This window comes from Aythya marila (assembly GCF_965140915.1).
Source record: "Aythya marila genome assembly, chromosome: Z".
Classification (NCBI taxonomy): Eukaryota; Metazoa; Chordata; class Aves; order Anseriformes; family Anatidae; genus Aythya; species Aythya marila.
Genome location: NC_139080.1, coordinates 88,827,644 through 88,898,085, shown reverse-complemented (window position 1 = coordinate 88,898,085; position 70,442 = coordinate 88,827,644). Strand labels below are relative to the sequence as shown.

The 70,442-nt window shown below is 50.6% G+C and overlaps 1 protein-coding gene and 1 pseudogene across 2 annotated transcripts; one reads left to right on the top strand and one right to left on the bottom strand.

Moving 5' to 3' along the window:
• Positions 1-24,546: 24,546 nt before the first annotated feature.
• Positions 24,547-52,015, bottom strand: LOC309890284 (delta-1-pyrroline-5-carboxylate synthase-like; annotated as a pseudogene). The gene is made up of 13 exons: positions 51,641-52,015; positions 44,256-44,393; positions 44,122-44,172; positions 41,735-41,879; positions 39,410-39,483; positions 39,074-39,182; positions 37,748-37,974; positions 29,631-29,768; positions 29,326-29,521; positions 28,968-29,089; positions 26,999-27,185; positions 25,367-25,453; positions 24,547-24,749 (listed from the first exon to the last, which is right to left on the bottom strand). The product of its transcript is annotated as a delta-1-pyrroline-5-carboxylate synthase-like (transcript).
• LOC309890283 (adenylate cyclase type 10-like) lies at positions 51,961-66,775 on the top strand. The gene is made up of 22 exons (XM_082783954.1): positions 51,961-52,149; positions 54,299-54,337; positions 54,704-54,847; positions 54,958-55,163; positions 55,626-55,719; positions 56,035-56,123; positions 56,692-56,883; positions 57,099-57,220; positions 57,751-57,827; positions 58,749-58,938; positions 59,888-59,940; positions 60,637-60,790; positions 61,021-61,213; positions 61,521-61,607; positions 62,064-62,347; positions 63,015-63,151; positions 63,809-63,940; positions 64,507-64,761; positions 64,906-65,244; positions 65,761-65,983; positions 66,354-66,461; positions 66,599-66,775. The coding sequence occupies exons 1-21, from the start codon at positions 52,131-52,133 to the stop codon at positions 66,361-66,363; spliced, it is 3,039 nt and encodes a 1,012-aa protein (XP_082640080.1). The 5' UTR covers positions 51,961-52,130; the 3' UTR covers positions 66,364-66,461; positions 66,599-66,775.
• Positions 66,776-70,442: the final 3,667 nt, after the last annotated feature.

Genomic DNA, 70,442 nt, shown 5'->3' with positions numbered 1-70,442 from the left:
ATCATCACCAGCCTGGGAAGGGAGCCGCAGCCAGGGCAGGGGTCTGGCCCTGTGTCCGCGGTGGCGGGCTCTAGAGCCCAGGCCCTAGGGAACAGCCTGCTGGGGTCCCCGTGCGTGGTGTCCCTGGCTGCCTCCTGCCCTGGTGCCTCAGTGACTGCAGCGCTTCACCTGCCTGCTGGCCTTGGCTGCAGATGAGCAGCTCTGGGGGACCTCTGTCCTGCAGCCCCAGCAGCATGAAGTGCCGGAGCTGGTGGTTGCCCCACACCTCTGCCCGAGTACTGAACCCTCTGGCAGATGCCTTCCCCAGCTGCTGCACCTCCCCAGCAAGGGCCAGGTGCAGCACTGCTACCACTCCAGCCCCTGCGGCCACTCCAGCCCAGTACAGGCACCTGTGTGGTGCTTAGCTGCCAGCCGGGTTAAAGGATCGATGGGCCGAGTTCAATCTCGTGCCACTATACAAGGCTAAGTGCTGGCTCCTGCTCTTGGTTCACAGCAACCTAATGCAGCCACCTAGGCCTGGGGAAGAGTGGCTGGAAGTGTGCCCAGCAGAAAAGGACGTGGGAATGCTGGTTGATGGCTGGCTGAACGTGAGCCAGCAGCGTGCCCAGGTGTCTCATCCTGGACGGCATGAGAACTAGCGTGGCCAGCAGGACTAGGTGGTAAGATCAGAGCACATGATGACACTAGTCACCCCAGGACTCTGAAAATGTGCCATTTCCAGTTCCAAAGCCGAAGTCACAGGTGTTTTCTAATGTCTCCCTATGGGCAGGATTTTTGGATGTGCTCTAAATTGTGCTCGCTCTCTCTGTCTATTGGATGTGTGACCACGTTTTCAGAAGGACGGAAAATGCAATGTAGAGGCTTTTTTGCAAAGCACTTCCTGGCACTGAAAGAGATTTCAGCGTGAGGGAAAGGATGTAAATGTGATATGCCAAAAACTGCAGAAAGTGGGAGAGAGCATCTGTGCCTCACACACTCAGCGGTGTGGCCAGGGTAGTATTATCACAGGAAGGATTAATGATTAGCAAGAGATCACAAAAGAATTGGTAAGTTTTGATACCAACAAAAGAAGTTAGCCGTGATGGCAACACTTGGCAGGATACTAGGGTGTCATCGCCACATCTGCCTCCAAGCTGAAGGCTGACAGTGTTATTTACTCCTATGTGGCACTAGAGAACTTTCTAGATTGCTCAATAGCAACCAGAAGGCACCCTTGTGTGGAGATCACGTTCCTCACAATCCAAACAACTCAAATTACAGAAGTTTCTCTGCAGACCCTGCAGACAGGGGCTTCTCCCTGTTCTAAAAGCTGTGGGGTCAGGGTAGAACAAGCAGGGAAAGTGGCCCAGAAGGTGTCCATGTCCACACTTTCCCAAAGTATATTCACCTTTTCAGACAATAAAGTGCTGTTAGAGCTCCTCCTTTTTGCCCTTATCAGTGGTCGCTCAGGAGGTTTCTGCTTCTTAGGTGCACAGCCAAAGTTCCAAGGGGCCACTTGGGCCTTCTCAAGGATTAGCAGTTTGCAGGCTGACTGGCAGTTGTGTCTGCCAGTGTTTTAGCAGACCTTTGCTGTCAGAATGTCTCCCAGGATTGCCAGGTCACATCCATGGCTGCTCTGGCCACTGAGTGGGAGAGGCAAGGCTCTGGTGTGCCCATGAAGACAAAGGGAGGTCCTTCAGGCACACTGGCGCTCTGGGACACGCCACAGAGCCACAGGGTGGTCCCAAGAGGGTGTGAGGGCACACAGGTGACGCGCGGAAAAGACTCCACAACCATAGGGTTGTAAAGTAGGTACACTTTATTGCGGTGCACCAGGCGCACTGGGAATGGCTTCCCTGAAAAAGTGCACACCTGCCCGCTCGTCTCTCACAATTTTATACACGAATACTGTTACATATTACATGAGCTCTCATACATATTCATTGATTTCCCCAAAAGGCAGACCTCTTCCAAGTACTCATTTCCATACTCCCCGCCCTTAGCTCCTCCCGGTTGCACCTGCGCAGCGTAGCCTGGTGGTCGTGGGCAGAGGTCTTTCAGGTTGAACGCAGTGAGGAAGAGCAGGTTAAACTCTCTTTACCTTTCTGGACTTGGACCTGCTGCTGGACAGCATGTAGAAGTTTTTTGTTTATCTTTGCTTTCTTTCCTGCCAACAAGTTGTTCGTCCTTCCCTCACCCGTTGGCCTTGAGCGATATCTTCCTTTTTACATCTGCTGCTCATAAGGTTCTCATCTACATCCTTATAATTAGGATATTTTACCATATATGTAGCTAAATACTAATTTGGATAAGTTTTAGCATCTTCCCCATCTCACAGCGGCCTTGTGGCATCTGAGAGGAGTCAGGTGCCTGGGCCTCACGCCCTCCGCCCTGGAGACAGCGTCCCCCTTCTGTCCTGGGTGACATCACAGCAGAGCCCTTTGTGACTCACCCCTGGGACAGCTACAACTACCCAGCACCAGCAGGGCAGCCCCACAGTGTCCACGAGGATTACAATGGGACAGTGCACGAGTTGTGCGGCTCCTTGCCAAAGGGGCACTGACGATTTTGCCCTGGCGGGGCTGCTATTACTTGTCCCCGAGATCCTGAACGCTGAGAAGGATAGCAGATCTGCTGCATATTCTACGTGGGAGACCCATGTGCTTCAGAGGGGTAAGTACGCAGGCACTGCTGGGCCCGTCCAGCCTGGCCCCAGGCTCCAGGCTCACCAGCAGGCTGGAGTCGGGGCTCCACCAGGGACGGGTGCCACAGCATGGCACTGCCATGCCACTGCCACAACTGAGGAAGCCAAGCGAGCGAGGGTCCCCAGCGGGCTGGACGGGACCAAAGTCAGCGAGTGCACCCTGTTCTGCAGCAGGAGCCCGTTTCCCTGGAACATCAGCAGAGGGGTACAGCCGGCGGGGGGCATGCCGGTTCCTGAAGGGCAGGGCAGCTGTGAGCCAGGAGCCAGCCCCAGCACAGCCTCCCCTGGCAGCAGGGGAGGCTCCCAGCGGGAGAGAGTGGAGGGGACCCAGCTCTTGCTGTGGGGACAGGCAGCAGAAGGCTGCTCACCTGGCAGGAGTGCTGCAGGACAGGGACCTTTCCTGCTCTGCTGCCAGTGGCAACCTTGAGGAAAGGGGGCATCAGTGCTCCGACCCAGGGCTTGCAGTCGGCAGGGCGGTGGGCACAGGGCTCAAGAGAGGGCATGGCTCTTCCCTCTGCCTCCTGCCCCGCCTACAGCTCTGTCCATTCTTTTTTAATCAGATGATGCTTCTGCTGCCTCCGTCATGTCTCCGGAGCCCAAGGACGTGGAAGCCTGTGACTACTTCTGGGCTGTTCTCACTGGCACCAAAATGGTAACTGCAGACTTTGTCAGTGCGTGAGGCTCAGCCTGCTTCTCCCAGCTGGGGGCTGCCATGTTTGCTGCCCACACACAGGCTTTTGGAGGGCTGCTGGCTGTGCTGAGCTGCTGCCCTCCTGGCCCCTTGTGCCATCACTGCACCCCTGTGGTGCAGTGGCCCTGCTGGCCATGTCGCCGCCCTCTCACCCTCCCTATTTGTCTCTCTGCTCCCTGACTGTCAGGAAGAGGACTGGAAGCTGAAGTTTCTGGCCTCGATCCGCACCATCTGCAGCACCAGGATGGAGAGGACATACATGTACCTGCCCAGCGACGAGCTGGGAGTGGAGAAGAAGGTGAGGGGATACCCAGTGGGGCGGGGAGGGGGGAAGGGTGAGCTGTCCGGGCACCAGCCCAGCAGTCAGAACAGCACAGGGGTTTCTGCACACAGGGGAGGGTGGGACGGGCCTCTGTGGGCACAGAGCAGCCTGGCCTGTGCCCCCCTTAACCCCCCGGGTCTTGACGCCAATGCTGGTATAGTGCCAGCAACGCTCTGCCTGCCCTGCAGATCAGTGCCAGCCCCTGGCAGCTTCCCGTGTCCCATCCTGACCATGTTGTCTCTCTCCAGATGCAACTGCCTAAGTCTCCCTTCGACCACCTGCGCACTGTGATGCTCCTGGGCTGGCAAGCTGCGTATGCCATCAGTGAAAGGAGGTACCTGCCCCATACCCTGGCTTGGCCAGGGCCTCTCCACAGCATGGGCCTGACAGCAGCGGGCTTCCCCCACCCGGGCAGGACTTTGGTGCTCTGTCTTAGGGCCTCAGCTCTCCCCTGCACCAGATAGGAGGGCAGAGGGTGCCATGCCAGCAGAGCCAGCCGGCAGTGCCGGCAGGGGCTCTCCATTGTCTCCCTTCCCAGCTTTTTTCCCTGAAGGGAGAGAGGCAGGAGCTGGAAAGGGCTTTGTGCACTGCATGCCATGACTGCCCTCTATCCCTGGCTCAGCAGCACGGGAGAGGGAGAAGATGCCTCCACACAAGCCTTGCCCACCCAGTACGGGTCCCACCTGGTGACCCCAGGCCCTGACATCTACGGTCACCTTCCCAGGGCATCTGGGCACTGCTCCTAGTGCCAGCCTCCAACGGGCACCTTCTCTCCTCTCCTTGCAGCAAAGAGAACCTAGCACTGCTGTCACAGCACCTCGGCCCCTGCATCAACGCCATTGGCTCTCTTGCTTCAGAGACGGAGAGGGGCAAGTTGGATGCTTCACTTTATGCTGAGGTAAGCAGCGAGTGAGCTACAGAGAGCCTGCTGCCAGTCAGTTCCTGCGCACTTTTTCCTAGTTAGCTTTGGCTGCTGAAAGACCACGGGAGAAACAGAAAGACAACGGAGATCCTGAGACACCACTGGGCAGGTTGCTGGCACCACTGGGCAGCTGAGGCCTGCCTCAGGCAGCAGGCATTCAAGCCAGCTTCCCATGAGGAAGGACCAACAAAAAAGCACCACCCGCTCTGTCTTCCTTACAGATTCTGAAATCTCTGGACAGTGTGCTGGAAGTGCTGGTGTGTACTTCATCGGACTACACTGCCACTACGCTGGAGATCATCTTGCAGGTCTGTCCCCAAGGCCGCGACGGGCTATACCCCCTTTCCAGGCTCTTCTCTTGTTCAGGAGAAGCCTGGGCACGCTGCGTAAACCCTGCCCGGCGCTTGGCAGAGCTGCCGTTACGGGAGCTGCCACTGCATCCCAAGGCAAACCAGCAGCTTTTCTCTTCTCAGGCCCTGCTGCCCCTCACAAGATCCGAGAAAGTGGCAAAGCGTCGGTATGCCGTGGGGAGGATTGCCAGTCTGAGCGAGGCCCTGATCCCCACTTCTCTGATGCAGGTAAGGAGCTGGTGGTTCAGGCAACCTCTAAGCACTCCCTCACCCCTTCCTGCTGTCTCAAGTGCACTAGCTCAGCCAAGCTGCCACTGTCCATCCTCTCAACCCCAGGACTCGTTCACAAACAGAGTGGGCACGGTCAGCGTTCGCACCTTCCAGACGAAGCCTGTGCCACTCCTGGGGCAGCTGATGGGGTGCCTCACCCTGTGCTGTGCCGAGGAGGATGAGAACATCAGCTGTGGGTCTGCAGAGGCTCTTCACGCCATCCACAGGATCGTGATGGTGCGACAGAGTAAGAGAGGCTGGGGTGGGCTAGCACCTTCCAGACACGAGGGCCCAGTCAAGACCAGGCATGGTGATACGCCGCTTTGTCCGCCCTCCCCAGCTAGAGGAAAGAGCAGCACATTCCTCCAAGGGTGGAGCAGGGGAGCAGCCGTGCTGCACCAACCCTAGGGGGCTCCCCCAGCCCCTATTGGAGCAGCAGGATGTCCCCTGGGGCAGTGGCTTAGTAGCACGCCTGAGAACCAGTGGACTGGAGAGCCTGTAGCAGTAGCAGCATCGTGGGGCTTCTCTCCTGCTTCAGAGCAGAAAGCCGGACCAAACTCTCTGGCCTTTCTGCAGACTGCGAGGCGGTTTGCCCTCCTCCCCCTTGCAACAGAAGACCCATTTCCTCCCTGGCATGTCTCCTGTCCCCACCCCCTACCCTCCACCCAACACAGAGTGCCCCTCTTTGACAGACACAGCGCCCTGCCACAATCAGAGCTCTGCTTGGTGTTCTCAGCTGTCTTCTCCAAGCAGCAGCTTCTGCATCATTCCTACCACTCACCCACTCTCTGTTTGCCTTGCTGCCCAGGCCACCTGATGACACCTACCTATCCGTATCTCTTGCTGGAGCGGGAATGCCCAAGCACCTTCCTGCCCAAGGACGCTGCTAACGAACCAACGGTAATGAGCCCCTCCCTTCCTGGGATTCTTGGCTGTGAGGTTGACAGGAGACCTGGATGAACCAGTGCCCCAAGAACTGCGGGCAGGAGGCAGGGTCCGTCACGGCCTCCCAGCAAGCCGGCTGCAGGGTCCCACCATATCTCAGCAGGGAGCAGCCAAAGGCTAATGTCAGTGGCCAGCGTCAGCACTGCAGGTCCAGCTGTCCTGGCCACCCACAAGGCCTGGCTGCCTACACACCACCAAGTGTGCCCTGACCCTGACCTCCACCACCTGCCTTCACCCTGCGGGGCAGTTCCCTCTCCGCAGCCACTGAGGCTACAGTCATCCCAGCCCAGGCCAGCCCTTGCAAGCCCACGCCAGCTCTTGCTCCTGCCTGTGCTGGGGGCACAGCGCCAGCACTGCCCTGGCTCTCTCTCCAGAGCTGCCCTCGCTGCTCAGCTGCAGCCCGCCACCAAGGCAGGCTGTGTGACATGTCTTCCCTCTCGCAGGTATTTGGCAGCTTCCTCTTCCCTGTCGAGAGGACGGACTTCATCCTCACCATCTTGGAGGGCATGACACACCCCAGGGTCTCTGACACAAAGGTGGTTGCCCGCGTGTTGGATATGATCACAGACTCACAGATGGAGGAGGTTAGCAGTTTGCAGACAGATTGCCCTGTGCTGTTGCCCTCTCGGGGGCCGTTCTCCCTGGCCCGGGTCCAGGGCTTGGGAGTCCCCGACAGCCATTCGGGCTGGCAAAGAGCCACAGGAGGGAAGCATTTGCTGGTGGCAGCTGGGGCCATGGCTGTGCTCCGCTCCATTCTCCCTCGTCTCTCCTCCAGGTGCCACGGGTCATGCAGATCATCCATGACCGCCTGGCGTCGGTCAGCAAGGAATCACTCCTGGACATCCTGAAGAGGACCCTTTTCCAGATCACCTCCTTGCACCCTGAGCACGCGGTCCAGGGCCTGCTGGAGGTCTTCCCGTGGTGCGATAGGTACAGGGCCCCCCCACCCACCTCTGGCACAGCTCAGGACCCTCAGGGCCGGCACAGGCCAAGGGGCAGTGGCTGGGGTGGCCCCATCGACAGCATGCTTTGTCTCTGCAGGGTTGCCACGGCCATGTGGCAGACGATGGTCTCCGAGCCCTGCGTTGCAGAGGACGTGCTGAGAAAGCTGCTGATGCAACGCATAGGGCCTGGGCACGATGGCTTTGGCCCACACCACAACTGTGTCCGTTCCTGGGCTGTGAGTTCCTGGACCAGGCCTCGCTCACCCCCAGTGGGGCTGCACTCCCCTCCCCATCCCCTCCTCCCCTCTTCCTCTGTCCCCAAACGACAGCCTTCCCTGGGGCTCCCCAGTCAGGGGGGCTGGGAGCCAGAGCCCAGCAGGGCCACATGCACTGCTGGGGCCCCACTGCGCACAGGCACGCAGCCCACCCCTGCCCTGCCGCTCTCTGTCCTCCTCCCTCCCCGCCTGCTCCTGCCTTGCTGGGCAGCCCCGGGCAGGGCGGCTGCCTGGCCCAAGCAGGCTGCAAGGTTTGGCCCAGGGAGCTGAGGACAGCTGGCAAGACCCCCGGGGCCTGCTGGGCCCTTTGCTCTGGACACGAAAAGCTGGCTTGCCCATGCCACAAAGCAGAGACGAACCCAGGGAGCCGCTGGGGCTGGGCCCCAGGCCAGGCAGCCAGGCAGCGGGCTCTGGCCCGGTGCCTCCATCAGCTCAGAGCGACGCCTCACCCCCACCTCCCTCACCCCCCAACCCGCAAGCTCTGGCAGTGCTGCAGGGACACCTGTGCACTGAGAGCTGCACCTGACTGTTTTCTGCAGGTAACCAGTGCCATGAACAAGATCTTCCAGCTGCCCTCCAGCAAAAACATTGCGCACTCACTTTTCCACAAGCTCTACATTGCCGTGCTCTTCCAGATCTCCTTCATCCATGAGTGCACACTGCAGGACTTCAGCAGGAGCAGCAGTCAGATGGGGGAGTGCATGTGGCCTCCAGGCATCTTTCTCAGGTGCTCCATCCCCTCTGCCAGGTCTGTGCCCCAGGCCGGAGCCAGCGCTGGGGCGCCACATGTGACGCGCATTGTGCTCTGCATGCAGGACTGCGGTGATGACCATGAGAGCTCTTTTCCAACACGTGGGGGGTGCCACTTTGGTTGAAGACATCCAGACACAGGGTGGCTGGGACACGCTTTTAAGACATGAGACCTTCCACACAGGTGTTGCTGTGCTGACTAGGTGAGCGCCTCATCAGTTGTCCTTGTCTCCCCTGGCACTCTTCCCCCAGAGGTGGAGGGCCCCACGTGATCCCCTTCCTCGTGGCTGGTGAGGTGTCCCCAGGGGTCCGAGGGACAGCGTTGACCCTCAGTGCTGGTGACTGAGGGATCTCAGGAGAGACCGGCAGGGGAAGTGGCCTCTTTGATCTTTACGGTCCCTTCCAACCCGAGCCATTCTACGATTCATTCTATGATTTCCATGCTGCTGCCTCTGAGAGCTCCTTGGTGAAGGGCTGCTCTTGCCCAGTGCAAGAGGAGGACTCACAGGACCTGTCACCTTCCAATGCACTCCTTCCTCGGGGACCAGTGGTGCAGGAGAGTGCTGGGGCTGGCTCTGCAGGCAATGCCACAGCCTGCACTGGAGCTGTGTGGCAGAGCAGCCGGAAGGGTGGCCAGAGAGCGCGGGAAGGCTCAGTGGCCTGGGGATCCAAAGTGGTCAGGAAATGGCATCTGTTGGAAGGCCACAACTTGTGTGTAGGCAGGGCATCCCTCAGTGAATCGAGCACATCTGTGCTCGTCACCCTCCATGTTTGCAAAGGTAAGGTATGTGGTGAAGGGCGGGCGGCCTCTCCTCAAGTGGATGGCACCAGCTGCTGAAGCAGAGTGCAGAAATGCAAGCCTTGCCCTGGTCTGGCCCATGGGATAACAGCTAGCGCTGAAAGCACAGTCCCAAGGAGGTTTGTTTGCCCAGCTTGGTAGTACCAATGCGTTCTTCCCCTGGCCAGGGCTCTGCGAAGCAAAGCACCGCTCTTCGGTGCCTCGGCGTTTGAAGAGGCAGTCATATGTCTCCGCCAGAGACAGAAGCACAAGGAGATCACCGCCATGGCTGTCTTCATGGAGGTAGGGCCTAGCAGCAAGCGGTGCCTCTCCAAGGTGCCTTGAAACTCTGGGCTCTCTGGCAGATTCAGCGTGCTGCCAGGAGTCCTGCCGGCTGGGCCAGGCTCTCACTGGGCTGCTGGGTGTCTTTCAGTTGCTGGACTGCGTAGACTTTGAGCAGCTTGTCAATGCCTGCATCCCAGACATTCTTCATTCACACCTGCGCAGTCAGTCCTCGGTGCTGCGTAGGATGGCGGTTACAAGCCTCGTCACGCTGTCTACGAGACCCAAGATGGTGAGTGGGGGCATCTGGGCCAAGTGGCGGCATCTGCCTGGGGCTGGGCTGCAGGTGCTGTTGCCCGCAGAGGCTTGCTTGGACTTTGCCAAGAATCGGGAGAGGCGGTAGTGGCTCCACTGCTCTCACTGCCTTCTTCATCAGCCCCTGAGCGCTTCTGGGCAGCCCCTGCCTGGACTGTGCAGCACGAGGCGAGCGGCACCAGTGTCCGCTCAAAGGCACCTCCTGCTGTGCCAGAAAGAGGTCAATGCCAGGCCCCAGGCCAGCCAGCGCAAGGCTGCCTCAGCTGCAGGAGCACTCTACCCAGAGCAGTCATCCTGCTGAGGTTGGGAAGATGAGGCCCCGCACGGCGCCAGGCTGACACAAGTGGCTACTTCTGCAACCCAAGGCAGCAGCCTTCTGTCTGAAGGGGCCTCAGCACGCTCCTGGAGACAGACCTCTGCTCTGGGCTGTGCCTGCTGTAAGCAAAGGGCTTCTGCCAGGATGGTCTTCGGTGTTTCTGAAACAGAACTGCTGTGTTTCATGTAGACAGTAACTCTGCAAGACCTGCTGCCAGAGGTCGTGCAGCAACTGCAGGATGCCAACAGCGACATCAGTATGAAGGCCGTGACTGTCCTCCGCAACACTCTGCGCCTAGCAGATGGGCAAGTGGCTGGCCCCATCGCTCTGCAGCTGCCTGACAGGCTCCTGCCCCTCTTTGAAAACGTAAGTCTGGTGGGCAAGCAGGAGGTTTGGCTAGCGTGGCCACGGGGCACGTGAATGTGGCCTGGGGGTGGTGCGTCCCTCTCCGCGTGTCTCACTGGCCTGCGAATTCTTCGCCCACCACGATCCCTGGGCACGTGCTGGAAACGTTTTGCTTGGTGCTTCTTGGGCTCTCCTGCTGGGGCAGCCCCTCCCTGTGCAGAGCCCTGCAGATGTGTGCTCCACAATGGCAACTTCTCCTCGGCCCCTTGCTGCCCATGGCCGCTTCTCCCCTTGCCATGTGTCCCCTTGCCAGCCCCAGGGTGGACCATCTGCAACCCACTGCCTTGCCCTTCCTGTGTCTTGAGCCATTTTGCACTGCCCACACACTTGGCCTACCTGCCACAGCTCACTGCAGAGTGAGAGCCAGGAGCGTGTGTCTCCCTGTCTGCCACACCGACCCCTTGCTCACTGTGAGCTCGGAAGAGCCTGGACTGAGGTCCTCCCTTGTTCTGTCTCACCAGGAGTCCAGCTGCATGAGAGAGCTCTCCATCCTTCTCTGCAAGGATGCCATGGAGGTTGCAGAGGGCACCCATAAGATGGAGATGAAGAAGCAAGTGCAGAGCACCATCCTCCCCCTCTTCTTCCACCTGCATGACCAGGACCAGCGTGTGGCTGAGGTGGGGACACTAAGCTGAGCATTCACTTGAGGGGGCAACACCCCTCAGGAGGGCCTGAGCATTAGGGGCATGGGCTGTTAGCAAGGCTCCCTCTGAATGTGCCTCACCTCAGGGCCAAAGGTCCCGAATCCAAAAGAAAGGTGCAGAGCCCCTCTGTGCCTGCACCAGGCCCACCACAGCCATTTTGCCCCTACTACACCTCCGCCTGCACAGAGGGCCAGAGCGGAGGGGCCTCTCCCTGCCCCACATCCAGCCCCGCATGCAGCCCTCCACAGAAAAGCCCACTGGGAGGCTTCCTGCAGCCCCAGAGCTGTCAGGGGCCAAGAAGGTGGGCACGGACATTTTCCAGACCTGCCCTGCCTGCTCCCAGCTGTGCTCAGCAGTGCTGCGTAGCCACAGATACCTAGGCACTAGAGTTTTCACGGGCATCCCAGCTGTGCCTGCAGGTGTCTGAGGCCAGTGGTGAGGTGCCCAACAGTTGTCGACCCCATGTTATGCACAGGGACCCGCCAGATGCCTAGGCTGAATGCTCCTTTGCTCTCTTGGGCATGAGCACCCTGGAGCCGCCAGCGTGCTCACTGCAGAAACCCTGGCCTGCAGGCTGCCCTGGGCCACGCAGAAGGGTGCAGCCCCTGCCAGGGGTTGCAGGAGCCAGCATGGCTGCCAGCCTGGGAAGGGAGCCGCAGCCAGGGCAGGGGTCTGGCCCTGTGTCCGCGGTGGCGGGCTCTGGAGCCCAGGCCTTAGGGAACAGCCTGCTGGGGTCCCCGTGCGTGGCGTCCCTGGCTGCCTCCTGCCCTGGTGCCTCAGTGACTGCAGCGCTTCACCTGCCTGCTGGCCTTGGCTGCAGATGAGCAGCTCTGGGGGACTTCTGTCCTGCAGCCCCAGCAGCATGAAGTGCCAGACCTGGTGGTTGCCCCACACCTCTGCCCGAGCACTGAACCCTCTGGCAGATGCCTTCCCCAGCTGCTGCACCTCCCCAGCAAGGGCCAGAAAAGCCCCCAAGCCTCGCCAAGGTGCAGGACAACCAGGGCCTGTCCAATGCGCAGTGGTTTCATCTCCCACTCTCTGCTGCTCTGCAGGCCTCTCGGGAAGCCCTCCTTGGTGCTGCCAAGCTCCTGAAGTGGAAGCAGCTCAGGAACCTGCTGGAGACAGTGCAGCCACAGAGGATTGGCAAGTGCCTGGTAAGGACAACTGCCCGAGGGCTCCCAAAACCTGGCCCAGACAAGGCCTGCCAGCCCTGGCCCAGGGTGCAGGGTGGCTACCCTTGCCTCTAGCCACTGCATCAGGCTATCCCAGCAGGGGAAGCCAGTCCCACGTACAGGGCTGGCCTGGCCAAGGGGCAAGGCTGCACCAGCCCCATCCACATGTACTATTCTCTTCCAGCTGGTGGGGCACAGCAGCAGAGTGGATGACTACCTGTGCCAGAGCCTGCCATACCTGTGGAGCCCCCAGGAGCCCCTGCAAGAGGCGGCCATCAGGTTCATTGGTGAGTCACAACCCCATGGGCCCTCTGTGCCCCACAGCAGCTTGGCCGCAGCCCCAGCTGCTGCTGAATCAGCCACGTGGCTGCAGAGCACTGCCGGCTCAGAGTGGGCCTGGAGTGCCTGAGAGGGCTCCCTGCTGCCCTCGGCCACCCCCTGCCCATGCAGTGGTTGCTGGTGGGAAGCTTAGCGAGTGCCTCGCAGCCTCCTTGGGTGGTGTCACACTTGGGCACACATGGCCAAGCCGGCAGGGATGTTGAGGGGGGAACTGTGTCTGGGGCGAGCTGGCCAGCGGGATCTGTGATGGGCTGTGTGTACCTAGGGCTTGCCGGGCAGCACTTGGTGGATGGGCGCAAGGAGAAGCTAGAGAACATCATCGAGGGTGAGTGAGGGCAGTGGGGTATCAGCACGAACTGGCTGGGAGGAGAAAAGACCCTGGGCAGTGAGCTGCGACCCCTGCCCCAGCTGAGGAGGTGGGGTGGGCTTGGCAGGAGGGGTTCCTGGGCGTGCTTCCCAGTGATACAGGCTCTGAGCTGCCCTCTGTTCCTTTCCATGTCAGCCCTGAGAAGCATGGAGGGCTACAGCAGCCCTTCGGTCTCCTCCCTGGTGACTGAAACCATCCTGGTCCTGAGAACTTCCTCCACATTCAGCCTGCAAGCACTACGTTACCGGCTCCGGAGGGTGTGGGAGAGGAGGCCCCGTGTCCCGAGAGCTGGCTGGCTATGCTGCTGCAGCTGTGCTCAGTGCTGAGCCCAGCTCCAGCCCTCGGGCCCCGCCGAGTAACCTCTCTGCTGGACTTTCCCCAAAGAAACAGCCTTCTTTCTTCACTGCTTGAACGTGTCATTTTTTTGTGTGAAAACTGAATGGTTAGAAAACTCCACGGCACCAAGCTGCTCTGCTAGGCTGTGAAACCAAGAGGAAGGAAAGCTTTTGCTTCCCTGGCCACAGCGTGTTAGAGCAACCCACTGCCTCGTCCTTCCTGGGCGTCGGGCCATTTTGCTAGGAACAGCACGATTTTAGAGTGAGCCTGATGGTACGGAACTGATAGATTACATGGCCAGCCCTGAGTCTAACTGACAACCTACTCATGTCCTCTGGATGAACTTTGCTCATTATAATCTCACTACAGTGCCAAAATACACCTCCATCCCCAAGGCTACCCGCCTCCAAGGTGCAACTACCTCTCACTGAGCACACGCTCTGAATTTCCCTGAGCAAAAACAAAAGCCAGGAAAATGTATACCAGTCACAACAAAGGCGCATATGACTTGAGTCGCTCACTACCTAAAAGCAGGAACATAGTAAAAAAAGGGCTCAAGAGAGGAAAATGTTGGGGAAGACACCACCACAGACAAGTAGGGAGGACGTCGCTGACTCCTGGCATCAGCCGAAGGCTGCCGTGCTGAACCTCTCTTCCCCCCTACAGGGATGCCTACAGGGTGAGGTCTGAACCCTCAGTTACAGTGAGTGCTTCCCTGGGAAACCTAACATTCTCTATAGAGTTGTTCCACAAGTTAACGTATATGTAGCTGGTTGTGTTAGTCATATTCTTGGTATTTGCACGTGCTTTGCAGACAGAGTCTTCATCAGCGGCAATCCAAAAGAACCTGTGCTCGTGTTGCTCCAATAAACTACACCAGTCATTTACTAGACTGAAAGTGTATTACACGATATGTGCATCCATGATCACGATAATTTAGTCTATTGAATACAACTGGATTTATAGTTCCAAACAGGGCATCGCTCAGAATCCAAACCCAGCCACCCCCAGCCCCTCTGATATCTGAGGACAAGTTGGAACGCAAGGGGGTTTAGGTCCTGCCAAACTTCCTTATCCTTTAACACAACATGCTTTACTAAACGTCCGCTACAGTGGAGCAAATTACTAATGTTCCGGCAGATTCTATCACCTCAGCGCTACAGGAGGTCACATCCTTATCAGCAGGGGTAGTTCAGAACCATGAGGGGTTAGACTGCATAGTAGCATCCCATGGAGCAGTAGGTACACGGCTGCGTTGGAGCTGCTTGCTTCTACGTAGGTGAAAATCAGGTGATCGCCAGTGATGCTGTTATCTCAAATCCTTCGTGCCCCATGCTGGCTGCCCAGTGGGCAGCTGAGCACCACACAGCTGCTCTCTCACTCCGTCCTTGCACCGGGAGTGGGGAGAGAGCTGGAGGGGCCAAAGTGAGCAAAGTCATGCATTGAGGTAGCGCCCAAAGAGAGCGGGCTGGCTTCTGCTGGGATGTCAGCCATTGCTGTGATGAGCACTGAGCCTGGGCCAGGGAAGGCGCTGCAGCTGACATGCGAGAAAACGGAGGGATCAGAAGTAGCCAGTGTGGGTTTCTGAAGGGCTGGTCCTGGGTCTTTGTGCCTAAAGGCAGGACTCCGCAGAACCACCAGCAGGGGACAGGTATCAAGTCAGGGATTACTTGAACAAACTCAGCCACCATAAACAGAAATGGAGGTGGGTGCTCTGACCAGCTCCCCAAACACAAGTAGCGGTATGCCATGACACCCCAGGATCGCAACCCTATGGTTGTGGAGTCTTTTCTGCGCATGAGTTTGGCGAGCCAGGCAGGAGGACTCTGTTCGGCTGCAGGATCGACTGTGGAGCAGACCTCCTAGGCGCGCCCCGAGCCCCTTTTTCTCTCTCAGAGGAGCTCCTCTCCCAGCCGCTCACTGCAGGGATACAGGAAGTTCCTGTGGTTGCGGGCAAACGGTACACCTTAATTAAGGTAAGCCAATTGGCCGGGGAGGTCGATAAGCCGCATAGAGATGTCTAGCGTGCAACACGAACCCTGAAGGCGTCTTGGGAGGTGGCCGGTAGAGTGGCCAAACGGAGGTGGCCGATAGAGCGGCCAAAAGGGGTTTTGAGTAGAAGCTGCCATACCCTGGTTCTAGGAACCACAAGGAACATCCTGAAGATCATAGAAGAGACGGGAGGAGGGTAGGCGAGCTTTAATGGTAACTGGCATAATGTTTGCAGCTGCTGGGGAATAATTCTAATTGGAATAATAACTGTATGTTGTTGTATATGTAAAGGCCCGGGCATTTTTGTTAAAGTGTTCTTTTAAACATATGTTAATATGTGAATATGTAAATATAATATAAGAACTGCCATTGAGGTGTATGCCTAAGGGAACAAAATTTGCCCAGGCATATTATCTGCTCGTCGGGTTTAAATGTCCTCAGTGTAATTGTCTACAGGCAGTTAATTTACAGTGGTCTGATTTTACTTGTGTATCTCTATATATTGTGGATTTTGGAGGGATTGGGATTGACTAGTAAAGAGCTCCTAGGAAAATGGTGGAATATTAACTGCTATAGATTAGAATGGGAAAAGGTCAAAGCAAAGAAATCCCGCGGAAAAGCCCCCTAGAATGTATACTAACACATTGGAGGGATATAATGGGAAGAGGGGGGACAGAGAGTAAAAGAACTGTTATCAAATATTGTAATCAGTGGTGGCCACTTTATAAACTAGAGGATGGAGAGGAGTGGCCCCACAATGGAACTATTAATCATAACACCGTATTACGGTCAATATGTCCTTTATTACAGTCAATAAAGTCCTTTGAGGAGAGAAGGAAAATAAGATGAAATGTAGTATACAGATATGTTGTTTCAGCATCTTAGAGAGAAAAGGAGCGGAGTTAATTGGCCCTTGACTGAGCCTTTGGTGTTGGCATTAGAAAAGTACAGGCTGGAGAAAGATAAAGGAAGTGATAAAAGGGTTGTTGAAGGTGTTAAAGGTGTTTAAAGTTGAATGAGCAGGGAAAGAGGATGTAGGAATTTTAAAAGCTCTGTCTCAGCCCCAGGCTGAGATCTCAAAATCACAGGTGTTAGCCCTCTGGGGCAAAGGGATCATGATGGGTCCCAGAGAGAGTTGTTATGGAAACAGAAAAGCAGTTAACTCTTAAAACAACCTGAGTTCATGTGCAAGCTCAGATTGCCAATGGGACCGCTCAGGGAACTGTTGACAATTGCATTCCCCTGACCGACCCCACTGAGACCCTAATCATCCCGAAAATTATGAAGTTAAGTTAATACTCAAATCTGTTTGAATTGGGAATTGAGAATATGCTTCCAACAAGGTCCAAAAGAAACCCCCATGGAATTTTTGGACCAACTTTGAAATGTAATGGAAAAAAAAATAAATGAAAAATATTCGGACCCAGATCTCTCGGATTCAGAGAACAAACTGACTAGCCTTTTCCTAGGGTAATCAGCCCCTGATTTTGGCAGAAATAACGGGGACCTGGGGAATCTACCCTAACGGATCCTCCACTGGTTATAATGAAGATAGGGGAGAAACGGAAGTGAAATTTCTTATTGGTATGGGGGCAACATATTCAGTTCTAAATCAAGCATTAATGGCTTTAGGGAATGATTATGTTAGGGTAAAAGGTGCAACCGATCGACCTGAAAAGGCTTATTTTTGTCAACCTTTGAAGTACAAGTTAGGGAAACAATGGGGCATACACAGATTTTTATATATGCCTAACTCCCCAAGGGCACTCTTAGGTAGAGATTTATTAGAGCAATTAGGAGCAGTAATAAAATTTGAAAAAGGGGAGATTACTCTGGAGGTAAAGGATCAACAATATATACAGGTAATGAGTTTAGCCCTAGTCAACCTGCCAATGGAAGGACAAGTTAATGAAGAAGTCGTAAACCAGGTATACCCAGGCGTATGGGCTACTGATGAACCTGGGAGAGCTAAAAATGCCCCACGTGTTGAGATTCGGCTCAAGGAGGGAAAGCAGCCAGTGAGGATCGAGCAGTACGCTCTAAAGCAGGAAGATAGGGAAGGAATTCGACCAATAATAAAAGTGTAAGTAGGATTGTTGAGGGAATGTGAATCCAATTTTAATACCCCTATATTACCTGTCCACAAGCCGGATGAGTCATATAGGGTGGTCCAGGATCTACGGGCAATAAATAACTGTATTAACACCAGAACTAGCCTGGTTTACAGTTTTTGACTTAAAGGATGCCTTCTTTTGCCTCCCTCTCCATGAAGCCAGCCAGAAAAGATTTGCATTTGAATGGGAAAACCCCAAGAGTGGGCGTAGGACCCAACTCACCTGGACGGTGTTACTCCAAGGCTTCAAGAATAGCCCCACAATAGTTGGAAATTGGTTAGCGAAAGATCTTGAATCCTGGGAGGCCCCACCAGGAGAAGGGAAATTGCTGCAATATGTTGATGATATTCTGACTGCTACTAGAACAAGGGACACCTGCCTGACTTGGGCAGTGAATCTGCCAGACTTTCTCGGACTCCAAGGGTACAGGGTATCTAAGAGAAAGGCCCGAGTAGTACAACAACAGGTAACCTATTTGGGATATGAAATCAGTGCTGGGGAAAGGACCTTGAGACAGGCTCGAAAAGAGGCAATATTCCAAACTCCAAGACCACAAACAGTGAAGGAACTATGGACCTTTTTGGGTATGAGCGGGTGGTGCCATCTATGGATTTAGAATTATGGACTGCTTGTTAAACCCCTGTATGCACTCACGACTACTGAACAGAAATGCCTTCAATGGAACAAGGAAGCAATACAAGCTTTCAAGCTACTGAAGAAGGCCCTGACGTCAGCTCCAACTTTGGGACTCCCAGATGTGAGTACGCCATTTTACCTTTTTTCCCACGAGAAGCAGGGGATTGCCCTGGGAATATTAGCACAAGACCTGGGCCCATACCGTAGGGCAGTTGCTTATTTCTCCAAACGATTGGACACAACTGCAAAGGGATGGTCTGGATGTTTGTGAGCGGTTGCGGCCATAGTACTAAACATCCAGGAGGCCCAAAAATTTACCTTGGGCCAGAAAATAACCGTGTTAGCATCCCATACGGTATCTGCAGTACTGGAAGCAGAAGGTGGACATTAGCTCTCCCCACAAAGAGTTTTGAAATATCAGGCTACAGTGGTGGAACAGGATGATGTGGAAATTGTAGTCACCAACATTGTCAATCCAGCTTCTTTTCTCAGTGGGAACACAAGGGACCCAGTGCATCACAACTGTCTGGAAACCATCAAAGCAGTATATTCGTGCCGTCCAGATCTGAAAGACAATCCTATGGAAGACACAGAAAACTGGTTCACTTATGGGAGCAGCTAAGTCGTAAGTGGTAAACGACACAATGGTTATGCAGCTACCACTTGTAAAGAGGCAGTAGAATCCGGGCCTTTACCTGCGAACACCTCTTCACAAAAGGTGGAAATAATTGATCTGACCCGAGCCTTGGAATTGGCCCAAGACAAAATCAAAAACGTCTATACAGACTCAAAATATGCCTTTGGGGTTGTACATGCGTATTGAGTGATCTGGAAGGAGAGGGGATTACTGAATTTGCATGGCAAAAATATCAAGCATGCAAAAGTAATCTTGAAGTTGTTGGAAGCACTTCAACTCCCTGAGAAAGTGGCAATCGTGCACATCAGAGCACACCAAAAAGCAAACTCAGAATTGGAAAAAGGAAATGAGCTGGCAGATGTAGTGGGTTTACGTGGCAAGGTTTTGGTAGCAGGGAGCCATAGGTGTGGTTTCTGTGAGAAAGATCTAGAAGCTGCCCCATGTTCGGGAAGGGCCCCATTGTTTTCCAGATCCAAGCCAATAAGCGATGTTGTTTTGCGCCTCTGTGAGAGCATATTTAAGACAGGGAAAAAACGCTGCGCCACACAGCAGCCGGGAGAGTCAAGGGAGTGAGAGAACAGCCTTGCACGTGCCAAGGTCAGTGTAGAGGGAGGGGGAAAGGTGCTCCAGGCGCCGGAGCAGAAGTCCCCTGCGGCCTGTGGTGAGGAGCATGGTGAAGCAGGATGTCCCCCTGCAGCCCATGGAGTACCACAGTGGAGCAGGGTTCCACGCTGCAGCCCGTGGAGGAGACCACGGTGGAGTAGGTGGCCCTGCACCGACGGAGGCTGCCGCCTGTGGAAGACCCCTGACGGAGCAGATTCCGGGCCGGACCTGTAGCCCGTGGAGAGGAGCCCACGCAGGAGCAGGTGACCCAGCAGGAGCTGCTGCCCATAGGGGAGCCAGGTTGGAGCAGTTTTCTCCTGAGGGATGGACCCCGCGGTACGGACCCATATCTGGAGCAGTTCTGGAAGAGCTGCTGCCTGTGGGAAGCCCATGCCGGATCAGTTCATCAAGGACTGCATCCCGTGGGTGGGACCCCACAGCACAGGGGACGAGAGTGACCGAGAAGGAGCGGCAGAGAAGAAGTGCTGTAGACTGACCATAACCCCCATTCCCCCGTTCCCCTGTGCCGCTCGGGGGGAGGAGGTGGAAGAGGGTGGATGGGGGGGAAGGTGCTTTTGGTTTGCTTTTTCCTTTGTTTTCTCACTTCTCTCGCTTGTTAGTAATAGGCAATAAATCTTACTATCTCCTTATGCTGAGTCTGTTTTGCCCGCTACAATAATTACTGCGTGATTTTCTCGTCCTTATCTCAATCCTTGAGCCATTTTCACATGTTTTCTCCCCATTCCTCTTTGAGGAGGGGGAGTGAGAGAGCGGCTGTGGTGGAGCTCGGCTGCCCACTCGAGCTGAACCACGACAGCAGACAGAGAGGCAAAACATGCAGCCAAAAGGGAGGTAAAAACAGAAGGGGCCCTGATCCCCAGTGGGCAAATCTCCCTAGAAGGTAAGCCCAAATATACCAAGGAAGATCAGAAATTAATTACTGATCTAGCAGGTTCCTATAACGAGGAAGGGTGGGCTCTTACCCCAAGGGAAAATGATTATTCCCTCTTATATGATATGGCCCTTGATAAGAGAGGAACATAGAAAGAGGCACTGGGGGACTGAAGCCTTATATAAACATTGGATCAGAGAAATTGTAGCAAGGAACCACTGCGAGACAACTGACTCAGCAGTGTGACCTTTGGCTCCAGACTAATCCCAAAACTACTCCAAAATTAGGGATAGGCCAAATTGGAAAAGGTAATGGGCCTGGACAACAATGGCAGATTGAGTTTTTGGAACTGCCAAGAAAAGGGGGGTACCGATACATGTTGGTATTAACTGACACCTTTTCAGGTTGGCCAGAGGCGTTTCCTACCAGAACAGCCAAGGCTAGGGAGGTGGTAAGAATACTAATACAGGAAATAATACCACGTTTTGGGGTACCAGCTACTATATCCTCTGACAGGGGACCGCCTTTTATTTCAAGAATAGTGCAACAAATCAGCCGCCATCTAGGTGTAGATTGACAACTTCATACCCCATATCGCCCTCAGTCAAGTGGCCAGGTAGAAAAGACGAACCACTTGATCAAACAACAGATTGTAAAGTTGGGACAGGAAGCGAATCTGGCCTGGCCTCAGTCTCTTCCTTTGGCTCTCTTATGCATACGAACAAGGCCAAGAGCAAAGGAGGGACTGAGCCCTTTTGAAATCCTGTGTGGACAACCCTATGGAATACAGAAGGGGATGTCCGCACAAGCAGGAGACAAAATTATGACATCCTATATGGTGGCATTAGGGAAACAATTAGACAAAATTGGAAAATACGTAGCTGGAACCCGGAGTAGCGTTTTGGATAGACCTATACACAATGTACAACCTGGAGATTATACATGTATATATGTAAAGTCTCTTGCAGAAGAAACTTTGGAACCCCAATGGGAAGGACCCTTTCAGGTGCTGCTTACATCATACACCGCAGTAAAAATTAAAGAACAACCTGCTTGGATTCACCACATGAGAATCAAGAAGTCAACGCAAGGTCCATGGACACTTGAAACAATGGGACCCAATAAGTTGAAATTGAAAAGGCAACACGTATGGACTTTGGACATTGCTTGTAACTATTGTATCAGCTCAAGCATGGAAGGAAAACTCGTATGTAAACATACCTGAAAGAGTCGCCCGATCTTTAAATTTATCTGACTGTTGGATATGTACTGCACTTCCGAGGGGCAATATGGAAATCCCGCTATATGGGATACCCTCCAGAAATTGGAACAATGCATTATATAGACTAATCAGACGTGGTCCGCTCAATGTTGGGGAATGGAAAGGGTAAATTATACCTTCCCTGAGGGACCGAAATTTGCTTTACAAGCACGGGAAACGTTACTGTTAAAAGTCGGTGTATGGGGGTCAATGATGGCAGCGAACAAAAGATCTTGCGTGATCTGGGGCTTAGTTTTGGTCGGGAACCTGACTGTTCAAAAACGGTAAATGCAGGGGGATATAATCTAGCCAATTTAAGGTCATTTTGTAATATTACTATCCAAGTAGCATACGACCCTGATAAGGTGTCTGGAGTGGATGGATCTTTGGAAAGTGGGTGAAAATTAGGTATAGGGTATACGGTATTGGTAGCTATGTGGTGATGGGAGGGCAAGGAAGAATTTACCACCTAATTGGAAGTATTATATATGGAGTGGTAATTCATGTCAAGAAAATGGTTGATATTAATAAAGAAGGGGAAGATTTGGGAGGGTGGCCATGGGGGTTGGAAAGCCCCACACTAGACACTAACACCACCCTAACACTAGACTCTTCTCGATGAGGCCATCAGGAATGTAAATGACTTTAGAGGGAACAGAGAAGGGTGATTCAGGAGACTGCATGCAGTCTCGGGTTTCTTGTTCTCCAGCCATTGAGGCATGGAAGTTTCTGGGTGTTTACTGTTACTGTTATTTGCAAAGTTGTTTGACCAATGAAAAGTTGTTTTGAAAAGAACTGCTGTGGAGAGAAGGGTATAGGAGGGGAGCCTGCCCTCAAGATAAAAAAAAAAAAAACAAAAAGGAAGGCAACACGATGTGACGAAGTTATGTCATCAGTAAAGAAGCAGAAAGAAGGAATGAAAAGGAGCAGGTTGGCAGAATGGAGACCAGGACAGGAACAGGCACTTTTCTCAGTCGTTCTTCTTGCCATCTCAGGAGTCGGGAGCACTTGGAACAGTCCTTCCCACTCACGTTGCAGCTTCGATTCTTTCCACATTTGCATCAAAACACGATCTCCTGCTCCGAATGGATGGATCAGGACTTCCAACGCCTCCAACATTACATGCTGTCGCAGTAGGGGATCTCCAAGTGCTGACTCTAAGGAACGGGATGGGGCACAGAGTGGAGTGGAGACACCACGGACAGGCTCTGTGACGAGAAGGGGACCTGATGCTCTTGTGCGCACTGTGACCGATAAGCTGCATGATCGCTACCCTGAGCTAATGGCCTGTCATGTTTTTGAGAAAGCGTTGTACTCTAGTGAGAGAACTGGTGTTTCTCTACAAGCAGCAATCCCCATGCTTTTGCTTCAGCTTTGAATATTGAAAGAACAATATGATCAAGCAAGTAACCGAAACTTTTTCAGCTGGAAGTAGCTCAACCTTTCTTTTACACAGGAAGAAAAATCTAGGAGCATAACAGATTACACACCAAAAACAAAAACATGTAAATAAACAATGTAATAATATCACTCGCAGAAAAAATAAAAAAAAAAAAAAAAAACAAAAAACAACACGGACAGGTGGCGACTCCCCTTCTCCTGCGGGGCAAGACATCAAGCGGTGTCCATCTGTCCCTGCATGGGAAATGGATGCTGGAAGTGGGCTTCTCACTATCGCTGCTTTGGGTAGTTGTGGAGTAATTGCCTTAACTGTTCCCTCATTAATGGAAATGGTTAACCCAACGAAAGTTAGAACAAATGATGGGGATTCTCCCCTCTAAACACAGGCCAAGAGAGCTGGAGTTGTTCATCACGGAGAAGAAAAAGCTCCAGGGAGAGCTAATTGCCGCCTTTCAGTGCCTAAAGGTGGCTTATAAAAAAAGTTGGAGAGCAACTTTTTGCTCAGACAGATAATGACAGGGCAAGGAAGTTTCCAAACTAAAAGAGAAAGAGGGGAGTTAGATTAGATGTTATGAGACCAGGGGAAAGGATAGAGGAAGACAGACACTGAGAAGGGCAGAGGAATCAAAAAAGATCAAGAGACGAGTGGGACAGAGGAAGGAGTAACAGCGGTAGCTGGACAGAGGAATTGCAGGGAACGCTACTGCAGGCGTGCAGTACTGGGTGCTGCAGTATCAGTGCTTTTATCATTGATGGGCAGTACCAGTTGTGGTTGCAGTGCAAGCAGTTGTCACAAAGTCTCAGGAGAGCATAGAAGCACAAGAGGAGCGTGGGGCATAATAGCTTTCTCAGGGTTGCAGAGTAGAGTGCAATGGTCCTAAATGGGTGAGTGCGGTAACATGGCTACCCAGCAGACACCCAGATGCCCGGATAGGTCCTGTGTGCCACTATGTTGGCTCCTGAGTACCACGCACACGCCAGCAGTCAACAAAGCATGCAGAGGCAAGTTAGCAGCAAAAAACGGATGCACAGGAGAGAATGTCCCTGTGCAGGCTGCACCCATCCCACTCCCTGCCCTGCCAGCATTTGCAGTGTGGCACCATTCCACTCCCTCCCCATGCACCTTGACACTCCAACCACCCTGACCTATGGAGGGCTTCCCTGAGCCCTGGCTGCAGCATGCACACGTGAGTTCCTTTGTTCCAGTACGCAAAAGGCAGCATTTATTCAGAGCTTCTTTTAAACTTCAAGGTAGTATTGCATCTGGATGACGGGTTTGGAGGGATTACATTTCACAGAAAACCCATGAGAAATAAATGTCTGGTGGACAGAGGTAACAAAATTCACACCGTATACAGTTGCGCTATTTATCTACAGTTGTCAAAAATACAAAGAAATTAGATAAAAAAGGTTGCTTGGTCAAAACATTAATGAAATATACGTTCCAAATGCATAGGAATCACAGAGTGATCAAACAAAGACAGTAAGTGTCTTAAAGCTTTAGAGCTTTCAAGAGCTGCTGTGGTCACGTGACTAAAGGAAAGCTACCGAGTTTGTTCACCAAGACAGGTGTTCAGATTAAAGACAGGGAAAAAAAATTACACTCTACCACCAGGCATCTTTGCTGGAGGGGAGCAAGGGCATGAACAGAACGCAGCAGATATTTCAACTTTTCCTTACGGTATCTGTATGTTTTAAAGAAACCTCTCTGGCAAAAGCAAGGTCAGTTTGCAGATACTATCTAAGGAAACAGTAAGAGACAGCAACAAATAATGCGTGTCACGGATGGGATCACTTCATATTCATTGTACTGCACAATGACCAAGAACAATGATCTCAGAGCTGAAAAGCAAATCTCTTTCCCCAAAGAGTACCCTGAAGCCTGAACGTCTTCAATAAACATTTTATTGATGAGTTTTCTCAATGTACTCGGTATTTCTCTGAGGGAGAGGTAGGCTCTCATGGGGCTACTTCATGCTCCCGTGCTCTGAGAAGTCAGAAACAACATGATTGTCCCCTGTCAGTAACCACTTTGTAGTTCAGTGTCCTTCAATTCCCACTGGTTCGCGTGCATGGATACGAGAAGTACTAATTCCAACTTCATCACCTGTAGAAAACACACAAGGTAAAGGTAGTTGATCCTCAGAAGATATTCAACTTTGTACTATATAGCCCTGCATCTTTATGTAGAAGCAGTCATTCACCTCCCTTCCTTCACTCCTCCCCAAGTGTCAGAAGTTATTTTTACCTGTTCTGATCAGAGGAGCTTTATTCTAAATTGGAATGTTTATACTTCTGTCAGTTTCAGCTTCACTTTTAGAGAGAAAGAAGCCAGAAAGCTACGTGTGTCTTACATACATCGTACATTTGTTTGAGGGTTTACCCTTTGAACAATAAGAACTAAATTAGTCAGGATTCCATTCTTATATCCTTTTTTGTTTTTCTTTTTCCTCTTCTTAAACAGACTATTGCGTGATCTTATAAAACCCTAAACACAATTTTTTAACACACAGAGCACTGCATGTTCAAGCCTGCTACAGCGATTTCTAGTAGTTTCTACCTCAGGAATTAATGTTTCCCTTGTCTTCTGCACTTCCTAGTATGTGCACCTGTTTACTTAGGTAACTGATACTCAGTTTTGTTCCAGTCTTTCCTTCCTCCCACACTGCTGAGGGAGCAAACGGCTTTGTGGTGCTTAGCTGCCTGCACACCACAGGCACATACAGAGTACAAATCTCTATCCATCAGAGAATCGGTTACTGGCATTCCAAGCACTGTCCACATGCTGGAGGAAGAACTCCACTGTTTTCTCTGAAAAAGAGGCAGAGAAGAAAATAGGATACAGTACAGAGTGATCATGCAGTCCAATAGGCACAGCCTCATACCGTGAAGAGATACAAGAACAGAACTTTCACCTGCAACATTATCAGACAGTATTTAACAGCCTGGATTAAAGCATGTTCATACACACCTTCTTTGTAATATGTTTATCACATAGACACAACTGTAAATATTACAAGAAGCTTGCAAAGACAAGAAGTGAAAAGATGTCTAATTCTTACTACAGCCTAGACCTCGCAAACAGGGATAGTTGTATGACTGGGAAAAAGTGACAGCAGCCCCGAGCTACATTTTGCAGTCAGACAGTTAAACTACATGTTCAGCTCTACATTATCTCAACGGATACATGGAACTGTTCTATAAAGAACATGGAAAGTCCTATCATAATGGAATTAATGGAAATTAATGGAAAGTCCTATATTAAGTTTATACTGAAAACAGTATTTGGGAAAGAGAATGCCGAAACACCACATGAAGTCAGCTAACTAACCCAGTTCAACACAGAACATGCGAGACTGGAGCAACCTCAAGCAGAGTTGTACGAGCCTTAGTACTCTGAAGGATGCCTTTCTCTGTAAGGCTGTAAGCTGCAAGTCAGTTGCCCAGAGCAATGGGACGAATGCTAAAGATGAACTCTATCTCCAGTACACACCCAAGTAAATCACTAGTGCACCAGGTAGTGGCTTACAGTATCAAATGCATGCCTTTTGGTGCTACTCGTTTAATTTCTGCAGAAGGTACAGAAACAGATGCCTGCTTGAATCTCACACTGATGAGCCACAAATCAAAATGACCTTACTGTAGCTGACTCTCAGAAGTTTTAGCCTTGTATGGAGAGTCATCCTTTGGCTGGGAGCAGTTCTAGCTACGTTTTGAAGTGGCAGAGTGTTCAAACCACATGCAGAGGAGTGGAAGAAGCACAGAGTGGCGCATAGGAACAGAAGTTCGCGGCAACAATGGAGCAAGAAACTGGGAACTGAGATACATGCAGCTTTTACGCTACAGATGCGGAACTGGGAAATAAAGGACTGGGAGAGATGGAGAAAAACACTTGTGGTCCTTGTTTGCAAGGCTTAAAAGCAACCTGGGAAGACAAAACGTATATAGTCTGATCTTTCCTACAGCCCATATTCCCTCTATAGAAGCTCACCTCTTCCTCCTTCGGAGGCCTAAAGACGTCTCCAGGATTCAGGAGATGTTTCTGCAAAACTGTCTGATGTGGTAAGTCTGTACAATACAGGAACACAAAGCAATCTGCCTGACAAGAGCATGCGTTGACTTGTCGTTGGCCAGTTGCTCAAACACATGCCTTCACCTCCTGGAATAAGGGCACACAACATGTTTTCCTTGAATTAAACACAACTACAGATAGATTTAGCTCATAGGGTTCCAGCTGATTATGCTCACTACAGAACCAAGATAAGAGAAACTACTGCAATGTAAGTAGTTATGCTAATAACAAGATCCCACAGTGAAACCAAAGCAGAAGCTTAAGGGAACAGATTGGTCACAAACCATTCTCCGTGACGGTAACATCCAGGTGAGAACTTCCATACTTGTGGATATGTTCGACACCCTCTTGTACACTGTCCACAACCTCAATGCAGCTCTCCAGATCCCCATATTCGTCGTGGAGAGATTTCACTTCTGAGGGGTTGAACATCAAGTAAGAGGCAAACTTTGGGCCAGCATGAATCTTCACCTGCAATACCAGAAGTATTTTGTGCTGTAGATTGTACCAGTGCGTAACAGGTGAAAAGTGCAGCTTGTTGTTCTGGGTATAGCTAGGATAGAGTTAATTTTTTTCATAGCAGTCCCTATACTGCTACATTTTGGATTTTTGCCTTAAACAAACCACTGTTTTGGCTGTTGCTAAACAGTGCTCACACAGTTCCAAGGCTTTCTCTTCTCCCCCCACAGTGAGAAGGTCGAGGGTCTGCTAAAAGTTAGGAGAGCACATACCCACAACCGATTCAAACTTAACCAAAGGGATAGCCTATGCCATATAATGTCAAAGTCAGCAATATAAAATGAGGGGAGGGGAGTTTCGAGGAAGGCAGATATTTCCAGGTTTGCAAGTCTCCCCTACAAAAGACTTTACCTGTTTTTATCCCTTTCTTTTGTAAACTGACACCAGCCCTCTCCAAAGTGTATGTTTCAGACACAAAAGAGTTACTGGGCCCAAAACAAGGCAAGGACTTTCAGTTATTTTACGATCCTGATGAAGAAGATCTAATGCATCGTCAATCTCTGAATTTAATCGTAGCAGCTAAGACACCTTAACAATGAGAGGGAGGAGTGGAGGAGCAGGTGCTGATCTCTTCTCTCAGGTGACAGCGACAGGACCCAAGGGAATGGCATAGAGCTGTGACAGGGGAGGGTCAGGCTGGACGTTAGAGAAAGGTTCTGCACCAAGAGGTGGCAGGGCACTGGAACAGGCTCCCAGGACAGTGGTCACAGCACTGAGCCTGCTGGAATTCAAGAAGTGTTTGGGCAACGCTCCAAGATGCATGGTCTGATTTCTGGGTGGTCCTGTGTGGAGCTAGGGGTTGAACTTGGTAGTCCTCATGGGTCCTTTGCAACTCAGGGTATTCTATGAAAAAAAAAAAAAAACACAAAACAAAACACAACCAAACCAGACATTAAAAAAAAAAAAAGACAAAAAGAAAACACAAGCGAGTGAGGACTTGCTCCTGACTAGCTATCTGGCAAGCTTCTCTTAATATGACTTTAACATTATCAGAACATGACCTATTTTACCATGTTTTCCTGCATCAATCACTGCTTGTATACACTATTTGCCAAATGGAAATGCTATGTGAAAAATCCATGTTTTGAGTGTAATTTAAGTACTTCACAAATATTTCTCTCGTGATGCATCTCTGCTACAAAACATTACGCATGTCAAAGCAATTATGTAGGACAGTGGCCTTTCACTGTTCCTGTGGAACAGTGGGAGGGGGAAATAATGGGCGGGAAAATGGGTGGGAATAAAGGCAAGTGAGACAAAATGTTCAAAATATGTGGATGAAGCAGATTAGAGGAGGAGAAACATAAAATGGGAAACGACTGAGGTAAGAAGGTAAGTTAATAGATTTAATCAGAATAGTATTTGGGTCCGGGAGGTTGCCAGCCAGTAAGTCAGAATTAAGAGTAGTAGAGAAAGGGTTGGGGAAATGCTCTTCCAAGGCAGAGAATGATTTTTTTCTATGTAAAAGGAAGTAGTTGTATCCCAGCAATGGCATGCAGCCACCCCAAAGAAGCTGCTTGCAGATCGTTTCTATGGAAAAGCTTGGGGTTGCATGGAGAAGCCAAGAAAGCTCTCCGAAAAGAGTACAAAGGTGTACAAAGAGACATGTGGGTAACGTAAGTGTTATGTTATCATAAAACTACATAGGGCTATGTCAGCAAGACCAAGGGCTCCTAAAATGAACAACAAGTAAATAAAACAAAACAAAAGCCAACACAAGTATAAATGACTAACCTGTTCTACTCTCAACGTGTCTATGATCTGATCAAACAACGGGGTTCTCAGCAGGTCTCAGTGAATTAGGAGTGTTTCCCGAGCATCACAGGCAGCAGTATATTCACACTTCGAGCCTCTGACTGAGGTTTAAGAGTAAACAATTGGTTACGTAACATTTATGACAAAGAATTTGAAGAGCATGTGAATTATTATTACGTATGGTTATAATAATATATTAATATATATTAATATAATATAATAATATATTAATATAATATAATAATAATAATAATAATAATAATATAACCATACCACATATTCCAAATGTGTAGTTCAGTTACACTCGTGGTATCCAAGTCACCCTCTCACAGCTTACTTATTCATGTGGCCTTCTCCACGCTGGCATCTGTGTCCACATACACATGACAGATCCATTCACCGTGTCCCATCACTGGAATTCCCTTAGCAGCTTTCTGGATATTCCTGACTAGCTGGGATGACCCATGTGGAATGATTAGATCTACCAGCTTCTCCAAATGGCAGACATCTTCCACTTCCTTGCTTGTATTCACACGTGAAAGTTGTGACACAAATAGTCAATGGCCTGAATTCTCAAGCTCTGCCTGTGCTTTTTCTACATGCTACAGCACAAAAGTTGTTGCTTTAATTCTAGACACTTACTACTTGCACTGCATCTTTGACTCCATGAATGGAGAGTGCTTCTTGAGTCAGATGATGAAGGATTTGATTGCTGTATGCTGCCTCTTTCCCTCCTTTTATTAGCAAGCCATTTCCGCTAGCTATGGCCAAAGAAGACACCTGTCAGAAGGGAATTAAAACAACAACAACAACAACAACAACAACAACAACAAAGTGATCTGACTCCTCTGGGAGAATAACATCTGCAAAATAGAGTAAGAACAGGATTTTGCATTCTGCTGACTTACTCAATATTAATATACAGCACCAAGAATTTTTTCCGAGTCAGAACGTGTAACTCCAGAAATGAAGTATCTTAACGTTTCAGAAACAAACTTGAGCTTCAGGGTACTACTGGCAAAGGGAGACTGCAGTAAGTCAAAGGAAACCCTGAACATAGGCTCTGGCACAAATTCGCTAGTTGTATAAAACTATTTCAGATGCAAGAACTCTTATCCCTAATCATTCTGGCTGGAAGTAGCTAATGAGCTCTTCCTACGACGAACATTTTACTTGTGCTCTCTTATACAGAAGCCTTTTGTTTTATCACGCTGATTTTACGTTTATAACCAGAAGGTGTCCTTGCCTATGGCAGGGGGGAGTAGATGACCTTCAAGTTCCCTTCCAGCACAAATCATTCTATGATTCTATGACACCTCCCACTAGACCAGATTGCTCAAAGCCCCATCCAACTTGGCCTTAAATACTTCCAGGGATGGGGCATTCACAACTTCCCCAAGCAGCCTGTTCCAGTGCCTCACCACCCATAGTAAAGAATTTCTTCCTTTATTCTAATCTACATCTACCCTTTTAGTTTAAAGCCATTACTCCTTGTCCTGTCATTACACTCCCTGACAAAAAGTCCCTCCCCAGCTTACCCAAAGCCTGCTTCAGGTACTAGAGGGCCACTATAAGGTCTCCTCAGAGCCCTCTCTTCTCTAGGCTAAGCAACCCCAGTTCTCTCAGCCTGTCTTCATAGGAGAGGTCCTCCAGCCCTCATCAACTTCGTGGCCCTGCTCTGGACCTGCTCTAACACATTTATTTCTTATGTTGGAGTCCCCAGAGCTGAATGCAGCACTGCAGGTGGGGCCTCACAGGAGTGGAGTAGAGAACGAGAATCACCTCCCTGGACCTTCTGGTCATACTTTTGATGTGGCTCACGATACGGCTGGCTTTCTGGTTTGCAACTGCACATCGCTGGCTCATGTAGAGCTTTTCATTCATCAACACTCCCAAGTCCTTCTCTGCAGGGCTGCTCCCAATCCACTCATCAACCAGCCTGCATTCATTCTTGGGAGTGCCTTGATGACGGTGGTGAACCTTGCACTTAGCCTTCTTGAACTTCACGAGGTTCTCATGTACCAACCCCTTAAGCATGTCAAGGTCAACTCAGACCAACTCCTTTTCCCTACTAGTGTCCTCTGGGTAAAAAACAGTCACCGTGTTTGATATTCTACCTCATCCTGCTGTCCACAATTTGAAAAGAATACTGAAAAAATAAGGAAGACTTCAGAAAGATCCTTGTCATTTAGTGGAACCTTGCTGTACCCAGATACTGTGTGTCTTTAACATACAAAACTAGACATTAAAATGCAATTTGATTGTATCTTGTTAACAATCTGCCTCTCCGAAGATCAGCATCACGAAGGAAAGCTGCAGAGACAAGCTTATTTAAATAAATAAAAAACATCCAATCTGTAATGGGTTTGAAAACAGTTTGTTCCCTTTAGATAGTAATAGAGCACGGCTGTACTTCAGAACAATTGGATTTCTTGAAATCTGTAAGAAGCAGTCTGTGAAATATGATCTCAGAACTTCGCCTTGTAAGTACTAGAGACAAACATGCTATTGTATATTGTTATAAATGACTGAGTCCCGAATAGGGTTACAATCAAAGTTTACAATTTATTAAAGGAACAGAGGTAAGCAAACAGCACTGGGTGCGCTGGGAGTCTCTGCTCCAAGAAGACGCACACCGGTTACATCAGGCGACTGGTTTTTATGCTCCTAGGCTAATACATATTCATCACCACTTTTGGAAAAGGCAGGGGTATTATAATTAGTTTCCCAGAACCCGAACCATCCCACGGATGCATGCGTATCAGTCTCCAGTGGTCCCTCTGAGGGTCGCTCATACTGAAGGCTCGTAGTCTTCCTCACAAGTTTTGTCCTTCGGTCGTTCTTCAGCTTCCCCCCCACCCTCCCCTTATTTAGTAGTCTCTGGGCCAGATGCCAGAAAGTCGTGTCTCATGCAATAGTCAGCAGTTATCTCAAAAAACTCCCCCCTATTCTCTTATCTCCCAGACCCAAGTCTCAAGGTTTACCCTTCAAACCCTCTATCAACACGAACTGCTAGACCATTCTTTTGCAAGATACAAGAACTATATACACTAACCACTCTGTTTCTCTTGGACTTGTGGTTATTTATACAAGGGGATGTAAGACAGAAGGTCACATTTCATTATGAGGCCCTAGCATTGTTCCATATTGACACGAATCAGATGAACATATTTCACAGTCCCCCATCTCCTTTTTCATGGTATTGATTCGTGTTTTCCTTTCCAATCGAGTCAATACTTGCCAAATTGGTATCAATTTTGGATATTCTTTTCTTTTTATTATCGTCAGGCAATGGGTTTTCTCTTCTCCCTGGTTCTGGGTCAACAGTGTGAGAAACTCCGTAGCCAGTAACTTAGGCTCAGGCGAGGATCTCAGTGAAGAAGTAATTTGTTCGCGATTGCAATGGCGGGCGCCCCACAAGCAGGAGAGCACACCTACTAGTTCCAAAACACAGTTTATATACTTTTTGATGACAGGACCCTCCCCTGTTTCCCCACTGACTGGGTAATCCAGGTTCACCATCTATCCGATGCTTCACAAACAATGCATGGCCTTCACTTGCCGGCCTGTTAAATTTCAAATTTCTTTTGACATTTTTACTGCTTGGAGAGGTAATGTTTCTTCGCTTGTCTGACTTGACACCGTGATTTTCACCTAATTGTCCTAAGAAGTCTGGTTGTCTGCATTTTACAAGGTCGCCTGCTAAGCTTTCTTATCACTGTAAGCATATCTCAGTACCACATTCCTGCCCTCTAAACAACGTAACTCTGCAAAAACAACATTCCTATTCCCACAACAGGTACTGCAGATATTTGCATTCCTTGTATAACTGGAGTGTATCAGCCTGGTAATAGAAGGTATTAAACATGGAATTATTAACAATTCTCCACATATCCCCAATACAACCATCCTCATTTTAGCAAAACAATCACTGCCCGTAAAGCCCCCTCCCATAATCTTCTTAGATCGATTCCATTCCAAGTTTGAACTGGGACGTGTGCAATCTTCTTCATTTCTTTTACAAGTTCATTTACAGCTTTTCTTTCTGTTGTGGTTTAACCCAGCTGGCAGCTAAACACCACACGGCCATTCACTCACCTCACCCCCTCCCTCTCTGGGATGGGAGAGAGAAATGGGAAAGTGAAGCCTGTGAGGTGAGATAAAGACAAGAAAATAATAATAAATAATCATAAATAATAATAATGACAATGACAATAATGATGATAGTTCTACTACTACTCATGTGTATGAAACAAGTGATGCACAATGCAATTGCTCACCACCGCTGATGCCCAGCTGTCTGATGCCCAGCCTAACCCTGAGCAGTCCAGCCCTCCTCCCAGCTCTTGCTGCACCCCCAGCCTGCTCGCTGGCAGGACAGTGAGAAGCTGAAACATCCTTGGCTTGGTGTAAGCATGGCTCTGCAACAATTAAAACATCAGCATGTTATCAGCGCTCTTCTCATCCTAAACCAAAACGTAGCATTCTACCAGCTACTAGGAAGAAACACCTTCATCATTAATCTCTAAACAGCAATTACTAAGGTTAGATTTTCCACAGACTTCTTCTTGTGCTAGTAAATAATCCAAAGCTAAGCGATTTTGATACATAAGTAGATAAGTAGTCCTCATCTTGGTATTTTGCTTTGCAATTAAGCCAAGTGCACCTCCGGTTTTATTTACAACTATTTCCATTACAGCTTGTAACCTAGTTATTCTATTAAGCATATATATTGGGGTCCTATAGCCCCAGGATCCGTCTTCTGCCCATGTAGCTGGATCATAATAGGCAAGACGCCTTCAATCAAGGGGTTGGGCCCACTTTCAGGGTCAATTTGGGCTTGTGATACCGTTCAGCCTGCCGGGGTGATCCAGCTCCTGGAAAACGAATCACAATTTTATATGGGTTTAAAAAGAAAAGTTCTTACGTTATTTTCTCGGGACAACCTCACCTTAGTGTGGGAGAAGTCCGGTCGAGGCCCTCTCACTCGGCAGTCAATACCCATCGCCTCCCTCGGTAGACCATACACACTGCAGTGGAGGGTCCTGCCCCGGTCTTGCCTTCTCCCTTTCCTCCCTTTAGGCTTGTCCCCTTTATTTGGCGTCCTTAATTCATGCAGAGCCTCATTGCCAGAATATGAGTTCTTCTTTAGCTTTAGTTTCAGTTCCCCAGGAGTGGACTCAACCCTCCAGGTTTCGGTAGTTACTGGTCCTTTTATTCTGGATCTGTGGATCCAACCCCTTTCCGCTGTTCTCACAGCTGTTTCAGTAGTAAGTAAAACTTACTACTTACAGTCCCTCCCATCGGGGGCTCAATGATTCTTCCCTCCAGGTTTTTATTAAGACCTTGTCTCCTGGTTGTATCTTATGAATAGCAAATCCTAAAGGTGGTGTTTGAGCCATCATTCCAATTTCTCTTAGCTCTTGTAACCTCCTTCCAATGGTAATTACGTATTTCTGGATGCTACGCTCCTCAACTACATTTTTCCTAGAGGCATCCCTTGAGAATAAGGCATACCATATAACATTTCATATGGCGATAATCCGCTCTCACTGTGTGGTTTAGTTCTTATGTTTAAAAGTGCCAATGGTAAGCATTTCATCCAGGGCATTTGTGTCTCGATCATTAATTTAGCCAAGTGTTGTTTTAGTGTTTGATTCAATCTTTCTACTTTCCCTGAGCTTTGTGGGTGCCACGGAGTATGGTATTCCCACTGAATACCTAATGATTGACATAATAATTTTATTATTTTAGAAGCAAAGTGTGTGCCCTGATCAAAATCAATGTACTGGATTATCCCATATTTAGGTATCAGGTGTTCTAATAGAGCTTTTACCACCATTTGTGCCATAGCTCGAGCTACGGGATAAGCTTCTACCCATTGTGTTAAATGATCTGCTATTTCCCATAGATATTTTATCCTCCCTACCTTGGGCAATTCAGTGAAATCAACTTGTACTTTCTCAAAAGGCCTGTAAGCTGTTTTTCTCCCTCCCGTGGCTGCTTGTCAAAACACTTTCTTATTTATCTTCTGACAAGTTAAGCAACGTTGTGTAATTTGTTTTGCTATTAAAAAAAAAAACAAAAACCACACAGCTTCCTGCTGAGGCAGAACTATTAACATTCCTACATCCTCCTTCCCTGCTCATTCAACTTCAAATGGCTCTGTTAAATACTACATGCCACACCTTTAACACCGGGGACAACTCTTTTAACGCTTCCTTTATTTTTCTCCAGCCTGTACTTTTCTCACGCCAACACCAAAGGCTCAGTCAAGAGCCAATTAATTCCACTCCTTTTCTCTCCAAGATGCTGAAACAACGTATCAGTATACTACACTTCATCCTATTTTCCTTCTCTCCTCCAAAACATGAATTGCCAGATAGTGTTATAGTCGACTGATCCATAAAGTGGCCATTTAGCTTATATAGTGGCCACCACTGATTGCAATACTTAGTGAAAGTCCTCTTCCTTTCTGCGCTCCCAGTTCTAACAATATCCTTTGAATGTGCCAGCGTGCACCCAAGCAGGCTTTCTTTAAAACATCTTTGTTTTGGATATTACTCATTCCTTTGATTTTCCATTCCCTTTTATTTATTTATTACTATTCCTTATTAGTTACTGTCCTTTGTTTCAATTTCCACGCAAACCTTTTTACTGTGGGTTTTTACTATCTTTTCCTAATCTTCTTCCCAAATGTCCCAGTTCTCTGGGATTAAATGCCTCTTCCCGCATACAAACTTTACTATTTCAGGTTATTAAGGAGCCCCGTTCCATGTTCCAATCATAAATCCATGGAACTTCAGGAAAAGAGCTGAAGCACTCAGCCTTTCATCTTCTAGACAAACATTACCACCTTTTCCACAAAATTTACATTTCAACAGGACCGAATTTCGAGCCAAATGCCAAGTTTTCTCATGCACTTTGTTAATAAGCCCATACAAAACAAGGAATCACTCCTGTGTATCCGTCAATAAATACCATTTAAAAAGGCATTGACACCTAAATAAATTCACTCTCCCCCTTCTTACCAAATTGCCAGGGCTCAAGCCCAAACCACCACAGAAAGGACTCTCTCCGTTCTACCGCTTTGATAATCAGTCAGCCCCCTCCACCTCTCCAGTACTTGGCAAACTGACCAAACGCCACAGCAAATACACCAACACTTCTAAACTGTTAGTTACTTAGATAACGCTCCCGCCTTTTTTCTTGTCACACTCAAAGCATTTAAGAGCAAAAATAGGATCACAAGATACACTGCCAGGCCCACATATTGGGCACCACCAATCAAAACTTGGTGAAAACAGCACTTCTTTTTGGTCTGTCACGCACTTCGTTCGTCTCCGGCCGCTCCCCTCACGGAGAATACGGAACCGCGGATCGGAACTCCGCACTCGCTTCGCAGCTCACTAGAAGGTAAACTGTTAGTCTGCAATTGTTTCACCTTTACTGCAACTCAAGACTGAACTCTGAGCACTGACTCAATTCCGTGTATGCTATCTCCAGCTAGCTATCAGGCACACACTACTCCATGGAGAAGTCAAATTTCCTCGGTAATTGCTTACCCAAACCAGTATGAGATGCAATAGTAAACTATGGAGGAAGCAACCTCTCCTCTGCACTCAGAGTCCATCCTACTATCAGCTACAGCATGGGAGAGAAACCATATTATTCAGATGCAGAGGTATCAAAGATGATCCTCTGAAGTTACATCGGAGAACTTGAGGATGGGGGCTGGCAGGAAGAAAAGTAACAAGACAAGTCATCCTAAGTCTGTAAAAAAAGAAAAAAAAAAAAAGAAAGGTTGGGGGGGGGGGGGGGGGGGGGTTGAGGGTGGGAAGCCAGTAAGAATCAGCCTGATAAAACAAATGAGATAAAGAAGAGGAGAATGGGAGAGTTTGGCTAGGCAAGGCAAGACACCCAGGAGGCAAAGGCTGGAGTCTAGGAAGGCAGACTAGAATTTGGCAAGGAAACATACTGGTTTTCTGTGAAGAACAGAGCGAGCAGCAAGGAAGCAATAATGGCAGAAAGGGAGACTACTGCCTTTTCCTTTCACATGAACTTTGCCTAGAGCAGACTCCCCTTCAGTATGAAACGAGGAGTCTCTTTTTAAGTGCCCATACCCATCCCTTGCTCCTCAAATACTTGCTCATATGTTAGAGAAACGCTCAATCAGTCTTGCTAAAGATACCGGCAGTAAGAGCCTAGACTTAGCTTTTACACGCTTGTGGAAAGATATCATTCTGCCTCAGTGCAAACATGCAGTATCAGTATGGGACAGACCACTCAGAGCCTAGAACTTCTACTTCGTGCTGATCTTTTTCAGCATATATTCTTAACAGTTGCAGTTTGTTATTAACGACCTATATTAAACATTTGATGTTTAATCGTAGCCTGCAATTCAGCTGTAGTCAGCATGGACAGAAAAGTGCTCATTGGTAGGAGCCTTGTAAGTTGCAAGTTAAGCAGGGAAGCTATGTGATAAGACACAGGCAGAAATTGCACCACCTGAATGTAAGCTAACTCCTTCTCTACGTTGGGTATCAAAAACCAACGCTGAATAACTCTCAGCATTGCAGAAGCAAGTCCCAGGAAGACTGTAGTTTTCTGTAGAAAAAAAAAAATGGGATGACAGCAGAATTCATTTCAGAAGAATACAAGCAGAAGTCTTTTGAGGCAAGACTTCTTGCAGCCTTCCAATAACTCACCAGTAGAAATACACTTTTGTTATCAAAGATCTCTCTGCCCTCCTCACATACCTGTGGAAGACAGTCAGTCTGGACGGGACTCAAAAAAATCGCAAGAAAGACCCCAACAGGCACTGTCACCTGCTCCAACTCTAGATCTTTTGCTATGCGTGCTCTCTGAACTATGCTGCCGACGCTGTCCTGTGAAGATGCTGCAATCTGACAGAGCCCAACAGCCAAGCTGTTCAGCTTTGATGTAGACAGACTGAGACGTTTCAACAAAGGAAGTGCCAATCTTCCTAGAAGAAAGAAAAAATTGCGCTCAAGATAGATTTATCTGGCTAGTTTCAAGAAAGTGACCTAATGGTCAAACCAGGAAAAAAAGCCGCTGTTTCCCACGCCGCAGCAAGAAACCTACCTAAGATGAACAATGTAAAGCATTAAGTTTAGTAGCTACAATCAAACTGCTCCAATTTGACAACGCTTTCACCTACCATCACATATACACCTAATACGATATGAATGATTTGTATATGAAGTAACATCCGCAAAGACAAAGTTTGTCCTATTTCTAGTACCGTTACACAACCGTGTACCTGAATTTCTTACCAATTTCTACCCTTGCAATATTCCTGGAAGGTTTGCGCAGTAATTGCCTCTTTCTATTTCACAGATAGAAATCCCAAAGAGCAAAGGAACGCATAGCATTTCAGATTGGGCAAGAGCTGCCGGAGTTTTCTAGTCTGAACACGTTCAGGTAGGAAGTTTACTCAGAAATGTCCCTCCAGGCATTCTCCTCAGTACAAAATGGTTGCCGTATGCCTTTTACTGAACTTCACAACTTGTGATGCGCCAGTTCCACACATTTTCTAACCCAAGACCAGCTTCCTCACGCACCACTCTTACACAAAAGAATGGATTTAGTCTGTGCTGCCTGAACTGTACTTTCCTCAGTCAGAAGGTAAGGTGGTTCTTTCTGGAAAGCATCATTTTTAAGTAACAACCTTCCCCACAGGGGCCAAACATTACGTTAACCAGCCCAGGAGAATATTCATGCTATTTCATGCATGATGATAACAGGGAAGATCCTTGCTAGATTTAATTTCTAAAGTGAGCCTCCTTTGGCAAAAGAAAACACTGTTCTATTTTTAGTTTTTTAAACAATGCTGTGGGTTGCTGCTTTCAAAGGCCTCTCTCTCCATCTTCTCTGATAGAGACAGCTCTTACGGAAGCTGCAGCTGCTTACACTGACAAGCTCTCAAAGTCCTGGGTTCCCTAATCTGTGACGGCCATAATATCCAATTGCAGGTGACAGACTACTCTTGTTCTGCTCCTTTCCTTTGAGGCCCAGAAAAGCTCATGACAACAGGTGTTCCATGAAAGGACCCGTAATATTACCTTTATTTTCAGCTTCTTCTAAGTCCTTTTTGTTTGCCAAGAGAATTTCTTCTCACTGATCAGTTAGTAAGTCACCGAGATGATAAAAAAAAATAAATAAATCTCTGCTCTCTGAAAGAGAAAAGTGTCTGAACTGCATTCTTACACGAACTCCATGGTGTTTGACATCTGGCTCACTTCAGCTCATTCCTACTGACACATCTTCTCACTGGCTTGATGCCCTGAATACTTGGAGCCAGCTGATTTTTTCCAGGACCCATTTGTGTCATAAACCTGTATTTTAAAACTTGCCACATGTTCACAGCCTTAAAGAGCGAGAACATACTGTTCTCTCACCTGCTCAGGCTGCAGAGCTGCCAGCGTCCTGCTACCGGCTCGAGACATTCCACCCTGCTGCTCTACTGTAGGGCCTGCCAAAACACACACACACACACACCCACAAGACATGCAGACAAAGGTGGAAGGAAATGAACACTAACCTTTCAACTTTCAACTCCTTACTCAAAGCAGAAAAACAGGTACGGTCTTAAGAGACATATCAAAGAAGTTTACTGTATGCCACAACAGGAAAATTTGTATCAGATACCAAAATGCTGCCACGGTCCCCGAGCATAGCCCTTTTCAAGGCATCACAGAGATTCAGTAAGATCATCCATGTCGTAGGGGACAAACAAGTATACAACCTGTATCAAGAAGACTTGACAAAGAGCAAAAGAATACAAGGACAGCTACATCTCAGGGAGTGGGAGGCTACTGCAAAAAAAGGAAGGCATCCTTTGAAAAAGTTTAATTACATAACTACTGAAAAGAGAAAAGATTGCAAAACAACCTGGGAATGTGCGAACAATACAGGAAGCCAAAACCAGCCTCAGCAACAGCTTGCACAATAGCTGCTCTCTCTCTGCTCTGTGTACGTTGAAGGGCTCCTACAGAGGAGAGGTTTTTTTCTTGGCACGGATGTCAAAGAATCCATCTCAAACTGAAATGATACAGAACAAGTTTTGAAACAGAAACTGAAGTAACAAGTCAAAAGGCTCAGGCAGCATTTCACTAAGGAGTTCTCAAGGAGCTCCTGGATAAGCTACGTTTTCACTTTTAACTCTTGAAATTGTCTGTAGAACAGATGACTTGGCATGTGACTAATATGCCCGGACTTCTATTCAAGAAGTGTCCTACAGAAATTGCCAGAGCAGGAATTCCCACGGTAAGGAAAATAACAGGAGGTATAGTGGGAAGCGTAAGAAAAGAACTAGGGGACACTTGATTAATAAGACTTAATGAAGGACTGTTAAAACAGCTTTTTAAAGCAAGGTCATACTTTATAATGTGGCGTGTATTTTTGTGTTCTTTGAACACAAAAGGGGTGTTGGACCACGTGACCTCTGGAGGTCCTTTCAACCTCAACCAGCCTGTGATTCCTTTGCAGCCACTATGCAACAAAATAGCAAGTACAATTCACAGCAGATAAACATGAAGCAACGCAGAGACAAAAGGGGAAATCAGGCCTTGGTAGTGCACATAATCCTACGAAAACATCACTTCAATGCTCATCAGCGTTGAACAGCAACTTCCCTGTTTAAGCTTTTGGAGAAGGCCTAGGAAAGGCAACAAAAACCATCCACAATCTAATCAAAACTCAAAGTTAGCCTTGCTATCTCATAAACTGAAGGTTCACTTGCATCTCGGACGCTACACAAACTTTTATTTTCGCTCACCTTGAAAAGGTCACAGTAGAATAAAAACCGTTTCAGCCAAGAGAAACAGGGATCGACAGATCTTTGGAACAGTTTCTGTAGAAAAGGACTAAGAAAACACCTTTTTCATGTGAAAAAGCAATGAGGGAAAAGACAATGTCTCATCATAGAAGTTGAACAGAGATCGATCACCCACGTTCTCTTTCCATACAGAAGGTGGGGGCATCAAAAGCTAGCAGGAAGCAACTTTCACTCCTCCTGCCCACAAGCACACACAAAGTAAAGCAAGCAGTTCTTCACATAGTGCTAGCTCCAGAGTTTACACACAATACCTGGTTAAGGCTCGTGACTCCTGTGACCCATGGATGCTAAGTGTTTACCTGGGTCCAAAGGATATGGCCAATTTTTACAAGAAATCCATTTAGCATTTTTATACTCCAAGGCGTTTGCTTGTCTTACAGTGCAAGTCACGAGTATCACTCTATACTTGTTCTATTCTGCTAAGATCACAGATCTTTGGTCTGACTTTCTGCGGCCCTTGTTACATTGTCACAGCAACACACAGGCAGGAAAACATTGCTACATACAGTAACAAAAGACTGAGTCATAAGAAGAACCTAGGATAAAAAATGAAACCGCACACTATCTTAGTTCAGCACTACATTCTATATGCATGCTTTCAGCCTGAAATCATCAATAAGAGACGATAACCTCTAAGACTGAAAACAAGACAAATTCTACTTAGTTCTCTGAATGCAAGGCTGATGCAGCAAGTCATCAGCTGGAAGGAACCCAAGCAGAGGATTCAAGATGTTCCATTCCAACATTGAAACTTACCTTTCCAAAGCCGCTTGTCAAGCAGAGCATAGTTTCCCATTTGTTGAACAGGCAGGCCTAGCCAAATTTCAACCCTAAACTTCCAGGGAATCTCTACTGCTCCCAGCGTACATATTACTTCCGTACTCACCTGCAGGTCTTACCTGTGAAAACAAAGTTCCAACTTTCTTCCCTTCTACAATATCTGTGATGACATGACCCGAGATTTTCGGGTGGACTCCATTTGCAATCACTACAGAGGTGCCTCCTCGCAGGGCCCACAAAGCTGCTGTCACCTACAGTGAAGGAGAGAGCCAGTTCCCAAAAATGCACTTGTTAGTTGAATCCCCATCCTCAACAAGAATTCTTATGTTGGAAGAAGCCCTTAAGACCATCAAGTCCAAGCATCAACCTAATGCTACCACTAAATCATATCCCTAAGTGCTATGTCCACACGTCTCTTGAATACTTCTAAGGATGGGGACTCTACCACTTCCCCGGGCAGCCTGTTCTAATGCCTAACCACCCCTTCCATGAAGAAATGCTTATTTAGTACCCAGATATCTAGTGCTGCTCAATAGAGTTGTTCCTCCCTAGGGGTAGGGCTTGGCATTTCCCTCTCCTGAACTTCAAAAGGTTCCTGCCTGCCCCTATCTGCAGCCTGTCAAGGTTCCTCTGAATGCACCGCCCCCACCCCGCACAAGGGCCATTTCCACAGAAGCCACCAACCACCCGCCGCCTCGCCCCCTCCCTATCCAGCCCACCGTGGCGCGCCACCGACCACCAACCTCGTTGCGCCACCCCTCCTCGGCGTCCCGGCCTGCCCCGACAGCTTCTGCCCATGGCGCCGGCAAGCCCTGCATGCTGCTTCTGCCCTGGCTTCCTCCAAGCCAATCACACAGTGCTTCCGCCCTGATTGAAGACAGGCCCTGACATCACTTCCGCCCCAGGTTCCCAGCCAAGCACAGCGTGTCCCCACAGACACAGCAGAGCAAACACACAAACTAACATTGACATCCTACCCGTAAACATGCCGTAACAGTGACTCACCTGAGAAAGAACTGCATGCAATAAAGGCACCTAGTACTACATTAGTTTATTCTAACAGATCCTACTAGCTGTCACCTCAAAAAGACGTGCGTACCGCTCTCTACTTGGAAACGCATCAGTCCGTCCGTAGACTCTGACCCACCTAAAGAGCCCTGCAACTGACTGAAGGAAAAACAAAGCACTTACCCCAAAGAGCAGCCCAGGCAGAAGGAGCTCTCTGATGGCATACCTGGGGCTCATATACCGTTTGGCCGCGCCCAGCACCCAAGCCCAATCACCTGGGAAAGGGAAGGGGCAAAGCACAAGAAAGTAGAAAGAGAGCAGAAGGAGAAGCAGCAGCTGGCGTGTTTTTGTTTGTTTGTTTGTTTTTAATCTGATTTAGCTCAACAGCAAGCAGAGTGCAGACAAGAGAATCGGGCTGTTTCTAGAAGCAACGTTCCGCATGCTTAGGCTGCAGCTTTTAATCTTGAAAGGACAATATGACCAAGCAAGTAACTGGATTTTTTTCAACTGAAATTAGCTCAAACCTTTCTTTACATAGAAAGAAAAATCCAGGAGCATTAAAAAAAAAAAGAAAAAAGAAAAAAAAAAAAAGCACAACATGCCAAAGAAAAACAATTCAATGTAATAATATCACTTTATCACTTGCAGGAAAAATCACATACTTGAGTAGGCTATCTGAGAGCCAAAAGGCCATGCTGACGGGTCAAAACACGCTACAGGACACTGGGTCCTGGCCCTCCGCTGCACTGACTTGAAACCCATCCCTAACACAGCATGAAAACTTGAAACCCAACCCAAACACAGACACAGCATTTCAGCCTCAACACAGTTTTGGGAACTGCTGGAAAGCAGGCTTCATCCTCAATGAGGTGTGCTCAGGCTACACAGCATGGGGCTTCAGGCACCTCTTCCCCTACGGAAGAAGACCGCCATCAGGAACCGCCACGCAAGACAACCTTTTTCCTCTACAACACCTTTCTCAGGAACAACGCAGCATTCCAGAGACCTGCTTTGCTCCTGTTCTAAGGGCTATCACCTTGCCTGTGGCACCTGATAAACAGAGGAGAAAGCAACCACAGCAGCAAAACCCACAGCAGCCTTTGGACAGTTACTCTCATCCCCTCCTTAACCTCAGCCTCTTACCTGCCCCACGTGGCAGATGCTTCCACCTGTTCTCTTAAGCCACTTAAAGCACCTCTAAAAGGCAAACTGGAATTTTACTCTATTGGATGTAGGAAAATAACTGCAGTGACAACCGCACCCCAAAAACAACTGCTACCTCTGTTCATCACTCACCAGAGTCACTCCAGAGGCAGCTCAGGTCATGACGTCCTGGACTGCACACTGAGTTTCAGCCTGAACAAAGGAAAACACAGCCAGAAGATAAACTTTCAGCTGCCAGCGTTAGCACTCATCCCTCATCAACACAAGCGACTCCATCTTTAATTGTATCCTTTCAAAACAGCAGTCCACTTGCCTCTGTACCTGGAAATTAAGTCCAAGCTCAGAAGGAGTAGACAGCATCACCCATGCCACCTGGGAACACAAAAGGACAAAATGACCACTGTGCTTGCAAACAACCACCTGCCACACTGCTCCTCTATCCCAAACAGCCTCACCTCAGACCCTGAGGGAAACACCTGAGTGTCTTCCGTTCGCTTTGGATAAGGGATGACCAGGCTGAAAACACTCTCACCTTCCCTCACTGCTCCGTGACATGGGGATTTCCCTTCCCTGTCCAAGACTGCACGAAGCACCTGCAGAGACAAGAGAGAAGCACACCCTGAGGCACCTCACAGCCAGAGTGTACCTGCTGCAATACTCTCTCTTCCCAGCTCCGTTACTCCAGCTGCTCACCAGCTTTAACTGAGATTCTTGGCTCACAGCGCCAAAGCAAACTCTGCCCAGGCCACACAACACACACTACACAAGCTACGTTATTTAAGACACACGAGCTGGAACGTTCCTGCCCAAGAATCAGTCGCATCACACAGGAAGGATGCCGCATGCTCCTAGAAACCAAACCTACCAGTCCTGAACAGCTTCCCTGCCAGACAGCTCCCCACCTCCTCCTGCCAACCACGCTCAGCACACGCACTATTTGCCTCTCAAAAACAACAACAACAAACAAACAAACAAACAAACAAACAAAAACCCACAAAAAGTAAGAACATACACACACAAAAGTGACTGAGCTCCACAGATGCCAAAAAGCCACGCACACACAGCAGCCCGGCAGGGGTAATCACAGACCCTTTACAGATGAAAAAAGGTAACTCTGATACGACCCTGCTCAGTCTCTTAGTAATACTGTGCCTACGTGGACAAGCCTCTTGGAGCATGTAATCAAGCTGTTTTTAGTTCTCTGGAGAGTTACACAAGTGATTAAAATATAACTCAAAACCAGAAGTGTATCCCACCATCCCTAAAACCAGTGATCCAGCAACCTCTGCTAAATATCCCTCTATTAAGTGAATTCCAAGCACTTAAAATCTAGAAATCCATAGACTCCAAGCTGCCTAAAGAAGCACCTGTAGAAACAAGAGAAAAAGCACACCCTGAGGCACCTCACAGCCACAGCATACCTGCTGCAACACCTCTCTCTTCCCAGCTCCTTTACCTCAGCTGCTCATTAGCTCTATCTGAAATGTGTGCCCAGGCAGCGCTGCACAAAATTGTGCCATCAGACTTAAAAAAAAAAAAAAAAGGCCCACAGCACAACAGCTGCTGCTCCTTCTGCTCTCCTTCTACTTTCTTGTGCTTTGCCCCTTCCCTTTCCCAGGTGATTGGGCTTGGGTGCTGGGCGCGGCCAAACGGTATATGAGCCCCAGGTATGCCATCAGAGAGCTCCTTCTGCCTGGGCTGCTCTTTGGGGTAAGTGCTTTGTTTTTCCTTCAGTCAGTTGCAGGGCTCTTTAGGTGGGTCAGAGTCTACGGACGGACTGATGCGTTTCCAAGTAGAGAGCGGTACGCACGTCTTTTTGAGGTGACAGCTAGTAGGATCTGTTAGAATAAACTAATGTAGTACTAGGTGCCTTTATTGCATGCAGTTCTTTCTCAGGTGAGTCACTGTTACGGCATGTTTACGGGTAGGATGTCAATGTTAGTTTGTGTGTTTGCTCTGCTGTGTCTGTGGGGACACGCTGTGCTTGGCTGGGAACCTGGGGCGGAAGTGATGTCAGGGCCTGTCTTCAATCAGGGCGGAAGCACTGTGTGATTGGCTTGGAGGAAGCCAGGGCAGAAGCAGCATGCAGGGCTTGCCGGCGCCATGGGCAGAAGCTGTCGGGGCAGGCCGGGACGCCGAGGAGGGGTGGCGCAACGAGGTTGGTGGTCGGTGGCGCGCCACGGTGGGCTGGATAGGGAGGGGGCGAGGCGGCGGGTGGTTGGTGGCTTCTGTGGAAATGGCCCTTGTGCGGGGTGGGGGCGGTGCATTCAGAGGAACCTTGACAGGCTGCAGATAGGGGCAGGCAGGAACCTTTTGAAGTTCAGGAGAGGGAAATGCCAAGCCCTACCCCTAGGGAGGAACAACTCTATTGAGCAGCACTAGATATCTGGGTACTAAATAAGCATTTCTTCATGGAAGGGGTGGTTAGGCATTAGAACAGGCTGCCCGGGGAAGTGGTAGAGTCCCCATCCTTAGAAGTATTCAAGAGACGTGTGGACATAGCACTTAGGGATATGATTTAGTGGTAGCATTAGGTTGATGCTTGGACTTGATGGTCTTAAGGGCTTCTTCCAACATAAGAATTCTTGTTGAGGATGGGGATTCAACTAACAAGTGCATTTTTGGGAACTGGCTCTCTCCTTCACTGTAGGTGACAGCAGCTTTGTGGGCCCTGCGAGGAGGCACCTCTGTAGTGATTGCAAATGGAGTCCACCCGAAAATCTCGGGTCATGTCATCACAGATATTGTAGAAGGGAAGAAAGTTGGAACTTTGTTTTCACAGGTAAGACCTGCAGGTGAGTACGGAAGTAATATGTACGCTGGGAGCAGTAGAGATTCCCTGGAAGTTTAGGGTTGAAATTTGGCTAGGCCTGCCTGTTCAACAAATGGGAAACTATGCTCTGCTTGACAAGCGGCTTTGGAAAGGTAAGTTTCAATGTTGGAATGGAACATCTTGAATCCTCTGCTTGGGTTCCTTCCAGCTGATGACTTGCTGCATCAGCCTTGCATTCAGAGAACTAAGTAGAATTTGTCTTGTTTTCAGTCTTAGAGGTTATCGTCTCTTATTGATGATTTCAGGCTGAAAGCATGCATATAGAATGTAGTGCTGAACTAAGATAGTGTGCGGTTTCATTTTTTATCCTAGGTTCTTCTTATGACTCAGTCTTTTGTTACTGTATGTAGCAATGTTTTCCTGCCTGTGTGTTGCTGTGACAATGTAACAAGGGCCGCAGAAAGTCAGACCAAAGATCTGTGATCTTAGCAGAATAGAACAAGTATAGAGTGATACTCGTGACTTGCACTGTAGTAGGTGCCTTTATTGCATGCAGTTCTTTCTCAGGTGAGTCATTGTTATGGCATGTTCATGGATAGGACAATAATGTTAGTTTGTGTGTTTGCTTAGTGGTTCTGGGTCCCTCAGGATTTTTGCAGGATTACGGGGCTTACTGTGAGTCTTTGCCTGTATGTCAAATACTATCAAAGTTACAACCTTGGTGGCAAAGTGAGGGAGCAGGGTTTAGGAGAAAGGTATTGTCGAAGCTCCCTGTGTAAGCATGTATCTGAAACCAGCAGCAGTAGGCATGTAAGGTGTAATCTTGTTCAGGGTTAGGGACAGTTTGTTATATTTCTGCAGCTTTTGCCTGTGGTTTTGCTGGCTGTTGAGTCTTTAGACCTTGCATCCTTCTAGATTTTAAGAGCTTGGAATTCACTTAGAAGAGGGATGCTTAGGAGGGGTTGCTGGCTAACTTGTTTTTGGGAAATCATGGGGTACGGTTCCTTTTTTTGGCGTTACATTTCAATCTTTAGGTATATCAAGCCATTTGTGTCACTGTCCAGAGGATTCACAAAGAGCTTCAGCACGCATTGCAAGGGGCTCGACTGCATAAGCGCAGTAGTACGAAGAGACTGAGCAGGGTCACCTTTTTCATCTGTAAAGGATAAGTCTGTAATTACCCCTGCTGGGACTGCTGTGCATTCATGGCTTTTTGGCATTTGTGGACTCAAGGGTGTGTTTTTTTTTTCTGGCTCTGGTCTCTGTGTTTGAGTCCTCTGCAAGAAGCTGTACTGTTTGCGTGTCCATCGTGGGCATGACCTTCTCTCTTTGTTTCTTGTAGCCCAGGGCATGGGCACGGAAACTTGAACGAAGCACGAGGGTGAGTGGACAGCAGTGTGGGCCCTGAGTTGGTCAGTGGACTGTGTTAGTCTGCTTTGCCTGTTGGGCAAACTACCTTGCGACAGCAGAGTACGTCTCCTGCCACGTTTCTGAGGCGCGCCAGACGTCAGCAGTTCTAGTTCCTGAAATGCTGGAGATGCATCTCTTTGGGGTGTTAGGTGGGCGAAGCGGTGATACTGGGCTGGGGAACACGGGTCTGGGGCTTCTTGGCTCTTGCGGTAGGGGATGAAAGAAGAGGAGTGGGTATAGACCGTTTTATGGATTGTCACGTTTGTCTGTTCTTTCTCCTTGATCTAAGCCCCGTGGGCTTGGCTTGGCACAGTGAATGGAAGCGCTGGGTGTGGGTTGGGAAGGTGAGTGGAGAAAAGTTGGAAAACAGGCATTGTTTTTGGTTTGGTAGTCTATTGGTCCACCTCTGGGTGACTCCTCTTTTCCAGGGATGAAGAAGGTACTGGGAACATCCTAGCTGGTCTCTGTGGTCCACACTGAGGATGGATTCTGAGCCCTGAGAATTAAGTTCAGGGGCAAATCTTGTGTGTTGGCAGGGGGAGGCAGGGAGTTGTCTAGGGGGTGTCTATCTGATTTCAGTAGCAGAGCAGGTCAGTTGACTACTGTTTTGTTTCTGAGGAGGGTGCTTCCCTGGAAGAAGTTTGGCTGGCGTGCTGGTGCCTGATGGCACTTTATTTCTGCAGGTGAAGAGGAGCCTTAGGCTTGAAGCAGTGTCCTGGCTAGCCTTTGTGTTCCTTGATGAGGATGGAACCTGCCTCCCAGCATTCCCAAGCTAAGCTGGGGGGGCAAGTGCTATGTTTGAGTTGGGGTTGTGAATGGACCCATAGGGCAAGGGTCTGTGCTTGTAAGTCATTGCAGCGGATGGGGCCTTTCAGGATTGATCAGGTCAGGCAGAGATGATGTGTGGGGAGTTCTGTCACGTACAGCGTGAACACGTGCCAGGCAGGGCAGTCCCAGCTTGTTGTCTGTGCTGTGCTGTTGCTCTTGGTGCTCGGCAGGCCCTGGGGAAGCCATCCTGAGGGTATTGAACACTTGACCTCATCGGAATAACGCTGATGTTCAACTGGGAGCTGAGCACCTCTTGTCTTGCAGTAGGAGCTTAAAGGGATCACTTCTTCCGTGCGTGTAACTTTTATTTTGTATCGAATGTTTCCTGATATGATCATTATGTGTTACGCGCTCCTCAGGTTTTGATATCCTCATCGCCTTCTTCCACTGGACAGATTAGATGGGCAACTTGGTAGCCACACTAAAGGTCCTAAATGCTTGTTTCGTCATCAATTCTGTGATTCTGTGATCACAGGGCTGATCCAAGCACTTCTTGTCTTGCAGTCACAGCTTAAAGAGCAGATGCGTTTTGGGTCTTGTGCATATTTGGTTTCAGATTGTGTCTGTTTCCATCGTCACTGTTGTGGAAGTCATCTGGGCTTCACCAGGAGCTCAGGCTGGGGAATTCATTTCTGAAGCGTTATTCTTAAGGGGTTTGCACTGCCCATCCTTCCGGTCTCTTGTCTTAAAGGCAAGCATTCTATGCGTCCATCATCCCAGTTCTGGCGGTCACTTTCAGTCGCAGGTCATGGCATTTGAGTCTGTCCCTGGGGTGGCCACAGATCATCTGTTCTGACTCGCTGTCACTGTAGGGCTTCCCTCTGGGAGTTGTCATTCTGCCTGGTGTCATTCTGTTACGCTCCTAGATTTTTCTTTCTATGTAAAGAAAGGTTTGAGCTAATTCCAGCTGAAAAGAGTTTTTTGTTTGTTTGTTTTTATCTGAATAGAGTAAAACGATCTATTGATGCTTCCTTAGCTGGGCGTAGTGCCCAAGAATGGGGAGAGAATGAATGGCCTCCTGAAAGAATCATACAGCATTATGGACCAGCTACCTGGAACCTGAATGAGGTAGTATGGGGGCCCGAGAACCTATTTGTAATTTGAATTGAATAATTATGTTGCAAGCTGTCCTTGGAATTGTAACTATATATAGTTACAATATATATAATCGTAAACCATAAAATAGCTGAACTGGGAGCTGCAGGGTTGATGTGGGAATGTTGAGGTGAAACTCTGTGGTTTGTAGCACGCAGGAGGTCAAACAAATGTATTGAATGATCTTTGCTGGTCTAAAAGCACACCAATCCCAGCCATGTAAATCCCAGCTGAAGGTATAATAACATGGTAGAGTAGCATGGCTCTGCTCTGAGATGAGACATAATTTGTGGAAGCAGAGCAGAAAAGATGCTTGTGAGTAGATGAATTACTGATCGTTTTGACTCTAGGAATGGATGACTTCAAGGAGGGAGCTCCTTCAGATATCAAGACATTGCTCTCCGAAGTAAGACAAAGGTTTTGTCTGAGAAAAAGGGAACAAAAAGTTAACCATTCATGTGTTTGGGTTTCTGTGTGGTTTGTTTTTTTTTTTTTTTTTTTTTATGCACATTTAAAATGAAGTGACTGTTTTTGTGCTGGTTACATGCGGTGTCTTTTATATCCATCTAAATTACGTTTACTCTGGGAAAATGTTAGGCAATAATGGAATAATGAAAGTTAAACTTGATTTTGTTGTTACACCAGACTGAAGCATGATTTGAATCAAGTAATTGGAATTACAGTAGGCTAAAATTGCTGAAAAACGAGTTTGGAAAGTTGAAATGCATTTATTTGCTATTAAACCTTACTGAAAACATTTGGTTGTTTTCAGTTAAGAACTACTGGATTCATAAATGTAATACACAAATGAGAACATTTATGAAGTTTAATATTTAAACCATACCATTTTCAAAATACAGAATTGTTAATTTTATTGAACAAGTTTTCCAGTTTTCAAGCAGTGACCTTGCAAACAGTTCAGGTAATCGGTGACCCTTAAAAGCACAAGCCAGTGTTTTCAAAACAAAACAAATCTCCTACTTAAATATCTCTTTTCTAGTGATCTTCTAAGAGGTTAATTACTAACCACCGTTTGCTGCTTATGTTACCATCCTCATCCTCCATCCTTCACTCCTTATCTCTTCTTCTCTTAAACTTCACGTTGCCACTGTTGTTTTCAACCTTTCCTCTTGGATGGATGGAGCAACATGAAACAACTTTTCTAGCCAGAATAGAATAATTTCTGAATTTTATTTATGTGTTAGCATTCTTCATTCTGGTTGTGTCAGTGGTCCGCTGACTTAACTGACCAGCAGCCTGCATTCCCTGCCACCAGCCCCTAACCACCCCCCCAGAACAGAAGAACTGAGCAACCATTCTGGAAGGTTCTGGTGGTGAATGTTGTCATGAATATATGAATGTTCTTTACCCTCTTCCAGTCTTAATCCTATTTGTACTTTTTTCTTTTTTTTTTAATAACCTCATTGGAAGAAGTAGCTCTATACATTTGTACGGGGTCACAGCGGCTGCTGCTCAGCAGGCATTGATCTATGGAGGATGGCACTGTTAGCCCACCGTGTTGCTGGAGGGCAGCCACTAAGCGATGACCTATGAACCAGGTCATCACCTACCAACCAGGTGATTGTGATGACCCATGGTGGCAGAGACCAAACTGTCCTTCAAGAAGGCCCCAGGCTCACTGCATCGTCCGGTGCTGAGGGGTCTTCATCTCCTCCCTCCCAGCTGGGCATGGTTGTCTTCTGCTGAGGTACCCCGGTACCACAGGGCACTGACCATAGCATCTGCCTGGGAGGGGAAGTACCCGTACTCTGAGATGGAGAACGGGAGCGTGCTCCTCCCCGATCTTCTTTCTGAGGACTTCACCTGGGACAGCCAGATCCCCAGGCTTATCGTGGGAGTGCTGTTCTTAGCGGATTTTTCAGGTGGGTTGGGCACGGTAGAGCCTCCCCGGAAACGAGCCATTGGGACACACCAGGCCCTCGGGGGCCCTGGCCCGTAGATGGCACAGCTATCTTGTCGCTCTTGAGGACTCCTGCTGTGATGGCTAAAGAGAGCACGGATTGGCTTCTCTTGCGATGCAGCGACTGACAGGCGCTTAGGCTTGGCAGCATGGGACTGGCTGCCAGGCCCTGTGGCCCACGTAGACATGTCCTGATTTCTGCCTGTTCTTCCTGCAGGTTTCACTTCTTTGTCAGAGAAGTGTGTCCAGCAGAGCGGCACAGACAGAGGTGCTGACGAGCTGGCACAAACACTCAATGACTACATGAGCGACGTTTTGGAGGGTAAGAGCCATGCTGCCAGGCTGTTGTATATGGGGCCCTGAGGTTGCTTGCGGAGGGCAGAGGCAGCCTTGCTGCACCAGCTGCTCCTGCCTCCTTGGAAGGGCTGTGGAGCTCACTGTGGCCTGGGGGGACAGTGGGAGCCGTGGGGCTCCCGTGGCAAGAGAGGAGCGCAGCAGGTCTCTTCTGCTGCCCACTGGGATGAGGGAGGCCCCAGTGGACTGCAGGCTGGCAGACGTGCCTCCAGGCAACAGGAAGGGCTGGAAGGACTTTGCAGGGAATTACAGGCCCGTCAGCCTGATGTCAGTATCAGGGCAGGTTACGGAGCAGGTGATCCTGAGTGCTGTGACATGGCACATGCCTCCAATGGAGGGATCAGAAGCAGCTGGCGCGGGATTTTGAAGGCTAGGTGCCTCCTGACTACCCTGATCTCCTACGACAAGGTGACCCACTTGGTAGAGGAGGGAGAGGCTCTGGTCATTGTCTGCCTGGCTATTTATAAAGCGTTTGACACTGCTGCCCACAGTATTCTCCCAGAGAGACTGGCTGCTCAGGGCTTGGGCAGACATACTGTTTGCTGGGTAAAGAAGTGGCTGGACGGCTGGGCTTAAGGAGTCCTAGCAAGCGGAGTTCAATCCAGGTTCAATCCAGTTGGTGTCTGGACACCAGTGGCCTTCTCCAGGGCACTCTACCAGGGCCTTTTTTGTTTAACATTTTCATCAGTGACCAGGAGGGAGGAGGGGATTGAATGCACCCTCCATCAGTAAGTTTGCAGACAATTCCAAGTTAGGCGGGACGGTTGACTGGCTTGAGGGTGGGAAGGCTTTGCTGAGGTAGGCTGGGCCAAGTCCAGTCACATGCCACTGAACCAGGCTAAGTGGTGGGTCCTGCGCTTGGCACACAGCAACCTAATGCAGCCACATAGGCCTGGGGGAAGAGTGGCTGGAAATGTGCCCAGTAGAAAAGGATGTGGGGTTGCTGCTTGGCGGCCAGCTGAACATGTGCAAGCAGCGTGCCCAGGTCTCTAGAAAGGCCGATGGCATTCTGGCCTGCATGAGAACTAGTGTGGCCAGCAGGGCTAGGGAAGTGATAGCTCTTGGACACGGCAGTGGTGAGCCCACACCTCGAATATTGCATTCAGTTCGGGGCCCCTGACCACGAGAAGGATGTCTGAGTTGCTTGCGTGTGTACAGAGAAGATCATCAAAGCTGCTGAAGGGTTTAGAAAACAAGAGTTACGAGGAGCAGCTGAGGGCATTGTGGTTGTTTAGTCTGGAGAAGAGGAGGCTGAGGGGAGACCTCATTGCGCTTCCCACCTCCCTGCAAGGAGGCTGCAGCGCAGAGGCAGTCGGTCTCTTTTCTCAGGTGACAAGAGAGAGGCCATGAGGAAAGGCTCTCGATTTGGGGCAGGCTGTGCTTGGGTTGGGTACTGGGAAGAATTTCTTCAAGGAGGTTGTGGTTGAGCACTGGAGCAGCCTGCCCAGTTAAGCGATGGAGTCCCAGTCCCTGCAGCTATTTAAGAGATGTGTGGACGTGGCACTAAGGTAGATGGTTTAGTGATGGGGACTCAGTAGGCTAGGTGGATGGTCAGACTTGATGATCTCGAAGGCCTTTTCCAGCCTAGATCATTCTCTGATCGTATGAGCAAGGGGACACCTGCTTTCTCAGCATCTGTCTCTGTGCTTGCAGAGAGACCGTTGCAGTTCCACGATGGAACACGGCTTTGGTGCCATTAGGACCGCAGGCAGGCTGGGGGCATCCAGTGAGTGCCAGCGTGCCAGTGACCTAGGGAGGCTCGCACTGACATCTGTGTGTGGCCCTCCTGAGCCCCTTATCCTGGGGGACGTCTCTGACCGTGAGCATGTGGTGGCCACCACTTTGGCAGCATTTGCAAGTGTCCCCGCTCAGAGATCTTCACCAGGCGTCTGGACGTGGCCCCGGGCAGGTGGCTCTGAGTGGCTCGGCTTGAGTGGAGACGGGGTGCGGGACTGGAGCAGATACTCTCCAGAGGTGCCTTCCAGCTTGCACCGTACTGTGCTTGTGTGGCCTCCCAACTCGCTGTACAGGGGCCAGGGCTGTGGCTACAGGTGGCTTGCCCCACGGATTCCGGAAGAAGGCGCCCCATAACTCTGCCTTCCCTTCTTTCTCCACAGTTGTGCTGGATTTCGGAGGAGACATCCTGAAGTTTGGAGGTATGTCCTTAGGAGGAGGCTGCTTCCATGTCCTGCTGCTGTGCAGTGTTTCCCGCGGGAGCCGCTTGCTCTGTGCTCTGGCCTGATGGAGCAGCTCTCTGGCCACGCAGCAATCCCTCCGGTGGTGTCCCTGGGCTGCTGCAGCTGCGGAGGAGTGCTGGGCAGAGGGTCCCCCCGCCACCCACCCTCTTGCCCTGCTGCCCTGGCTGGTGCTGTGGCTGGTCTGGCAGAGGGGAGGGGTCCCTGTGGCCAGGGTGCTGTCCTTCAGGAGGATGCCCTCCCACAAGCCCGTCCTCCTCTGCACGCCGGCTGGCCACTTGCTGCTGTCCCTCAGGAGAGCCTTCCCCTTCCCCTCACTTTCCCCAGGGGATGCTGTGCTGGTGCTGTGGAGAGCATCAGAAGCTCAGCTGCCTCAGACCATCAGCCTGGTGCTGCAGTGTTGCCAACAAATCCAGAAGAAGCATGGCAGTCGTGACACACACGTGGGTCAGAAGCTCCACCTGAAGATAGGTATGGGCGCTGCAGGGTCAGCTGTGCCACGTGCACAGCCCTGGCACTCTCCAGTGCTGCTGACTGCTTCTGCTCCCCGGTGTCAATGCTGCTTCTTGCTCTCTCCCCAGGGATCTCCGCAGGGCAAATGACCGTACTGGCTGCTGGAGACAGGTACCATCAGCAGTACTTCATCTGCAGCCAGGCCCTGGAGGAAGTTATGAACGCCCAAAACCTTGCGGTTAAAAGTGAAGTGATTGTCTCGCCCACCTGCTGGAAGCTGTGTGAGCAGGAAAAGATCCAGACCAGGCTTCTTGGTGGCAAACGGGTTCTGAAGGTAGGTGGACAGGTTGGCCTCTAGAGCCTCTCTGAAGACCTGCACCTGAGAGGGAAGGAGGCAGATGCCAGAAGGCTGAGGCGCTGGACGTGGAGAGAGTTGTAGCTGTAAGGGTTGGTAGAGAGCTGAAGCAGTTGCCCTTCCACCTCAGGGGTAGCTCTGGGTAGTGCTTGCTTGGTGTGACTGGCCAAGGGAAGCACAGGAAGGGTGTGGGCCCCACCAGCAATGTCCCCCGTGGGTCGCGCAGCTGTCCTGGAGAGCTGGGGCATGCTTGGGTGATGCCTGCGTGGCTCTGGTCCTTCTGAAGAGGCACTTCCGTCCCAGCTGAAAATCCAGAGAGGTGGGCTTGCTGCACCAAGAGGTTCTGCCCTTCTCTGGAAAGTGAGAGTGGAGGGGCGGGCTGTGTCTCCCGGGGCTCCTTGGGGAGGCCAGTGGCAGTACTTTTGTTCTGCGTGTCTGCAGGTTCAGAGGATGGAGCACATGTCTGGATCAGAACGCCAAGATGCTGCAGGCCAGTTTGAGCAACACGTGAAGATGCAGCGTTTGGAAAGGATAGGTGAGTCCCTGCTTCACCGTGTTCTGAGACTGGCTGGAAAAATGGGGCCTGCCTGCTTCAGAGTTCCAGGGAGGAACTCCCCCTGCCCTCTTCCACCTTTCAGTCAGCATTCGTGCCTTTGTCCCTCCTGTGCTTCAGCTGAGGCTGTCGCTGCCATCCCCTCCTTCCAGGGGATGGCTCTGGCCAAGCAGCTGCAGAGGGGAGCAGGAGGAAACGCCAAAGAATCTTTGCTCTGCTTTGCCCAGTGCCAGCCCCGTCTTTCAACCCCCTTGTAGTCCCGTCCTGCCAGTGAAGGCCTGCGTTTGCTTCCCTTAGGGCACCTAAGGCCAGCTTTTCTCGTGTCCAATGGTCCTAAAGTGGCAGCAGAGATGCAGAAGTACATACCAGCAGCTCCTCTCAGGAAGGTAAGGCCGCTGCTGCTGGAGGCTGCATTTTGGGAGGGCAGAAGAAGGTGTGCATTGCATGGGTGGAGCTCTCGTGAAAACAGACAAATGGAAGAAAAAGCACCCTGGGGCGGGAACCCAGGGGACCTGATGCCAGGCTTACTGGTGCTGCACGTGCCAGGCAACTGCCCATTTTGTGCTGCTCCTCAAAGAGGCACGGGTGGCAGGAGGTGGACTTGCCTCTGTCTTTTCCATGACTCTTGCTCTGGACGTGCTGTGGGCACGAGGCGAGGACAAGGGGGCGAGTCTGCTCAAGTCCCTGGGATGTGCCAGAGGGTCGCCCCTCGCATCCGTACTTGCCACAAGATGCAGTGTTGCTGGAACATTCCCCTCTGTCGTTTGTGCTATGACTCTGCTGTGACCTGCCTGCCGCAGGCTGGCCTGCGATTGGCACCGAGCAGGGGACTTACCCTTCCTCCAGTAGTACCTGGTATTGCCAACATGCCTGCTCTCCCTCGGTACGTGGCACGGGCCCAGAGGAACCGCCGGGAGAACAGGCTGGCAAAGCTGTCGTGCTCTTCACTTCCAGCTGGACGTGGATATGCCGCTGCACCTGTGGTCTGAGCTATGGCCAGTCACCAGCCTCTTTATCCAGCTGCAGTTTTCTGCAGAGGCCAGGTTACTGGATCTTCAGAGGGGCCTCCGTGATGCCAACAGGATGATTTCAACAATCATCAGTCCTCACAAGGGTGAAATCAACAAAAGCCTTCTGTTTGATAAGGTGAGCGTGGGGGAGCAATCCCACCCCCAGAGGGTGGCCTGTGTCTGTTTAGTGGAGAGGGACTGAGGAGCAGCTCTGCCTTGCTGGTGGGATCAGTCCTCTGTGGCTTTGTGTTGACCTGCAGCTCTACTGGTCTCCCTGGCGACTGCAATGGAACGGCATTAGCTGCTGGCCATAGGCACTGTAACCAGATGTGTTGCATCTGTCCTCTGCAGGGCTGTACATTCCTCTGTGTGTTCGGAATGTCTGGAGCAAAGCTGCATGACGAGAGCACCCGTGCCTTGGACAGCGCTCTTCAGATCTTCAGCACGTGCTCCAGATCATTGAGGAAACTTGAGTGAGTGTGTGGCGGTGTTGCAGGGCATGCGTGCTGCCTGGGACAGCGCAAGGGGGCTGACCAGCAAGAGACGTGGCCTCCTGGCTTGGCCTCCTTTGTCCCTGGCAGGATTGAGGCAGCACCCTGAGAGGCAGCAGGTGGCCCCTGGGCTTAGCTCACGGCAGCCAGGCGCAGTCCCTCCAAGCACAGCCTGCCAGGAACAGGGCTCTGGCCTAATCTCAAAGTCGCTGGCATTGTAGGTGCTCTGTGGGTAGCACCTGCTTTCCTCCACTAGTGAGAGGGGCTGTGGCCTGCTGCAGGTCACAGCCATCGGGCCTCAGGGGAAGGGTCCAAGCCGTCTTGCGTGCACCCTCCCCACGTCCCTTGTGTGTGGTGCCCCAAGCTCTCCAAGTCCCCGAGGCACACACCGGCTGTGGGACAGCAGGTGTCCCTGGTTGGTGCCAAGGGGAGACGTGGGAAGTGGCAGAGCGGGGCGAGCAGGACTGCGCCTGAGGCACCACTGAATTTGCACTTCTCTCCCTGTGTGCCAGGGCAATGTCTATTGGGGTCACCAGCGGGACGATGTTCTACGGCCTCTGTGGCCATCCGGAGAGGGCTGAACATACAGGTACCGCACCTTAGTCTGAAGAGTGGGAGGCTGGCGTGGGTGTGCTTAAGCACACCTGTCACACACACATCCATCATGAAGAGATGGGAAGGCTGGGGCAAGCACATATGCTACAGCCTGCCGAGAGCGGCCCAGATGTCACAGGTCTCGACCTGAGGTGGGAGAATGGGCTCAGACTTGCGGTTCCCGCTGGGTCAGCTTGCCCTGCTGCGGGGTTGACCTGTGCCTGAGGGTGTAGTCCCAAAGCTGGGAAAAACAAGGAAACCTTGAAGAATATAGAGAGTCCTGTAGCTTGTGTAGTATTTCTATAGCTTGTATAGTCTTTTAGGTGAGAGAATAAGGGAACAGAGAGACAGGTAGCCTTGAGCTAGCAGCAGCCAGGGAGATAAGGGACAAAAGGTGAAAACAAGGAGGAGAACAACAGCTCCAGACTAATCTGTAGTAACCTTTTGCTCATTAAGGGTCATAAACGTATTAAAAATCGTACCCATCAAAATGCTAACGTATGCTAATGTGGGATTTGATGTGTCCCCACTTCCCCAGCCCCCACTCTTTCTCTGTAATGTGCAAACTCAGGAGACATAAGTTAGGTGAGCTGTAATAGCCAATCAGAAGTACCCAAAGAGATAGCTTTCACAAGTTTGCTGTGTACAAGTAACGGTGATTCAAGTCAGAGGTGTGCTGGCTTTGCGGAAGATCGCCAAGCACCTGACTCTGCAGAGTTATATAATAAAATATTTAATTATATAATATATATATATTTATATAATGAATTAATTAAAAGATCTTTGCTGTGTGTGCTCATTGGTGCAGTGCACTAGGCATGCACCTATGGACAACAAGGGGAAGTAGCCCTTGGCCTTAAAGGGTGGGGCAAGGCTGCTTTCCTAACCATGTCAATGTGTTCTCTCTCCATGGCAGTGATTGGCCATAAGGTGAATTGGGGTGCCCGCTTGATGGTGCACTACCCCAGGCTGGTGTCCTGTGATGAAGACACCTACAAGGCCTCTCGCCTGCCCAGTTACCTCTTCAAGGAGTTGCCGAAGACAAAGTTGAAAGGTGTTACAGATCCCGGCGCTATCTATCAATATGTGGGGATCACCGACAAGTGGTGAGTGTCTTCCGAGCCATCTGGATGGGGCCACAAGGGGAAGCCAAGGGTGCAACCTTGACCGGTAAAGAGGAGCTGTGCAGCAAGAGACCAGCCTGGCCTCCCACAGACATCCCTTCCCTGTGGCCAAGAAGATCCAAAGGCCTGGCATGGGTCTGCTTTGTGCCTTTCTGCCCTTGTGTCTCCTGCTGCTAAGAGAGCTGCGAGTGACGCCAGTGGGGTGCAGAAGGTTGTCCTGGCTTTGGAGACGCACGCTAGCCATGCAGGCTTTGTCCAAGCGGCTTTCCGCTGGGCTCCCTTCCTGCTCTGTGTTTGCTCCACTATGTGCAAGGCTAAGGCAGAGGTCATTCTGATGCAAGGAGGAATTTTTTCCCAGCTCCTTCTGCGCAGGAAGCTTTGGGTCAGTCATGTCGCCTTGGGGAAAGGTGGGCCACTGGGCCACTCTTCCTCCTGTCTGCCTGCTCAGTTCTCAGCTGTCCCTCCGGGCCAGGGTTGGAGGACCTTTTGGATGTTAACGTTGCTGTCTCTTGAAAACTATCAAAAGACTTGAGCCAAAGGTGCCAGGTGCTTGGTGTCCTGAGCCACTAAGTGACACAGGTCCTCCTTTCCAAGAGGCTTCTTTTGCTTGTCCAGGGTGGCAGAGCAGTCTACTAGCCAACAGCACACCCTGGCTTCTTTGCCGCATCTGGGCTTTCTTTGGTTTTGGCCTCTGGCGAGGGACTCCCAACACCTTCTGCTGTCCCGCCATGGCTGCTGGCCTTCTTCGTGCTTGAAGCTGTCCTGGCATGTCCACTCGAACGTTGGCCGGGGAGCATGCTCCGGACAGCATGCTGCTGGAAAGAAAAGCAGTTACCTGCGGCGGGTCTCCTCCCCTAACACAGCAGGCTCTATATTCCCTGGCTTCTGAACAACTAAGTGAAACTCATGTTTTGTCTTCTCCCGCTTCTAGCATCTTTGACATGGGTCTTACCAAGAAGAGGTCGGACTATGGCCCCTTGCTGGGTAGGTAGAGAAGTCCTCGCTCTTCAGAACCCCAGCTGCTTCCCTTTGCCCAAAGCAGTGCACCTTGCTGGAGGTTAACCCCGGTAGGCAGCTGAGCCCCACACAGCCGCTCGCTCCCTTCCTCCCTCCTCTAGCCTGCTGGCTGGTGGGGCAGCATGAGAAACTGCAGAGGCCTTGACACTGTGCCAGCACTGCTCGGCAAGAGTTCAGTGTGTTCTCGGCGTTCCTTTGGTGGCAAGTCCAGCACATCACAGCACACTCCAAGCTCCTGTGAAGACAAGGAGCTGTATCGCAGCCAAAACCACAACAGGCCCGAAGACGCCACCTTAGCTACAGGGTGCTGGCAAGAGCTCTGGGGCTCAGGGTGCAGTGAGATGTTTGGCATGCCTTTTGGGCGCAGCTGCCTGCAGTGCCTCAAAGTGTGCCCTCCAGTCTTGGGCTGGATCGGTGTGGGGAGCTGCGTCCAGCTGGCTGAATCTCATTGCCTGTGGGAGGAGAAGCGGAGGGGAAAGAGCTCCTAGGAGCTGCGCCGTGTGGCCAGCAGGCAGGCGGCTCTGAGATGAGGGGCTTGGAAGGAGGCCTGGGTGTAGGCAGGCTTGCTGACGTGGTGGAGGGAAGCTGCCGTGCCAGCAAAAGGGAATGCTGCCCTGCTTTTCAGCATGCTGCAACAGCTTGTTTCCTGGTTGGTCTTCACAGGTCGGGAGGTGGAGATTGACCTCTTTGAACGCAGCTTGAAGGCCTATGAGACTTTGGGACAGCCGCGCATCCTGGCGTACGCAGGCATTCTGGGCTCTGGAAAGAGCCACTTACTTACTGAGCTGGCCTTTCTGGGCCAGGCCACTGGGCACAGGTAAGTGGGTTTTTTGAGCCCCTTCCCATGCCCGTCCCCTGACGTTCGTGGAAGACTGCGATGCCTCTGCCCTGTGCCTGGCCCTCCGCCCACACCCCCAGGACTGTGCACCCTGCGTTCCTTTGCAGTAAGAACCAGGCAGCGTGAGTCTCTAACTCTCCTGTCTTGGCAGGCGTGGGCTACTGGGGGCCTTTTCTGCAGCTCAACTGCCTTTTGCTTTTGCACCGCAGGGTTGTCACCATGGAACTGACCAAGGCCAACATGAGGCAGCCCTTCTCTGCCGTCTGTATGCTGGTGGCCAGGGCCCTGGGACTGCAGGCGGGTGAAACGTGCAAGGACCGGCAGCGCACCCTGCAGGCCAAGCTCCAAGGGGCGATAGAAGAGAGCAGTTACTGCCTCCTCAACAACATTTTCCTCGTCGAGGTGAGAGCGAGAGGGAGGCCTCCTGAGGTAGTCTGGTGGTTGTTTGGGTGTTCTGCTGGGCTGGGAGTTGCAGTGCTCATAGCACCCCGTTCTGATTCGTGGGTCCAGGGAGGCTCCTTGTCTGTGGTGACTTCATGTCCTGTGCATGTGCCAGGTGTCTTGGTCAGCGCCCTGGAAAGGCCAGTGAAGAGAGGCTTGCGCTGACCTCATGCAAAAGCAGAGGCGCTTTGCTCTGCCGTCTAGCTTGGTGGATAGGCATGCCTGGTCCCAGGATGATGTTTCTTTCTGACTCTGCTTTCCTGTCCAGTTTGCCATCTCAGACGAGGTTTGCAAGATGCATGACCTTCAAAGGAAAAGGGAGTTGCAGAAGACTTGTAGGAAAGTGCTACAGAAGGTGAGCGTTCCTCCTTCTACCTGGGTCAGAGAAAGAAAACAACCCTGCCCGCTGCAGGCTCCACATCAGAACAGCCTGAGTGGGCAGCAGGACGATGTGCCAGGGTCACCGCCCTTCAGGGCCCAGGAGCCCCTCCTCCCAGAAGCCCCTCTCACACCCTCCCCATATGCCTCGTCGTAGCTCGCCTCCTGTTAAGTTGGAGGGTATGTGCCCTGGAGGAGGATTGACGCCTTCTGCATTCCTTTGCCCAAGCTCCCTTCTTCAGAAGGGCAAGTGATGTTCCAGGAGGCCTTAAAGTCTCGCAGAAATGAAAAGCCAGTAAGCTTCTGAAGAGGGAAGCGGCTGGGGAGAGACTTCTGAGTATTCTCCGTCTCCGGAGAGAGAGGCTGCATCTCCTCCCCTAGAGGATGCTTGAGAATCCGCCAGACTCCACACAGATCCATCTGCTTTTTTCAGACCCTTGGAGGAGAATTTGGCATATTTGTCATCGACAACGCCCACTTCATCGACCCTGCCTCCTGGACTGTCATGTGGCCCGTGCTCCAAAGCGTCACGCTCTTTATGGTGATGAGCTTAGCTCCTGGCCACGAGAGAACGGAGAGCTTTTTCAAAGCTGCAGCAGACAGCACAACGTCCCAGAGAATCAGCTGTCTTCATCTGGAAGAGCTGAAACCTGCAGCTGTGGTGCAGAAAGTCTGCCAGGACCTTGGAGTGGTCAGCATCCCCAGGGATCTAGCAAGGTATGTTGCAGGCCACGGAGCTCTTCCGGAGGGGTTGGACCTATGCTGCCACGGAAGGAAGTCGCCCCGCAGGAAAGGAAGCACGGGGCCTTCTGGCAGCATCCTTGACTCCAGCAAGGACCTGGGTTTCTCCTTAAGACTCACCACAGCAGGTGTGAGCTAAAAATAGGCAGCTCCCAGGACGCAGCACGTGGGCAGTGACAGCCCTTTGCTGTTGCAGAGGAGGGAGGGCAAGGCAGGGAGGAAAAGGGAGAGAAGAGGAGAGAGGAGAGCAGAGGGAGATGGGTACCCAAGCCTCAGCGTGGCTGAGGTGTGAAAAAGGCTTTGACCAATGTAGCCAGGCTGCAGTAGGGATTCCCAGGAGCAGGGGTCCAGCCAGCTGCCAGAGCAGATCTGGGCTCCTGAGGACAGGGAAGATCAGGCTTGCTGTGTTGTGCTTTGGACATTGCCCACGACCATTTCCCCATGGACTCCAGCAAACAGTGTAGGGTCAGGGGTCCCAAACGCCCAAGCCAGTGGGAGGACCGCCCCCTTCTGAAGTGAGCCGTAGCTGTGACAAAGAGGCTGGTTACCCTGTGAGGCCTGAGTGACTCGCCACCCGCCCATCAGAACTGTGTTGCACCATACTTCCCTGGTGTTGGTCACTGCTGGGTCTGCTCCTGCCCAGGTTCCTGATCCAAAGAAGCTCTGGCATCCCATATTACTGTGAGGAACTGCTGCGCTGCCTGCGTCGCAACAACATGCTCTTGTTCAGCACTGGGAGGCAGGACAAAATAGTAGAGGACAACTGGGAGGGCTTGATCGGTAAGCACTCTTGTTGCGGACTGGCTAGATGCTGTTGCACGTCACCCCCCCCCCCACACACACACACACACACACGACCGTGTCCTGTGGCTTTCCAGTGAGTCTGGGCAGAGTCCGATCTGGCAGCAGGACAGAACTTGATCTGGCTGAGGTGTGGGCTCCTGCACACCTTGCTGTCACCTTGGCAAGCCACCAGCTCCCTCGAGAAGAAAGCCCTTCTGCAGGAGAGGGTCAGACCTGGGAAAGTGTAATCCAAAACCAGAAATGCCCGCAAAGGCGCTGGGAACTGAGGAGCTTGGCAGTAACGCAAGAGCAGTAATTGCAAGAGCAATGCCAAGCAGAGTGCTGTTGCCCTGGGGACAGCCTGCATGGGCTTTGCCTTTTGGATCATCACTGGCAATTTCCCTGGCTGTGGGAGGGAGCGCTGTCAAAGGTAGCAACCGCTGCGTTCTATTGCGGGATATTCGTTCAGTACAGCTGGGCAGCTGGTCCAAAGGCAGAAAAAGAGTTGCAAGGGCAATGCAGACAAAACCATTGCGGTGGAAACCGGTTTGCCCTGCTCACTGACCGCATTCGGTGCGGGCCATGAAGCGCACCCAACCGTGACAGGTTGGACTTGCCCCACCTTGTTCATGCTCTCTCTCTCTCTCTTCCCAGCTTCTGCAGTCGAGGCTTCACCCATTGTCTCAGCCACCTCAAGCTCCAGTGCTGGGAATAACAGTGGCAGGGTCTGCACCGTCAGAGCAGATGTCAGCCTGGAGACCACCGTGCTGCCGGCTGCCTTGAAAGGTGAGGGGCTGAGTTCGTGGCTGTGCTGGGGTCCTTTCCTGGGGTGCATGTGAGAGAGGGGCTGGGCATCAGCATGCTGCAGAAGCACCCTCTCAGCCTGGGGGGCCCTGCCAGGAAGGCGACTCTGGTCTGAGCAGACAGAGCTCTGTGCTTAAGGACACAGATGTCCCCCTCCGGGCTGTGGGCCGGCTGTGAGGCCCACAGCAGTTGTGGGGAGCTCCAAGTCCAGCTCTGAGGTGGTGAAAGCGCTCTCTGCTCTCTGTGTGCGCTGCTGGGCATCAGCCTAGTTCAGCTCCGGTAGGTCGCATCACGGGTCGCATGTACCCGCAGGATCGTGCCCTCCCCATCCGTGGTGGAGGAGCTCTTATCCCTGGGCCTTGTGGCCTGTGGTTGCAAGAGGAGTGGAGCCATCTTGAAGACATTCCCCTGGGCTCCAATTGCCCACCAGGTGCCATCCTGAGGAAGAGAGGCCAAAGTCTACCCTGTTTCCTGTGGTGGAACCGTCCAGCCTCTCCAAGCTCAGGCTCCGGGACACAAAAGAGAGACGATTTGCTTCTTCTTGACAGATATTGCACTGGCTGAGCTGGACCGGATCACGCTGCAGAAGCAGATGGTTTTGAAGTTTGCAGCCATCATAGGGCCAGTGTTTACCACCCAGCTGCTGGCTCACATCCTTCCCAGTTGCACCAGGCAGCAGATGAATTATTTGTTGGACATGCTGGTGAGCGACAACATCCTTAAGTGGCTGAAGGACACAGGGGTGCCCAGAGACATCCAAGATGCTCGAGAGGGGCCGGCCACCTCTCAGCAGGCAGGGAGCGGTAAGTGGTGGCAGTAACGTAGACCCAGGAGCGCTGTAGCTGAAGGAGGCCTTCCCCCACCAGCTTTGTGCAAAGGGAAATTCCCAGCGGCTGTTGGGAATGTCTCTACCACTCTGGCTGAGGCCACCATCCATTGCCTTGCAGGGGTGGAGAGGCCGTCTACAAGCAAGGAGACCACGGAGCAGCAGGCTGGCGTTCTGGCCTTCTGTGCCCCGCTGCTGCAGGAGGCAGCCTACGAGCTGTGGCCCAAGAGACAGAGGGCCAGCACGCAGCGCAAGTGTGCTGCCTTCCTGGAGAAGCACGCGCACAAATGCCGGAGCTGCCACGGAGGGGACTTTGTGGCCTTCCACCGCTTCGCCGTCCCCAGTCCCCAGGATGGGGAAAACTGCCAGGGCTCTGCTGACGAGGATGACTGGCACAGCTGGGAGGCCTTGGTGCTCGCTGGAGAACACCTGAAGAAGGACAGGACTCACACCCCTGAAGGTAGGCTGTGTGCCGTGCAGCGGAGCCCCCTCCCTCTGGAAGTCCAGGCCCATGCAGGCTGGGGCCCACCGGGTCCCCAACACCAGGGATAAGCCAGGGGACAAGGACGATCACCGCAGCTCTTGTGCCCTGGGTCTGCTCGACAGGACCCTTGCAAGCCTGCAGCTCTTAGCCCGGGCTATGTGGGGAGTCCCTTGACACGCTCTCTTCTTCCCAGGTAGTGCAAATGCCCTGCAGCTGCAGCAGGCTTTCTCGGAGGAGGAGTTCAGGTGAGGAGACAAGGTTCTGATGATTGTGGAAACGAGCGAGCTCCAGAGGAGACAGATGGAGCTCTGCCATTTGGCTGCTGGCTGGGACTCCAGCTTTGGGAGGAGGAGGCTGGCTGTGGGGTGGGAGCTGGGATGAGACAGCAGGAAATAGGGGTTTGTTGCTACCCGTAGGGAGAGCAGGGTCATCTCAGGTGATGCTCATCTGCTCTTTGCTCTCTTCTTTTCCTGGCAACCTGCCTCTGACCAGAGCGTCAGAGCGGTTTCCACCAGAGGGCAAATGGACAAGTGTGCAGCCCAGCAGGACCAAAGAGAAGGACGGTGGCGAGTGTTCCTGCAAATGCGAAGCCGTCATTGAATCAGTGCTTATGCCTTTGGCTCGCCACTATGTGGCAACAGGCAATGCTTCCCGAGCCTTCTACTACCTGCTGGAGTGTGCGGCTGCCTACCTGCACGTCTCCAACAGCTACATGGTGAGTGACCCTGCTTGCCAGCACACATTGCACCTGGAGTCCACTGCAACAGGACACGCCCGCTGAGGGGCCTCCCAAAAGAAACACTGGGGGCAGAGCCGGACTGTTTCCTGCGCTTTGCCTCTCCCACAGCAAGAGACGCGGGGCACTGAAGCAGGCCCGTCAGCACAAGCTGCAGTACCTGGGAGGCAGTCTGAAGGCTCCCTTGGTGCCTGAGCTCTGAGCCCACAGGGCACTGTGCTAGGGCAGGGATCACATGGGGAGATGCGGGCCCTCCTAAGGCAGGTGCCACAGGAGGCAAGAGGGAAGGGTGGAGCTAGCTGGGGGCTCTGCACCGATGCTCACCTGCTGCCTGTGTGCTTGCTCAAAGGCCCTTATGAAGCTCAACGAAGCGGAGGTCCTGAGGAACTCCATGGGGAAGACAGCAACTGTGTTAGACTGCTTTGAGGAGGTGACCTTCTTCAGCCTCAAAGCGGAGGTAAAGCGGCAGGGTGACGCCCTTCTTGCAGGGGGTGTCCCTGCTATGGCCAGCCCCTTATACATTTCTGCAGCCTCTGCAGGAGGAGAGGCTTGGGAAAGCGGTCCATGTCTGCATGGCTTCCTCTTCCTGTGCAGGTCTGCTGTAATCTAGGACGCGTGGGGCTGGCCAAGAAAACGACCAGGCAGGCGCTGAGCCTTCTGAAAAAGCGATTCCCTCAGACATGCGCCGGAGCCTTTGTCAAGTCTCTGTGGGAAAGGTTTCAGGGTGCTCTTTGTGCCACAAACAGAAGAACACCCTCTCTTCTGCTAGAGGCTCGGTAAGCAGCAGAAGGGAGAGCGTGGGAAAGGAAGAGTATTCTGGTGCCAGGCATTCAGGCCCAGGCCTGCCTGGACTTCAGGCCACGCCTAAGCTGTGCCATAGCTCATTAGCAGGACCGAGGCATTAAGGCACGACATGTGGGTCAAACAGGGGCCAGTGCAGCCTCACGCTGCCCCCCTGTGCAGTCCCTGGGCCTTTGCATAGAAAGCAGCTTGTGCCGAGGGATGCACCTGCTGGCACGTTTCGGATGAGGCTGGGGTGGCTGGGAACAGAGAAGAGATGTGAACAGGGAGGACGGGCTTAACAGGGGAAGGAAGGCAGTGACCTCAAGGGATGGGATGGGGTTGGGTTAAGGTTGGGGGGGGGAAGGGCGTGATGAGGAGAAGGCTCAGAGTTGCGATAGTCCTTCTCCTGCTGGTGCCTGGCATCACTTCCCCCCCCCCCGTGCTGTAGTGCCAGCACACCCTCTGTAGCGGTTGGCTGCCCCTGGCAGCACTTCTTCATTTGCCCACTTCCGTGCCAGCAGCCCTTCCAGCACCAGCTCCCTTCCTCTGAGGAGGTGTACGTGTCTCAGCTGCCACCCCACTTTCCCCTGCCCAGTCTGGTTTGGTGCTCTACAGCCGCGCCTCTGGGCTCAGCAGTTTCTCTTGTGTGTCAGGAGGAAGAAGCTAGCCTGGATGCTTCAGCAGACCCACTGCCTCTCCTTACTGGGGCACCTCTACAGCCTGGAGGGCACATCAGCAGGACGGAGGTTCTCCCGCCTGGCAGCTCGCATGAAAGCCAACGTGGACAGGAGAATGGACTCCTCTCAGGAAGAAGACTCCCACCCCGACAACTGACTTTCCATCCCTGCTTTTCTCAGTGTGTCTTAGTAAAACATCTGTTTTCTTATGGTGGTGGTTGTCAGGCCTTGCCAGGGAAGGTTCAGGTTGGAACTAAGAAGCAAGTTCTTCTCAGAAAAGGAGAGCTTGCTCCCCCAGCAAGAGACGCGGGGCACTGAAGCAGGCCCGTCAGCACAAGCTGCCTTACCAGGGAGGCGGTCTGAAGGCTCCCTCGGAACCTGTGTGGGCACCTGGAGAGAGACAGCATGGGCAGTTTGGGACGGTGGAAGCTGCCATAGTGCAGAGCGAGCAGAGGAGGGGAGGGCCACGGTGGGGGGGCGTTCCAGAGTCCCCGCAGGGTCAGGTGGGCTGCTCCGTCCCGAGGCGTGCCCACATGGGCTCCGGGGTGCTGGCCCAGGTCCTTGCTGCGCTTGATCGTTGGGCTGCTCCTCGTTGTGAAACATGGGATTAGAAATTAGAGAGCGATGGATTAAGAATGAATATGTAGGCAACACTCCTTGCTTCATATGTGCTACTGAGATGGGGAAGATGCTAAAACTTCTCCGAATTAATATTTACAGAATCGCAGAATTTCTAGGTTGGAAGAGACCTCAAGATCATCGAGTCCAACCTCTGAGCTAACACTAACAGTCCTCCGCTAAATCATATCCCCAAGCTCTAAGCTAGATTCCCTTTTTGAGTGGGTTTGTGAAAATTCTGCCAAAGAAGGTCAAGGACTATCAAGAGGTTTCTGTTGTGAGCACTATTTTATGGGAGCCTAGGTGGGGTGGGTATTGGAAGAGGGTGTTGACTAGGGCACTGCCTAGGGTTAGGATTAAGGTTTTGAGAGAGAAAGGTCAAACTCTCTCTAGGACTAAGGTTGTGAAAGGGCTGCCAAAGGAAGTTGAGGGCTACCAAATGCTTCAGATGGGAACACTTTTTCATGGGAGCTCTTGCTAGGACGAATGTTTGACCTGGGAGCTGTCTTATCCCTGTCCTTATGTTTGGAAAGAAAGGAAGCACAGACTCCCCTTGTGACTGAAGTTGTGAGAGTGCTGCCAAAGCAAGTGGAGGGCTACCAAAAGATTCTGTTGTGAGCAATTTTTCTTGGGAGCACTAGGTGAAATGTTTCTTGGATCTAGGCAATGTCTAGGGCTAGGGTTAGGGTTTAGAGAGAGACAGAGAAAGTCCAGACTCCCATTGTGAGCAATTTCATTAAAAGGCTGCCAAAGGAAATCAAGGGCTACTAAATAAATTGCTTCCACTGCAAGCAGCATTTCATGGAAGTGCTGTGTGTGGTGTGTGTTGGACCTGGGCACTGTCTAGAGTTAGGCTTAGGGTTTGGAGAGAGAGAAAACACAGACTCCCATTGTTAGTGTGACTGTGAAGGGACTTTCAAAGGATGTCCCCAAGGTTGGGGACACAGCAGCACACATCTTGTGGTTGTGAGCTGAGTGCAGACCAGAGCCAGTCCCACTATGATATGCAAGCAGGGCTCTTGGAGCCTTGGGGCACGTGGGGCCCTGCTGTATGGGCAGCACTTTGGAATCAGTCAAAGTCCACAAATTGTTTTGTTTCACAGAAAGTTCAGAGTTAGGGTTAGGATTTGGAGACAGAGAGAGTACAGACTTCCGTTGTGAGTGAGTGTGTGAAAAGGCTGCTGTGAGAAACTAAGTTGTGTTTTTGCAGTAGAGAACTAGTTTTCTGTATTCAAAGGTAGTTGTGGAGTCATAACAAGGAGAAATGCAAAGTAGGTAAGTGGACAGTAGAAGGCCCCTCACTGTTCCAGAACAAGGTAGAAGCTTGAGAAAAATAGGATGAGCAGTGTGAGAATAGTAAAACAAAGATCACAAATTCTCAAAACATAAGAAAGGAGAAATTAAAGGGTTGGAAAAAAAAAAAAAAAAAGAAAGAAAGGAAAATTGTACATATATGCTATAGAGGAGTGTTGGGTAGCTTGTGAACCTGTAGTACTCAGTCAATGAGGAAACAGGGGAGGTGATCAGGCGTCGGGTAATAGGGAATAAAAGGTTATGATTTGTTTACTAAAATGCACTCTTAATTGACAGGACTTCCGCCATTCCAATCACAAATAAAATAGCTTTGCAGAAGATCCTGTCTGAAGAAAATTAATTGAGATTTTTCTCACACTGCCAAAGGAAGTAGAGATATACCATGAGATATAAAATGGCTTCTGTTGTAAATAACTTTTTGTGGGAGACCTAGGTGGAGTGGGAGTAGGATCTGTGTCACATTGAAAGGTGCCTATCAAAGTCAAACACTTGCCTGTTTAAGAGCCCTGCCAACAACTTTCACTGAGACAGTTTCACAAAGTTGAAAACTTCTAATAAGGTGACAGATGGGACTGGACTAGATGATCTTAGAGGTGTTTTCCAACCTGGATGATTCTATGATTCTATTTTCTATATGAGATTTGGAATTGTTTTTGATAAACACCCTTTCTGCAATAGCGCTCATATCTGATAACAGTGCTAGCAAAATGCTATCTCAGGTATTCCTCTCCAAAAGATGAAGGTGCAGAGCTTACCAACAAGGCATCCCTGTCTTGGTGGAGACGAAGGAGCCCAGCCTTTCACCTACCTCTTCCAGCTTTCCAATCTCTTCTTTCTCCCCCCAGCTCTTTTATGACATTCCTCTCACTTTATCAACTAATGCTAACACCAACGCTTTTTCCTAACACTAAAACCATTTCCTTTATATCCTTACATTATCTGTTCCCTTCCCTGGAGTGATGTCTAGCATGATTTGTGTGGAGAGTCAAATAGTAAAGATATGTATGTTTAGCATGTATTTCATTAAGATTCATTTTACAAATAAT

What these genes read in the sequence shown, in the direction of transcription:
- LOC309890283 (XM_082783954.1), top strand. An exon ending in AAAGCCTTCTGTTTGATAAG is followed by an intron (nt 56,884 to 57,098) that starts GTGAGCGTGGGG and finishes TGTCCTCTGCAG; the next exon opens with GGCTGTACATTCCTCTGTGT. An exon ending in GGAGAGGGCTGAACATACAG is followed by an intron (nt 57,828 to 58,748) that starts GTACCGCACCTT and finishes TCTCCATGGCAG; the next exon opens with TGATTGGCCATAAGGTGAAT.